Source organism: Microtus ochrogaster, chromosome 4 (assembly GCF_000317375.1).
Source record: "Microtus ochrogaster isolate Prairie Vole_2 chromosome 4, MicOch1.0, whole genome shotgun sequence".
NCBI lineage: Eukaryota > Metazoa > Chordata > Mammalia > Rodentia > Cricetidae > Microtus > Microtus ochrogaster.
Window position 1 is genome coordinate 25,159,522 of NC_022011.1, and position 63,254 is coordinate 25,222,775.

General features: G+C 47.9%; 2 protein-coding genes and 1 pseudogene across 2 annotated transcripts in view; all 3 read left to right on the forward strand.

Annotated features, from left to right (window-relative positions):
- Positions 1-8,484: 8,484 nt before the first annotated feature.
- Positions 8,485-41,714, forward strand: Bco1 (beta-carotene oxygenase 1). Its single transcript, XM_013354527.1, has 11 exons — positions 8,485-8,710; positions 10,403-10,531; positions 14,418-14,547; positions 16,881-17,028; positions 19,180-19,327; positions 22,203-22,426; positions 25,651-25,908; positions 35,429-35,534; positions 37,109-37,203; positions 38,558-38,669; positions 41,126-41,714. The coding sequence occupies exons 1-11, from the start codon at positions 8,647-8,649 to the stop codon at positions 41,353-41,355; spliced, it is 1,644 nt and encodes a 547-aa protein (XP_013209981.1). The 5' UTR covers positions 8,485-8,646; the 3' UTR covers positions 41,356-41,714.
- Positions 33,082-33,787, forward strand: LOC101992359 (annotated as a pseudogene).
- A 17,075-nt stretch (positions 41,715-58,789) lies between the features above and the next one.
- Positions 58,790-63,254, forward strand: part of Gan (gigaxonin) — a 53,820-nt gene continuing 49,355 nt past the window's right edge. Inside the window, exon 1 of the mRNA XM_005345734.3 lies at positions 58,790-59,098. Coding sequence (XP_005345791.1) covers positions 58,932-59,098 — 167 coding nt within the window. The 5' untranslated portion in view covers positions 58,790-58,931. The remainder of the gene's footprint in view (positions 59,099-63,254) is intronic.

The following is a 63,254-nucleotide window of genomic DNA, read 5'->3' on the forward strand; positions in this document are numbered from 1 at the left end:
TGTGTGTGTTTGTGTGTGTGTGTTTGTGTGTGTTTGTGTGTGTGTGTGTGCTTTCACCTTTACATGGGTTTCAGGGATCAAACTCAGGTCATCTTCCTGGCCTCAAATCTTACGGTCTGTGCTGGGCTACATTCATAACTATTCTTGGGCGCTCACAGTCCAGGCCACTGTTGACACACCTCATTCTGCTCTCCTTAAGTCTCTGCAATGCTTACAGGGAGGGACAGTGGCTCTTTACTTCATCTATCCTGTGACTGGCTCACTGGAGGATTGAGCAGATGTCCACTTGACCCCATCTGTCAGTTTCTGGGGCAGATCCTTGCCTCCCACCCCCATTTCTTCAAACCTCGCAGACTCCTAGGAGTGGTACTGCCAGACACGGGAGGAGGGACAGAGATGGGAGCAGGGCAGGATGTGGTGTCACTGGGTGACTCAGAGGCTGGAATTCAGACTGGGCAGAACTGGGCTGTTATCTGCAGAGGCCAAACTTCTGGTGACTTCCATCAGTAAACCATGTGAAAGGCTGCGCACGACGATAGCGTATCTCCTGGGTAAAGGCTTAGTTTATACTCCTAATGAGATGAGCTTGGGGACGTCAGACAGCACATGAAAATCTGCAGGCTAAATTCCATTTTCAAATTCTTAGAATTCTGATAAAGTGTAGGCTACCAGCCTTGGGATTCATCTTGGTGCATTTATCAGCTTTCAATGTCCCTTGGCCTCTGTGTCCCTGAGGTCCACATTTCTAGTAAACCAGGACACAACAGGCCTCGTGTGAGCTTATTTCTAGGGACCCCGTCAGCCATCTGAGCCTGTCGGTGGACTCAGTAACGTGAAAGAAGAAAGATAGCATGTTTGCTTTCAGTGGAACATTGGGTCCCCAAAGAGGACTCCAACGAGGCATTGGGGGGATGACTTAATTGATGAAATGCTTTGCCAACAAACATGAGGACTGAGCTTGGTCCCTGGCATCTGTGTAAAAAGGCACACCTGTGCTACATCATCATAGTCCCAACCCTGGAGAGGTAGAAACAGAGAGGCACCTTGGGCTCATCGGCCAGTCAGACTAGACTATTTTCGTGAGCTCCAGGTCAGTGAGAGAACTCCAACCTGGTCTAAAAAGGGAAAAAATAAGAGGTGGGCAACACCCAAAGTCGTCCTCTGGCCTTGACATACATGTGTGTGAGCATACACAAACACACAAAGAACCATTACAATATGTGTGCTCCATGGCCCCAGGGTTTCATTCCCCTAAAGGCAACACAAGTAAGGATTTATTGCAAGCAGTCTGTGTGGGAGGAGACCCAGAAACCACTGGCAGATCTTCCTCAGAAACCTGTTTCTGGATCGTAGAATCTCTGGGAGTCTCCCACCCCCCTAAGATGTTTGCCTTCCAGGGAGGGCGATCTGTGTACATGTGCTCTTGATGATAGGTGCTACACGGACACGAGTGTGTGTGTTCCACACTGTGCTCTGCATTTCCATCCAGCACAGTCTGCAAGCCTTCTCTGTACTGTTAAAGATCAAGGTCACGGTTGTTGCCATGGTGATGCCCAAGCCTCTCTTCTCTCGCTTGTACGTATGTATGGGTTTCTTGTTCACCTGCTCGTTGTTTGGCTTAGCTGTCTAGGAAACACTGCCACAGACATCTTTAACAAACCCCTTCCCCTGGGAAGATCCATCCCTCGGGCACTGTACAGGGCTCTCTTAGGCCCTAACCTAACTTCATCCTTATGGAGGGCTTCTACAGACAAGCACTGGCGTTCTTGGCCTTGCTCCTCATGTGTGACAGAATGGAAGGACCGGAAGTCAGCATCTACCAGGAGAATGCAACACAACTAGCCAGAGTTGGCAGACAGTTACTTTGTCTGCTGGTTAATAGTGACAGCTTGACTGGTCTAGAATCGCCCAGGAGACAAACCTCTGGCTGTATCTAGGAGGGATTATCTAGATTAGATTGATTGACAGGGGGAAGACCCAATTTAAATGTGGGCAGCACCGTCCCATTGGCTGGGCTCCAGGACCAAATAAAAAAGAGAAGGTTCACTGAGCACCAACCTTCACCTTTCTCTGCTTCCTGACTGTGGCCGTCATGTGACCAGCTCCCTCATGCTCCTGCAACCATGCCTTCCCCACCATGATGGACTGTGACCCCTCCAACTGTGAGCCAAAATGGACTTCTTTCCTCATGATCCTTTTGCCAGGTATTTCCGATACAACCTCACTCCCTCAAGACGTGCCTGAGGTACGCTCATACACACCTCCAGAGCCAGGAGCACCCCAGCCAGGCTGAGTTATATATGGGCCTCACAATGTGTCATTAAGCCCTTCTTGCCATTGTCATTTGCAATGTCTTACAGACAGTGTCTTCTAAAGGCCATTTATAATGCTCAGGGCCCGCTGCTGGAATCTCCTGAAGGAATCTCCATCTTTGGGGGCTGTTTCTGGCAGGGAACAGAGTGACACATCCACATATGTCGGAGCTGGGACACGGGGACCTGGCTAGAAGGCCCCGTGATTCTCACCATGAACTCAATGCTCCACTTAAACTAATTAGCCTCCCCTAGTGGCTTGCTCACCAGTCCCTCCTGAAGACTCCCCCTGGCAGGTTGGTCCTAGGAAGCATGCTTCTCAGCGGGGCAGTGTTTGGGGTACCCTCCTGTTTTCTCTAATTCAACATTTGGGAACCATCTCTGAGGAGCACTGAGTACGAACCTCAGTCCTTGGAATGATGGGTGAAATTCTCTTGATTGTTTTTTACATTTAAAGAGGCCATATCTTTGTTGTGTATGTATGAGTGTTTTGCTTACACTTGTGTCTGGGTACCACCTGCGAGCCTGGTGCCTGCAGATGCCAAAAGAGAGCATCAGTTCCCCTCAAACTGCAGTTACAGGTAGGGATGAACTACCGTGTGGGTTCTAGGACAGTAAGTGCAGAGTGTGTGTGTGTGTGTGTGTGTGTGTGTGTGTGTGTGTGTGTGTGTGTGAGCATACCATAGCACATATGTGGATGTTAGAGCACAGCTTACAGGAGTTGTCTCTCTCTTCTAGAGGACATGCTCAGGCCATTGGGTTTGGTGGCTGAGTCATCCCGTTAGCCCTCTTGTGGTTTTGTTGTTGCTGTTGTTTTGTTTTGTTTTTTCAAGACAGGGTTTCTCTATAGCTTTGGAGCCTGTCCTGGAACTAGCTCTTGTAGACCAGGCTGGTCTCGAACTCACAGAGATCCGCCTGCCTCTTCCTCCCGAGTGCTGGGATTAAAGGCGTGCACCACACTGCCTGGCTTTGTGATTTTTAAGACCTCTGTGTAGATGAACCCTCCAGGCTTGCTGGCATGTGTTTGCTGGCAGGTTTCACAGGGTAACCTGGACTTTGAAAGACCAATCAGACAGTGATTGGGTGTGGTGAGGATTTTGTAATTCAAGTGCCAGAGAGGCAGATCTCTGGCTTTCCCTGGCCAGCAAGCCTAGCAAAACTGGCAAGTTTCTGGCCAGACAAAAACCATGTTTCAAAAATAAAGGTGGTGAACACCTGAAGAATGACATCCAAGGTTGTCTTCTGGTCTTTACCTGTACACACATGTGTGCAACGCACACACACACACACACACACTCACACACACACACACACACACACACACACTCAGAGATAGGGAATGTGACAAAGGTGGAGGTTGGCAACAGGGGACCTTATAGTGCCAAAGCCTTGCTTCTCATTGGTAGCCCAACACCCACGTAAACTACAGGCACCCCAGTCACCCTCCACAGAGTGGTCGGTCATGCACAGCCTCACCCCAGCCTTTGGACATGCTGTTTCCTTGACCAAGGTTGTCTCTTCAATGCTTGTGTACCGATGCTCTTTCTCCAGAACAGCTCCAACACCGACCCCTTCCCCCCAGGCCTACTAAGGTCTTACGAGAGCTAACTGACTGACTCTCCTTTCCCGTCCTCCGAGCAGCCTGATCTTCTTCCATCTTGGCATGACTCGAAGGTATCAGCAAACTCTCAAAGAGGACAGGAGAGAGCTATGGTAAAACATCTGGCTGTGAAGATGAATCTAGAATTGCCTTCACCCATTTTTACCTTGTCTTTGCTTCCTCACTGTCGTGGGTTGAGTTGTATCCCTCAAAAATATCTGCTGTATGGTCGCCCATTTGAGTGTAGCATCATTTGGAGCCAGCTTTGCCATGGTATCAGGCTGAGATAAGGCTCCATGGGGGGGGGGGAGGGTAGAATGGGCCCTAGCACAGTGACCAGAGTCCTGACAGTGAAACTTGGTCATAAAGACACGGAGGAAAGAACACTATAGGGACATGGAGGCACACGGTTCAGCACTGCATTTGTTCACCAAGGACCACCAAGATCGCATACACATGGCAGAACCTGGGGGACACAAAAAGGTCAACCATCAGAGCCCTCCAAAAGATCACAGCCCTGTTGACACCTTCATCTCCAGCGTGTGGCCTCCAGAACAAGTGGTCAGTTCCTGGTTTTAAGCTGACCAGTTTGTGATGCTCTGTACGGGACGCCCAAGGACCCAAGTGCAGTGACCACAGCAAGATGAGATCCACGCGTGTCTGTTCACCGCGTAGCTACAGAACACCTATCGTGCACCATACATGGTGTTCTCTTCCGTAAGGGCAACTGCTGCCTCTGCGGGGACTTTGCCTTTCACCTTTAAACCTGAAAACTAAGATGTGACCTTATCTCTCCAGCTTATCGCCCCGGCTAATTAGCAGCACCATCTAGAACTTAACTTAATTGGAAAGCTGCAAAATAATTTAGATATGATAGCACTATCTCCTATGAGGAAACAGTCACTCGCGAAGGGCTGTGACTTCTGGCAAAAGATAAAGAGTTGCAAAATAAGACTGTTGAGATTTTTTATAACACAATTTGTATTTTTTGTTGATTTCAACTTTTACTTTGTTTTTGTGTGTGTGTGTGTGTTGTTGTTGTTGTTGTTGTTATTGTTGTTGTACAGGACTACCCTCTGAGTTCAACTGCCACCATCTTCAGGATGGGCATGCTCCCAAAAAGATTATCACAGCTGGGCTTGTTGACCATCAATGTCCCTTCTTGGAAGCAGAGGACAGGGAGGGTTGGGACACCCTCAGTGGAGTATCCAGCCACCCCTCTCAACCAGTTGGGTGCATTATGCCCTAACTGAACATGGCCTCAACGCCTCTGAGAAGGACAGAAGGATGTAGGTGGGGATTAGAGGAGACAGCTCCATCACCCTGGGGACAGATCTTCTAGGGTGGCCACTTTAAGGTCACCCACCCTCCTGCCTGTAATTATAATCCCTTACCCAATGCTCTGAAAGTCAATCTGATATACTCATTGGTTCCCCAGAGTGAATGAGGGTGAAACAGCCCCTGGGTTTGCCATTGAGGGCATCTCCCTCATGGAAGGAATTTTAGCAACATGTGTGTGTTTATGTATGAGTGAGTACACGTATGTACAGTCCAGAAATCAATCTTGGGTGAGGTTCCATTTGAATTTTGAGACAGGGTCCCTTTGGCCTGGCGTTCACCAAGTAGGCTAGTCTGGCTTGCCAGTGAGCCCCAGGAATCCCCTGTCTCTGCCCCTCCTGCTGTCCTGCGAGTCACTCTGTAGACCAGGCACACACACACACACACACACACACACACACATGCACACACATGCACACATACCAAGTGGCAGTGGCTGCTGGTGACTCAGTTTGGATTCCCCATTTTGTCTTGTGATGTTTGTGCATGGATTTTGTTCGATAATAAGCAGCCAGTTCAGCTTTTAGCCTCCTTCCCCAGGTGTATATGGCTAGGACACATACGGAGGCAGGGGGACAGCTTACAGGAGTCAGTTCTCTCTTTCCACCACGGGGGTCCTGGAGATTGAACCCAGGTCATCAAACTTGGAGGAAAGAGCATTTACACACTGAGTCATCTTGCTCTCCCAGGTGTAGCACAATTAATAAAAAAATCCAGAGACAGATATTGGGGTTCAACCTAAAGGTCAGAGAAGTAAAGCAGCCAGCCACTGGCTCTTACCTCGACCGCAGTCTGAAATGGCGATCCTGCCTTCAGGAATTTCAGAATGAGACTGACTGAGAGCTGTCTTCTCCCGTTTTATATTCCTCTCTAGTGCTGGGATTAAAGGTGTGCACCACTCCACCTGGCTTCTATGGTAAACTAGTGTGGCTACTGGGATTAAAGGCATGTGTCACCACTGCCTGGTCTGTAAGGCTGGCAAGTGTGGCTGTTTTACTCTCTGATCTTCAGGCAAGCTTTATTTATTAAAATACAATTTATTTATTAAAATACAAATGGAATATCACTATGCCCAGGGCCAATTACAATTACTAAAGCTCAGGCTGAGTTTCAAACCCAAGTCCTCTATCTTTTAACCGGAAGCTCCTCCTTCTCCCCCAGTACTGTAATTTCTCCCCTGATCTGTTGATACATCCCAGACACCTGTCCAAGGAAGGATACAGCTTTCACAGACTGGAATAAATAATTCTGGTGTGGACGCATGTGTTTGGACATGACAGCGGCATAAAGAGATAGGTTATCAAGGGACTTTCTGGAAATGTGGGCAGAGGGAAAATGCTTTCTAAGAGAAGACAGAAAAGATAATGGGCTTTGGGATTCCCATGTCATTGCACCCTACTGCATAGTGAGGGGAAGGGAGGCTCAGAGAATGTGGCATGACCACTCCAGCCCGGTGCCAGTCAAGGTCTCCACTCTTCCTGCCAATGGGCTCCTCACTCCAGCTGTGCCCAGTGGAGTCATCTGGAGACAGAAAACACCACTCTCCGGCTCCGCTGAGATTCTGAGTCAGAGGGTCTGGAGCCTAGCCCGGCACCATCACTTTGCAAGCTCTCATTAGGCGCAGGCAGTACACAGCCAAAGGAGGAAGCACAGGCTGTTCTAGAACTCTCTGACACCCTGAAGACACTCTCAGCTCAGCCCCACCCTCCTCCGCAGCTGGATATGTGAAGGCAGACACTATGGCCTCCTCTCTCCCCAAACCGTGTGTGTGTGTGTGTGTGTGTGTGTGTGTTGGCAGGTGAGCAGGTGAGCATTACATGACCGGGTGTGCACTCACATGTAATGCAATCATGTGTGTAGGCCCTCAGAGGACAGTTTTGACAGTTGCCTTCTCCAGTACCATCTGCCTTATTAATTTTTGACACATGGTTCCCTCTTGGCCTGGAATTCACAGAGAAAGCTAAAACAGTTGGCCAGCAGTGAGGGAGCCAGCTGCCTCTGTCTCTGTAGCACTGAGAGTGTACACAGGTAGCACCAGCTCTCTTTTCTTTTCTTTCTTTCTTTCTTTCTTTCTTTCTTTCTTTCTTTCTTTCTTTCTTTCTTTCTTTTTTGGAAAATGAGTTCTGGGGATTGAACTCAGGTCTGCCTCGAGTTTGCAAGTTAAATACTTTACTGAACAAGCCATCTCGCCCACCCCAAGTCATCTTTATTTCACAACTCACATAAAGCAGAGAAATTGTACACATGCGCAGTGCCCCATGATGCTTTGACCCCTGTACGTGCTGTGTAGTGTGGAACCCAGGTCAATCTCGGCCTTCTGTTGTTCTCCCCACTCAGGCAGCACTCTGAGCAGCGGGCATTGTGAGTTCACCAACTCCCACCCAGAGCCCTGGAAAAGTCAACGTAGATTTCAGGCCATGGCATCGTATCAATGGCTCACAGATGTGAACATCGGGGACACCCTAGAGCCAAAGACGGCCATGGTTTCTCCCTCTTGACAGCCCAAGTTTAATCAAAGGGTTTCAGCTGGACTGGCTGTCCAGCAAGCCCTAAAGATCCTCCTGTCTCCCTCTCTCTCAGTGCTGGGATTTATACAGATGCTACGGGTGGAATGCAGGTCTTCATGCTTGCACATCAAGCCTTGTCCCCAGCCCCTGAAGCTGTTTGGTGTTTCAATTATTCTTTGGTTCCTGATGGCAGCCTTTTCTTCCCTGTCTTTGGTTTTTAAATAGGTACGTGACACATTTTTGTCCCTTTTTTCCAAAAGAAAGCCAATCAACTGTCCATTCATGTGATTTCTAAGAGTGAGAAGGAACACACACACGCCCACATGTGTGTATGCACACACACACACACACACACACACACACACACACACTCATTTCCAGAAGGTGAAGTTGTCACCAACCCACACCATGCAATAATGTGATCGATGCATTTGATGGTTCCCCAGCTTGAAGAGCCTTTGCTGGTCTTGAATATCTCCCTGCTCCAACCATAAACACATCCAGTTCTCAGGATGGGCTAGCTCAGGCAACCTAACTCAGCAGAATGCACTGAATCTTCTCTGCCCACTTAAATCAGAGCCTTCCTAGGTTAAGCCAAAAGTGAAAGCGGAGAGGAAGAGTTGGAAAAACACTAACGGGATTAAAGATTATCCGTAACACATGGCTTGGGAACTGACCTTTGACCAAACATTGTATAAATTACCCAGCAGCTTCCGGGAGCAGGCAGAAACACAGACCTGCAGATAGCAAGGAAGGAGAGGGAGAGAGGGAGAGAGGGAGTGTGGAGGGACAGATGAAGTCGTAAAGGAACAGAGGGCAGGAAGACAGAAGCACACGGGACGTCAGGTCTGCTCCAGTAACATCCTCCTCACTGCCATCCGCCAGTCCCATGGAGATAATATTTGGCAGGAATAAGAAAGAGCAGCTGGAGCCAGTGTCTGCCAGAGTGACAGGTGAGACATCTATGCTTAGATGGGCATCTCTTTTTCTGTATTACAAGTTGCTTTTGGAAGCCTGAAAACCCATGTATGAGAACAAGATAAGGCAAGATCCCCAAACCGTTTCTGTGGGAACCTGGGTGTGTTTGCAGATGCTAACTTAGTCTCCAGGGAGAGAGCTGTCCCTTCCCGCTGTCCCCTGAAGAGTGCCTGGAGCGATAGCCACAGTGTGAACAAGGAGACTGCTGACAGCTCACATGGGTGGGGTCTTTCCACCATGTGGGTCCCAGAAATCAAACCAGGTGTCAGGCTTGGGTGCCAGTGACTTTACCTGCTGTGCCATTTTGTTGGCCCTCGGGTGGAGTTTTCCAACTGCGGGTCGCCTTAGAAGTTGATGGGAGCCTTCCCAGCTTTATTATATATTTTCAATGATTATCAAGGTAATATTCAATGGATATATGTTCAATTATATGTAACAGGTGAATATTAAGATATAAAAGACAAATTTAAAGCATCATTATTTGAGTATATTTCCTTCAAGTGTTTTTTAAGCTTTTATTATCTTTAATCATTTATATGTGTCTATACCTGTGTTTGGGTGTGTCAATATGAGTGCAGATATCTGGGAAAACCAGATGTGTTAGACTCCCCTGGAGCTGGAGTTACAGTTGGTTATGAGCTACAGTGGGTACTGGGAATCAAACTCAGGTCCTCTGGAACTGGAAGAGCAGTGAGTGCCCTCAACCACTGCGCCATCTTCCTCGATTCTCTTGAGTTTTCATAAGACAGATGTCTTCATTCGGGTTACTACAGCTGTGATGAAACTCCAGGACCAAGGCAACTTGAAGAAGAAAGGGCTCATTTTGGCTTACACTTCCATGTTACTGTTCACCATCAAAGGAAGCAGACAGAACAGAAACTCAGACAGGGCAGGGACCTAGAGGCAGGAGCTGATGCAGAAAGGATAATGCTATAAAGGGATGCTGCTTTCTGGCTTGCTCCCTATGCCTTGCTCTTCAGAGACAGTGGAAGAAGAGAGCTGACCCCTGAAAGTTGTCCTCTGAACACTTGAGGATAAAAGTCAAGCTTGGGTCTCATTCCTCAAGATGCCGTTCAGTTTGTTATTTGAGACAAGATCCCTGACCTGGAGCTTGTCATTCACTTTGTCTTCACCCTGGTCCAGAGCTTGCCTGTTTGGTTGCCAAGTCTCAGGGATCTTCCTGTCCCCACCTCCCCAGCACTGGAATCACAAGCACGTACCATCATGCCTGAGTTTTTATGTGGATCTGGGAGCCACGCTCAGATCCTCATGCTCGTGCAGGAAGGGCTTTACCAAGGGAGCCACCCCTAGCCTCTAGAGTGTTCTTTGTGCCTTAGTGAGGCAAAAGTTCTCCCTCATGGCTATCAGGGCAGCCCTGGGCTGCAGCGCTGCCTCCAGAGAATTGTGTTTGGAGTATCTGCTCTTCTATCTCCTTAATGAACAGAGAGCAACTTCAGGCTAGAAATGGTGTCTATTCTTCTTGGTCATCCTCAGCGCTAGCAAACTGCCAGGCCCGTTGCACCATTTTGAGAAAGGATCGTGGAGCAAACGAGAAGCTGTACCCACCCTGTGTGCTCAGTTCCTTTTCAACGCCTCCCCCGCACACTTTTTGAGATTTTTCACTTTGATCATGAAATCTGGCAACTAAACAATTTATCTTTTAACAGGCGCGATTCCAGCATGGCTGCAGGGGACCCTGCTTCGAAATGGGCCTGGGATGCACACGGTGGGGGAGAGCAAGTACAACCACTGGTTTGATGGCCTGGCCCTTCTCCACAGTTTCTCCATCAGAGATGGTGAGAACCCAGCGTGAGTTTTCTGTTGCCACGGTAACAACAGGAGTTTGTTCCCTTTCCGTTTCGTGGGGTCAGAAGTCTGAAACTGATCACGCTGGGAGTAGTGCCAAAGTATTGGCAGGGCTGCTTTCCTTCTGGAAGTTCTGGGGAGAACCCATTGCCTTGCTACGCAAGATTTCAGAAGCTAAAAAATAAAAAAATAAATTTAAAAAAAGATTTCAGAAGCTGCCTGTACCCTTGGCTTGTGGCCCCATCCCTGTCTCAAACCAGTGGCATAGCATCTCGATGTTTTTCAGTCTCTTTGTCTCTTCTCCTCTTCTTTCTTCTCCGTTCATGTTCCTTCCTTTCTCCTCCCCTCCCCTCTCCTCTTCCACCTTCTCTCCCTCCCTCTTCCTTCTCCCCTTCCCTCCTCCTGTCTTCCTCTTCCTTTTTGATATTCTTCATCCTACCCCATACTCCTCTTCTCTCTCTCTCATTCTCTCCACTCATCAGTCCAACTTCACTGACCATCCCCCCTCCCCACCTCCCCCTTAGAAGGACCATCAGATCATCGCCAGTCAGATAGCCCCAATGCTTTAACTGAGTAAGACCCACAAAGTGACTTCCATCACACTGGTACCACAGGGGTTCGGATGCAGGCTGATCTTGGGGAGGGCATTACCCAGTCTACTGCAAACAATCTGGAAAGACGCCCAAGGTTCTTTGTCATTTTATCTTATGATCAAATCTGCCGCGGGATGAGCCAAGACAGAGAAGGTGACGGGCTGGGAGCTCAGACAAGTCTCTGATGAAAACAGGAGGCCAGACTGAAAATAAGCCAGCTGAGCACACTGCTTGCCATAACCATCGTGGCAATGTGTCCTGGGCCCTCTCCTCTCAGAGTCTCCCACATTTTCCACACAACCCTCTAAGTGTGGTCAGATTGCCAACCAGGCCTCTCATCTCCTCTGGAGCTTCCAGTGGCCCCCCCAATGCATAACAGTGGAGGCAGAAACACAGAATATCAGGTCCCCCTCCTTCCTACTTCAGAAGAGAGCATGTGCAGAGAAATTGGGTTCCGGGGGGTAAAGAAGAAAATGGGAGTTGTTGTTCATTTTGTTTTGGACATTTTTCTTATATTTATTTTAGTTCTCATAAACTAAAGGTATGTATCAGATGTTGAACCTGCCCCCCAGATTATATGTAATTTTTTGTGACTATATAAGATCTAGGAACCACAAATGAGAAAAAGCCTCCAATATTTATCTTCCTGAGACTGGCTTAATTTACTTAATATAATAATCCCACCTCCATCCATCTTCCTGAAAATGGCAGAACTTCATTCTTTTCAGCTGAGAGAAAATGGAATTGTATACACTAACCATACTTTCTTTACCCAGTCTTCTGTTGTCGGACACCTAGTTGGGTTCTGTACAGCTGTTGCCAATGGAGGTGCAGTAAATGTGGGTGTGCAGGTGAACCCAGAATGTGTTGCCTTAGAGAGCTTTGGGTAAATACCCAGGAGTGGCATAGCTGAGTCATGTGGGAGATCTAGTTTTAGTTTAGTTTTGTGGGTTTTTTTAAAAAAAGATTTAATTCAACTATGTGTATGCTATTGCATCAGTGTATGGGTATGTGCATGTGTGTGCAGTACCCTAGGAGTCCAGAAGAGGGCACTGAATCACCTGGAGCTGGAGTTACAGGAGGTTGGGAGCTATCCATGTGGGTGCTGGGAACTGAACTCAGGTCCTCTGTAAGAACAGCAAAAGTTCTTAACTGTGGATCCATTTCTGCAGCCCTTATTTTCAGTTTTTGAGAAACCTCCAGCTGACTTCTAAAGTGGTTGGAGTAGTTTTCATTTCTGTAGGAGTGGATCATGGCCATGCTCACTGGGGTGAGATAGTGTCTCAGTGTAGCTTTGAATTTTACTCCTCTGATGGTTAGTGAGATTGGACATCTTTTCATATGCTCACTGGCATTTCGTGTTGGTATTTCGTTCTTTGCAAACCTTCTGATCATTTAGTAGCCCACTTGTTTCTCTAAGAAAGTGAGGGACAGGATGGGCATGGTGGTGCATACTTTTAATCTTGGCACTTAGGAGACAGAAACAGGAGAATCTCTGTGAATTCCAGGCAGTCTTGTCTTCTGGAGCAAATTCCAGGACAGTCAGAGCTGCATAGTAAGACCCTGTCTCAAAACAAAAACAAAAATAAACCAAAAAAGAAAGGGGACTGGAGAGAAGGCTCAGTGGTTAAGAGCACTTGTTGCTCTTGCAGAAGACTGGATTTAGTTCCCAGAACCCACGTGATGGTTCCCAGCCATCCACAATGCCTGTTCCAGAGGACCTCCTTATTGCCATGGGAACTGCATGCATACGGACACATACATACATGCAGGCAAACACTCACACACATAAAATAAATAAATATTTTAAAAAGTGAAAAGGCAGAAAAATAGTCTGTGGTCTTCGCAGGAGACCACTAGAAGTTAGTGTCTTAAAAAACAGTAAGGATTAAGCATGGTGGTCTCTGTGAGTTCAAGGCCAGCCTGATCTACAAAATTAGTTTCTGGACAGTTGGAGCTACAAAGTGAGACCCTGTCTCAAAAAAAAAAAAAATCAATTGAAGACTGGGTAAAAGAGAAGGAGCAGAGAAGAAGGAAGCTGGAAAGGGTAGAGAATAGGTCCCTTCATTAAAATCTAAAGGACTTCAAAATAGAACTGTTTGTTTAAAGTTCTGACAGAGAATGATATTGGTCTCCATCAGCAAAGAAACTGTTTCTAGGAGATAAAGTCATCCCACTGGATCTGAGTATTGGGGTGCAAGCTCGTGTCTATGTGTGAGAGTATATGCAGCATGTGCATGGGGGGTTGTGGTGTGCACGTGGGTGTGGTGTGTGTTAGAGTGTGTGTGTGCATACATGCTGTGCATGTTGGGGGGTGTGGGAGTGCACACGTCTGTGCGATGTGTGTTGGGGCGGGTGTAGATACACAGTACTGTGATACATGTCAGGGCGTAGGTATGGCGGATGTACGTGTAGTGTGTATTGAGTGTGGGTGCACACAGCTGTGTGTGGTTTGTACACATGTGTGTGAGCACATGTTGGGGAATGTGGATGGACGTGGGTATGTGGGAATAGGTGGTCCCAAGTGTGTGTGGTGTGTCTCGTCAGAGTGTGTGGGTGGACATGCCACCGATATGAAATATTTCTCCAAGAGACTGAAATCTCTGACCCAGGCTTCCGAAAGTAGATTCCCCCAGCAGTGAAGGAGGCTTCAGGGGTCAGGACAACCTTCCCAGTCAGTGTTCTAAATCTGTGTCTTCCCCGGACAAACACCAGCATGGTGGAAGGCACTGCCCGTGACTAGGCCATACTGGGCAAGGTGACTGGGTGTTCCTGAGTCCCAGCTCCTGGACGGAAATGAGGAGTAGAGGGACACACTGACCATCTCGTTATGAGGCTCCAGTGAGGCTCTATGTGGTGTCAGATGGAGATACAGCTATTAGTAGAATATTCAACTAGCTTATACAGAGTCCTGGGTTTGATTCCCAGCACCACGTAAACCAGGCGTGGCAGCATATGCTTGTCAGCCTAGCAACTGGGAGACAGAGGCAGGAAGATTAGGAGTTCAAGCTCATCCTTGGCTAGAGCAAGTTCAAGGTCTGCGTGGGCTACACAAGACACTCCCCACCCACACACAAACCACACGAAACATCCACATTTTTTAATGTGTTGAATGAACTTACACTCCAAATTCTCCTCTCATTGTAGTACGCACTGGCATGAAAGAGGCTTGTCTGGGTGGCACACCTCCCCCTGGCCCCCAGGAAAGCCCCTGGAATGGCTGACATCAATTTCAAAGCCCCAGAAAATGCCAGTTTGACAAGCATTTGTTTTTCTATTTCAGGGGAGGTCTTCTACAGAAGCAAATACTTGCACAGTGATACCTACAGCGCCAACATCGAGGCCAACAAAATCGTGGTGTCTGAGTTTGGAACAATGGCCTACCCAGACCCCTGCAAAAACATCTTTTCCAAGTAACGTTCCCTTCTGAATCTTAACCAGTTTCATGCTCTTTTGGTATTTTTCATGGTCAAAGCAGACCATATTTTCTCTAGTAATTTTCTTCAGGGTAGATAAAATGCCACGTGACTGGCCTGTCACCGTCGATGCTGTGTGATTCTTGATCACTGACGGCAAGAGAGGCACAGAGCAGTTGACAAATTGTCAGATGGTCTCCTGCCTGACTGGTGGGAGAGTGTTTGGACCTTGTCAGTCAAATTACAAATGTGTGTTCCCTTTGCTCGTGTCTGATATGACAGACAGACAAAGTTATTCCTGGCTATGTCATTTGTTATGGTAAAAGCTGCACACAGCCCTGATGTCACTACCAGAAATCTGGCTGAATACCTGACAGCAAAACTGTATAAGAGAATGCCTCAGTGGGGCAAAAAAGAAATGAGACCACTAGCTATGCTATTCAAAAAAATTCTAAGATGCATTAAGTTAAGAAGTTGTTTGTTTATTTGTTTGTTTAGATCCAGGTAGGCTGAGGAGGTGGCTAGTGAGTGAGAGCCAGAACTCTTGTAAAAGCCAAGCATGGTCACAAACATGTCTGTAACCCAGCACCGTGTGAGAAGGGGACAGGCGGGTTGCAGGGATTTACAAACTGCCAGCCTAGCTCCAGGTCTAACGGGAGGGAGGGAGATCTTGCTCAAGAGAGTATGGTAAAGAGTGAGAGGCAGGACACCTGACCTCTTCCGCTGACCCTGTGCACACATATGGCTACATGTACCCGCACACACACACACACACACGTAAAGAGTGAGAGGCAGGACACCTGACCTCTTCCGCTGACCCTGTGCACACATATGGCTACATGTACCCGCACACACACACACACACACACACACACACACACACACACACACACACATGCATGAACTACACACATACCACACTTTTTTTTTTTTTTTTTACAAAAAACAAGTTTCATAAATGTGTTCTCTGTTCAGGGAGAAAAAAAAACAGAAATTAAGACTAGGCGTGGTTTTGCTCGCACAGAGCATAAAGAGATCAGTTGTCGGAAGCTGACGAATGAGGGGGAGGGGAGATTTTTCTGGGACACATCTGAAGCCATCTGGGCTATGAAACAGATGTGTATGTTACACCTTCGACAATTAAATTCTTGGCTAGAGTCAGGCCTGCTGCCACCATCTCTCTTCCGATACACTTCAGACAGGAGAGAACTATGGAAAGATTCGGGGTGGATTGGCCAAAGATCGGAAGGCTGCTTCTGCTTTTCCAGGGTGACATCATCCATCCCCGGAACAGAGTGACTCGCCCTTGCTGAGCTTGGGGAGGCGTCAACAGAGAAAAAGGAGTGGGCTGGAAGGGCTTCAGAACCACACCTGGAGGAGAATCCCTGCAGTTACATCCTCTGCCAGTAGGCGGAGCACCACTCAACACTTGCATCCGGTGTTTGCAGTTTGGCGTTTGGCAAAATGAACCATGAGTCTTCGCTAGCATGAGTTTGTTTTCCTTTTTGCCAAAGCTAACTCTAGAGCTGAGGATGTAGCTTAGTTAGTAGAGTGTTTACACAAAGTCCTGGGTTCGATCCCAGCACAAGCTTAGACGAGATGTGATGGATCAACGCCCCATGCCCTGGCAGTCTCTCACTGAAGTGGGAGCTAAACAAAGCCAGCAAGTCCCCGGCAATCTTCTTGTTTCCACTTGGGTTACAGTGTGTGTGACCATGCCTAGCCAAGCACTCAGGAGGTGGCAGCAGGATGATCAGAAATTCAAGGACATCCTTTCGTACATATCAGGTTTGAGGCTAGCCTGGGACAAATGAAACCTTGTTTCGAAAGGGAAACAAAATAACTCCAAATCACTTCTTGAGAAATGAAGATGTTCAATGAGGACTCAGATTCTGCCAAAGCAGAGATGATCTGTTTTGCTAGGTTTTTGTGGGAGTCGGGGTAGGGGGGTGAGGGGGGATTAGGGGGGTGGGAGGGTGGGAGTGGTATTATGGGTACATGTCTGATATCTGCATAGCAACTTAACATAGTTGAAAGCATATCAGTTCCTGCTGGCTCCAGTTGAAGAGACCCCCCTGCACTTTTGACACGCAGGAGGGGTGTCATATGGCCACATTACCCCAGTACTTCACTTGCTGGCTGACTCCATGTTGTGGAATGCGTGGGGAACCTGATACCTGAGTCCTCCAGATTCCTCAAGTGGCCCACGGAGACCCAGAGACTTTTCTCTATCGCTGAAGCAGAACGTGTTAAATGATAAGAAGGCAAGTCCCAGAGAGCAGAACTACCCAGGCGGGAACAGAGACTAACCCAGCCCCCTTTCTTTCCAGAGCTTTCTCCTACCTGTCCCACACCATCCCCGATTTCACAGACAACTGCCTGATCAACATCATGAAGTGCGGAGATGACTTCTATGCCACCACGGAGACCAACTACATCAGGAAGATTAACCCCCAGACTCTAGAGACCCTGGAGAAGGTATGACAGGCTTACAGTCAGCGCCCACGTCTGACCCAAGAAAGGAACCACACTCCCCACCCCTGGGGGAGGGCAAGCTGCCTATGAGGAGCTTACCGGAAGGTCCCCTCCTCTGATGCCATGGTGCTTGTTGTTCTAAGAAGGAACTGCAGGGTCTCCATCTTTGTGGCTGTCCTAGTTCCTGGTGGCTGTTGTATACAGCCTAGTCATGTGCTGTTTAAGTATATTTCAGTTAACCATGGAACACATGCACAATAGGGGTCCTAAAGATGGTTCCACCTACCGACACGGTAGCTATCTTATCTGATAAACTCTATGACATCCACAGATTAAAATCTCTTTACAATGCCTTTCTCATGTGTCCCCACAGAGCTGGAGAGATGGCCCCATGGTTAAAAGTATGTACTACTGCTCTTAAAGATAATCTGAGTTCAGTTCTCAGCACCCAGGTTGGTTGGATCACAACCATTTGTTAACTCCAGTTTGAGGGGATCAGATGCCCCCTTCTGGCCAACAGGGATACTGCACTCATAGGTGTGCACATACACGCATGCACACACACATCACAATGCACTACCACACACTCTCATATGTATGCAAATACACATACACAATTTAAAAAATAAATCTTTAGAGCATCTCTCCATCCCTAAGAGTGGCACAGACTAAGCAACTTAAGATAATAGATATCTACTGTCTGCATAAATGGAGGCCACAATTCTAAATCCAAAGTGTCAGCAGGGCCAGGCTCTGGTAGTTTGTAGGAGAGTATCCTTCCTGTGTTTCCCAGCTCCTGGACTTATCACTTTACTTTCCATCTCCTTGATCCCGGAATACCCTTTGTGTCTGTATGCTCCAATTCCCCATGTTCTATAAGCACACAAGTCATGAGGTCACAGCACATTCTCCTGTGATATGACATCATCTTCTGATTATACATTCAAAGATGTTACTGCCAAGTGAGGTCACAGTCACAAGCACTGGGGTTAGGACTTCCCTCTGTATTTTTGGAAGACAACCCAGAGTCATAGCCATGGCTCTTAGCACCCAGGGGTTCTACCCGCAGTGACCTGCAGAGGGAGGTATTACTCAGAGAGCAAGGGCATCGGCAGACAGAACCTTCCTGGGAAGGGCTGGGCCGATATTCTCGTGAAAATCAATAGACCTGGGTTCAGTTTGCTCCTGCCGCTTCCTCAAAGCCACAGTGTTGTCATAAGGCATTTGAATGATCTGCTAAATTGAACACTTTTCTTAGCTGGGAAATGACGTCCAGTTCTGTGTAACTAGGTGGCGAGGGCCCAACTAATGCATGATGGGAAATACCGGACGGGCCAGAGTCCCACCTAACTCTTGGCTGGCTGTGTTGTCCTGAAGAAGGACAAACAGCTAGTCCCTAGCCATCCTGTGGTTCGTTCTGAGCAGGGGTCATAGTTCAACTTGCTAGTAGAATTCATGAGTTTTAGTAAATGGTGTTATGACCTGTTTCCAGAGTAGTGCACTGGGAGCCCTAGAGGGCAACATCTCTGCCTCTGTGGACTCCAGCAGGGGTGAATTTGAATAACTTAATGAAACCAGCACAGAGTAGTGGCTGAAACCAGCTGGAAGATGACAATCTCCCTGCCCTGATCATTGTTGGGAGCCTTCTGTCATGAGGCACTCTCTCACTATATGCTGAGGATCCTGACAAGACCAGGATGTGGGATGGGAACACACGCACGCACACGCAACGCACACACGCATGCACACACATGCATGCTCACTAGCTTCCCACACCTGATTAGTTGCAGAAGCGCCTCCTAGTGCCAGGTCACCTCAGGTCATGAGAGTAGACATCTCTGTTTTTGTTGTTTTGATTTATTTTTTTTCTAGAGAGGGTTTCTTTGTGTAGCACTGGCCATCCTAGAACTTGCTCTGAAGACCAGGCTGGCCTAGAACTCACAGAGATCCTCCTGCCTCTGCCTTGCAAGTGCTAGGATTAAAGGTGTACACCACCACCTGGCTAAGACATTTCTTTAAAGGCAAAGTATGCCTTTCTTTTCCAATCGGGAGATGTGCACAGGGATCTGCCTTTCTAGACCCAGGCTTAGTCAGGTGTTCCTTGGACCCCATCTTCTCCTCTTTGGAAGACGGAGTGGCTATTGTATTTTGCAGGTTGATTACCGGAAGTATGTGGCTGTCAACCTGGCGACTGCACACCCTCATTATGATGCAGCTGGAAATGTCCTTAACATGGGCACGTCCATCGTGGACAACGGGAGGACAAAATATGTCATGTTTAAGATCCCTGCCACAGCTCCAGGTAGGTCACTCTGGGATCTGACAAAGCAAAGACAGCTAAATGACCCTCGCTGATGAGCCCCCGATCTGTGTTTGTGACACACGGCTCAGTGCAGAACTTTCCCCCATGGATTTTCCAGATGACCTTCAATTCAGGTTTGTCGTTTAGGCAAAATCCAAAAATTCCTTCGGGAAACACTCAGTTTTCTCTTTTAACATGGAAGAGACATTTCTGAGGTTATTTTGGATAAAGGAAATCCTGTCACCATTTTAACCTCCTGGGTTTTAGGCTCCGAGTCATGAAATCACTATTTAATTCATCCTCCCACCCATCCATTCATCCATTAGCCCATCCACCTATCCGTTCATGTATTCTCCTGCCCACTCAGCCAGCCAGCCACTCATCTATCCAACTCTCCGTTTATCTGTCCATCTGTCCATCTACCCATTCATCTATCTCTCATCTGCTCACCTGTCACTCAACCGTCCATCTCCCCATCTATTCCCCTACCCACCAAACCATCCATCCATCTATCCATTCATTAACCTATCTGTCCATCTATATAACCATCCCTCCATCCACCCACCTGTGTAGTTATTCATCTATCTATCTATCCATCCATCAATTTAGTGAATTCTAACTTTAAGGATGAGTTAGCCATTTTTTTTAAAAGACTCCTGACAAACTTTTGCATGCCAAGATTGTGCCACCCCCTCCATCCTGCAGCCAGGCTCCCAGGGCTGTCGGGGTGCTCAGCCCTGCCAGGATCCACTCCAGATCCACACCCTGTTCCTGGGGCCTTCTGGACCTCCTCCTCTTAGGGCCGGGTCCTGGAGCAAAGCCCAGGCCAATGATTGCGTGTTCCTGAGGGGGAAGAGGGTGAGGCTCCCAGCCACCTCTCTTTGTCCAGGACCCTCCTGGTTGCCACACCCAGCCGATGAGGCCTTAAAGGGCATTTGACCCAACATTCTGGCCTAGGTAACAAGTTTCTATCTGTGACCCTGAAAGTCCCTGCCTGCTCTCTACCCCTACAGTTTGTAGGAAACTACCAGGCTCTGCCAGAATCTGGAAGCACAGCCTCCCCGACCCCAGGTCCAAAGGTGCCTTGAATATTGTTAAGTGACCCTCAAGTTACATGGGCTGGTGAAGGATGTGTGATCCAGTTGTCCAGCATCCTGGTGTGTCAGGCAGCGGTCTTCTGGACATTTTTATGTACTGCTTCATATGACAGGGGACCGTGAGACTCAGAAGATTAGGTGACATGGTGTTGGTCACATAGCTTACAGGAGCCCTGACGTCATGCAAGAGGCTGGCTCAGCTTCCTGCTGGTGCAGGGGCATTCATGCTCAATATCCCAGACCTGAACCTTCCGTCTTAGTTTGTTCTGTGTTCTCCATTGGCAGAGAAACTAGCCCACAGCCCCACAGCATCCCCTCCCACCCGCCAGCTGTTTACAGCGCGCACAGGTGGCCTCACAGAGGTGGGGACATTGACAGGGAACTCATTGTAAAACAGCCCCAGGACTGGGTGGGGAGACCTTTTGCCCAAGGCTTATTCATGCTTACAAGGGACTCACAAAAACAGAACACACACACACACACACACACACACGGCCATGGCCTTCAGTGCCAGACGAGCTGCACTTGTGAACTGTGAACTTGTGAACTGCAGTTAGAACAGGGGGTGGTTTACCCACCCTCTCACTCCTGCCCCACATCTTGTTTTTTGTTTTGTTTTGTTTGTTCATTTGTTTTGCTTTTTTGGGTATGTTTCTCTCTAGTAACACAGGAGGATGTCAAGGCTATGACTTGGATCATAGAGCATTCCCCTCATTTGCCCATGTGTGCAATGGGCATCCTACAGTCTTGTTTAATTGCCAGGGTCCACGTTAAAGTCCCTCATCTGACGGATGGAGGCGTGGCCCTGTCAGTAGAGCTCTAGCCCGGCAAGCAAGAGGATTTGAGTTTGGTCCCCAGAGCCTGTGTAGAAAGTCAGATGCAGTAACACACACCCGTAATCCTAGCACCGGAGAGGCAAAGCTGGGTGGACTCCTAAGACTCGCTAGTCTAATGTGTGGGTTCCAGGTTCTAGTGAGAACCCCTGTCTGAAAAAAACAAGGGGAACACACCTGAGAAGCAATGATAGCTCAGGTGGACTTCTGGGCCCGCGCATGCGCACACACTTGCCTAACCACGGAGACGCACAGGAGTCTGTGCATGCGCACACACTTGCCTCACCCCGGAGATACACAGGAGTCTCTCGACACAGCGGGTAGTGAGTCCTCTGCTGTGTGTTTTGTTATGGGTAGTGTCAGAACAATGGGTAAAAACCCTGTGGAATATGTTGTGTCTACTGACACCTCACATAACACACATGGGAAGTTCATGCGTCCCCGGGGAGGCTTGGTAGAAATGGAGTCTGGGGCCCTGGCCCAGGAACACGTTAAATTCTCCATTTGATTGCCATCCCCACAAGCTCCATATGTTCTTCCAAATGTGAGGAAAAGATGGCTCTGCCGTAGGGGGTCAGAAGCTTCTGTTTCTGCCAAAGGACCAGAAGAAACTATTTAAGGCCCTGAGAACTGTCCCCGGAAGCAGTCAACCAGGACAGAAAGCAGCGGGTGTGGCCGTGTTCCACAGAAGACTGTTTTTGTAAAAGTAGCTGGAGGTTAAGTTTAGTTCCCAGCCTGGAATGGGCACCGTTGGATCCTCAAGGCCTCCCTGGGTTAAGGTAGTGGTTTTTCAGGCTGGAGACCCAGAGTTCAGCGTGGCAAGTGGGCTCTAGGGAAGTCTCTCCGGTCCTGGTATCTGGTCTTGTGGGCTCTTCCTCAAAGGACACAGTCAGAGTGTAGGTGATGGTGCTGTCCGGCTACATTCCCAGGTTTGCTCTTCTCCAGGCACCAAGAAGAAAGGGAAGAGCCCCTTGAAGCACACGGAAGTGTTCTGTTCCATCCCCTCCCGCTCACTCCTCTCCCCCAGCTACTACCACAGCTTCGGAGTCACAGAGAGCTATGTCATCTTTCTGGAGCAGCCTTTCAAGTTGGATATCCTCAAAATGGCCACCGCATACATGCGGGGAGTGAGCTGGGCTTCTTGCATGTCATTCCACAGGGAGGACAAGGTGAGACCTTCCTGTCACCTATCCCACTCCAGGGATGCTTATTAGGAACATTGACTGCCTTTGTGTGTCTCTGCTGGCAGCTGCCACCATCTGGACAGTTCAGGTGCTGGGATGGGTTCACTAAAGTCATTCTGAGTTCGGAAGTCCCTACTCCCAAGTGCAGATATCCTGGGAACAGGATGTGATCTTGGGCAAACAACCCACCCCCAAACCGTCCCCAGATGGCCACTATGGAATCAAGTCTTTCTCCATAGTTAGAGCCTACTTACTCTCTATATTGGGGGGCCTAGTGAGTCCAGGATATCAGTGATATTAAATATCAGGATAACTCTGGGTTCCACGGATGTTGAGTGAAAATATCTCCTTCAGTTAGAGACACCTAAGTGTCCCATGCTTATATACATGAGTGTGTACATGTATGTGCATGCGTGAATGGGTGTTAAAACACACATGCGAATGTACTTATGTGTGTATTTAGTTGCTGTTGCTACTTTTGACAAATGTCCAGTGATTCTCAGTGTTATCTATTCAAATAGCACACTAGTATAGAAAGCAGAATATATAATCTCTTTCTTGGGCTAGGAATGTAGTTCAGCTGGGAGAATGCTTGCCTAGCGTACATGAAGCCCCAGGTTCAATTCCCAGTACTGTATAAATTGGGCAGGGTGGTGCTTGCCTACAATCCCAGCACTCAGAGAAAGCAGAGACAAGAGGATCAAGAGTTCAAGGTCATTCTCAGCTGTACAGCAAGTTCAATGCCAGCTTGGGCTACGTGAGACCTTGTCTCAAAATTATCATTTTTTTTAAATCCCCTTCCCACAAGACTCCCCTCTCCTACCTTCCCTCCTCCTCCTTTCCCGGAGAAAGGCACTTTCCATCAACTATGTCTCAGTGCCTTCTGGATACTCACGCCCACTTTAACCTCCAGGTACAAATACGCCAGCCACCCTCTGTAAGGCCATCCTCTGCCTCCTCAGGAGGAGAAGGGGGCAGATGAGGTCAACCACTGCTTAAACCTTCTAGCAGTTTTTCCTATTTCTCAGAATAACATTCAAGGGCTCCACTTGCCACTCCTCTGCCCCCTTTCTCTTACCCCCTGCTAAGGGCCTCTTTATCTTCTGTTCCTCTGGAATAAGATGGCTTCCTCCCTCACTGGTCTCACTCCCAAAGCCTTTTTTCCTGAGCCTACCTGCAGGAAATCCCACACTGGCTTCTTCTAGGTCTCTACCACTACTGCCTTTTTCTTGAGAGCGCCCTTCATCCTTCAGATTTTATTACAGATTTTACATTTCTGTGGGTTCCACCTCACTCGTATATACTGTCCTCAAAGGAGTGGCTTTTTGTCTCTATGGTTCCCAAAGAAGCGCCTGGGACTCAGAAGGACTTCTGTATTTGTAGCATGAATGGACAGGACAGAGAAGCTGACTCAAGTTGAGTACAACCTGTATCTGTCTCCAGAGACGCTGGGGTTGCTCTGCTCCAGGAGCTTGGAGAGCTATAAGCCTGCACTCTGTGACTAGGGAGGCCCTGGGCTACTGGGGCCCAGGCTCTAGAAGTCAGTTGAGAGTGAAGTCTTTTATAAAAAATGTCCGAGTGTCTGGCCTGGGTTTGGGGTCAGAGGGGAGACAATGCCTAAACCAATCACTCTGGTGCTGACCTGTCCACACTGACACTCCCCACCCCTATGATGTCACAGCTCTCCTCTGGCCTCCAGGAGAGGGAAGAAAACAGCTAGACCAAAGAAACCACCTCCTCCTTCAGGAAGGAAGTTAAGCAAGAACTGCCAAAAGAGAACACACAGACACACACACACGCATACTCTCACACACACAGAGATACGCACACGCATACTCACACACAGAGATACACAGACACACATGCATACTCACATACGCAGATACAAAGACACATACTCACACAGATACACACACATGCATATTCACACACAGATACACAGATACATACACACATACTCACACACACAGATACACAGACACACACACATACACAGACACACGCACACATGCATACTCACACACAGATACACAGACACACACACACACACATGCTCACACACAGATACACAGGCACACATATACACGGGGTATGGGGAATATCAGACAACTGACCCATCTAGCTAGCAAATTAGCACCCAGGGTGATTCCAGCCTGGTAGCACACAGCCAGGTCACCCTGGGGCAGATGCAGCTCCCTAGCTAGACCTGGGCCTGTTCCATTGCAGCCCTGGGGCCAGGTGGGGTGAGTGTGACTAGCAGCCCTGGGGAGCAGACTCTGCACTGCTGTGTGTGCATGTGCAGGAGAGGGGACCAAAGAGGAGAGCACTAGATGTTTGGGGACTCCAGTTCCAGGTGGAGACTGCACTTAGCAGGTTCCACCAGCACAATTGTCCCCAGGGAACTTGTCTGTCTGCCCCTGGAACCATGGGAAAGCTGTCCTCCTGTGGCCTCTGTATGGCCGTTCAATGAAGGCTCCTACCTGCCTGTCAGTTTCTTTGTTTTGCTTTGTTTTAATTTTTACTTATTTAATTGTGTATGTATGTGCTTGCATGTATGTTCCTGTGTGTGTGTGCATGAGTGTGTGTATGTGTGTGATACCTTAGGACACCACCTACCTTTTTTTTGAAACAGTGTCTCTTACTGGCCTGTGGCTTGCTAATTCAGCTAGATTATTCAGTCAGAAAGCACCACAGACCCTCCTGTCTCTGCCCCACCCCACGCCTTAAGCACTGGGATTATAGGTGGCTGCCAGGACTCCTGGTTTCTACACACAGGTGCTAGGGTTCTAACTCAGGTCCTCAGAGAAAACTCTACCAACTGAGCCATCTCCCCAGCCCCTTGTCTTAATCGTTATTAGCAAGTCCTCATTATATAACGTGGTGGATTTACACCGGTATTTTCATTCGACTGGATCATGTACTTTGACTGTGTGCATCCCCTACCCATCTTCTGCTTTCATCCACACTCATGTATTCCCAAATATATATAAATGTAATCGTGAAAAAAATTTCATCTACGTGTGGCCAGCTTGGCTGATTTCATAATTTGGCCATTGTGAATAGCACTGTCTGGCATTCTGAGGTAAATACGGAGCTCAGAATAGGGAAAGGGACATCCATAGGGCCCTGGGCTAGGGCAGGCCTGGCTGCTGTGATGTCACCATGCCAGGTATATCAGAGAGTGAGCTGACCACTGGGTCTTCTTTCAGACTTACATTCATATCATCGACCAGAGGACCAGGAAGCCTGTGCCAACCAAGTTCTACACAGACCCCATGGTGGTCTTCCACCATGTCAACGCCTATGAGGAGGATGGCTGTGTTGTGTTTGATGTCATCGCCTATGAGGACAGCAGCCTCTATCAGCTCTTCTACCTAGCCAACCTGAACCAGAACTTCGAGGAGAATTCCAGGATGACATCAGTGCCTACCCTCAAGAGGTTTGCTGTACCGCTCCATGTGGACAAGGTACTGTGTTCTCTGTTCTCTGGACAGCCCTGAACCTAGGCCAAAATTTTCCGGACGCTTGTTAACATTGAATTTCCAAACGAACTGGGCTTTCCTTGTTTTGTTTTTCTCTTTGCTTTGCTTTGTAGAGCAGAGGACAGAACCCAGGACCTCACAAATAACAGATAAATTCTTTGCCACTGAGCAACATATTCCTGCCCCAGCCCTAAACTAGTCCTTAAAAAAAAAATTCATTGCTTTTCTAAAAGCAGCTATGTTCTGTAGAAACTGTAGAAAATCTAAGTAAGAAAAAAAGGAAAGTCCTTTTAAACCTGTCTGGAAATGGTAACATAGGCTGTGTTGCCAGAACTGAGGAGGTAGAGGCCAGCCTTGGCTACGTAGCCAGACCTTGTCTCAAACAAATTATCTCTTTAAACCCACCATACAAGATGGTCACTGTGAATGTGTCTCTTTAGACACGTTTCATATGTGTATAGATACATACATACATACATGTACATGTATATTTTATATTTTAATTGCATCTTTTTAACGGTTTTATTGAGGTATAATCCACACACCACAGATTTGATCCATTTAAAGTATTCAATTCATTGTCATTCATTACAGTCAGATTTGAGCACCATCCCAATTCTCGATTTTGAACATTTTTCCACCCTTAGAGAAATCCCATACCCTTTATCCCTTAGCTATTAGCTCCCAGAAACTCTCCCCTTACCCCAGGCAACCATGGATCTCCTCCCAGCCTTAAAGGTATATCACCTGACCAAGCCCATTATGTTGGCAGAATCTGCCAGCACACGGCCTAGCCCTACTGGCTTCCCTTACTCAGCAATGTATTCTGTTTGCCCATGTGGTGGTGTGTATCCACACTTGGTTTTCTCTCATGGCCAAGTGTGTGCACACCATCTTGCCTTCTGCCCTTTATATCAGTTATATACCAAGGCGTCTCTCTATGTTTCCATCTTAAATATTCAGCTGATGGTCCATCATTGCCAGCTTGCACGATGCCCCTGCTGCATTGTTCTTCACCCTGTCGAGACTCTCAGAACAGGAGTTCTTTCCAGTCAGGGTACTGCTGTCACGGCTCTGAGCAGAAGGAAGCTTCTGGCCCCAGAACTCACTGACTTCATGACATAATTAATTTAAATGGAACCAAATTGAACTCAATTAAACTGCGGCGGCTCCCGCTTACTAGAGGAGAGCTGCATGCCAGGTGCTTCGCTGGGCGTTTTATCTCGTGGTTTGTGTTACATCACTTGGTGACCAAAGCGACTTATGGGAAAGCTTGAAAGCCTCGTTTTACAGCTGTAAAAACTGAGAGTCACAGATAAAGGACTGTGTCCCTGGCCACGGTACAAGGTTAGAACCTGGACCAATCACTAAAGGTGAATCTGTACCCAAAAAGGGACAGGAAATCGGTTGTTCACCCTTGCAGGCCTCCCGCCTGGAGAAGAGCTCTCCACAACCCAGGGAGCCTTTTCCCACACTCGTCTCTGGGTTCTGTAGTACAGGGGTTCAGCCCAGCTGGGGGACCAGTCCAGGGGGCAGAAGAGTCAGGATTTGTACCCAGGTTTGTGGGTCCCCAATTTTGGCTTTTTCCTCTCTGACAACTCTCCCTGTGTCTCTGCCATGGCTTCTGCCACTTCTCACATGACTCTGACTTCACATCTAGAATGTCTTTGTTGGTGTTTGAATCAACTGACTGATCATTAAGCTGTGTGAAAGGGAACATGTCACTCACCAGGGAAAGCGGCCCTGCCTGCTGTGGAGAGAAGAGCGCAAATGAGATCTGAGAGCCCAGCAGAGGTCTGTAGCTCCAGCTGAGGCTGCCTCCTCTCAAGGCCTGACTTCAGAAAATAAATGTAGGGTTGGGTTTCTATTGCTGTGATGAAACACTGTGACCAAAATCAAGGTGAAGATGAAAGGGTTTCTTTGGCTGGCACTTCCACATCATAGCCCATCACTGAAGGAAGTCAGGACAGGAACTCAAACAGAGCAGGAACCTGGAGGCAGGAGCTGATGCAGAGGCCATGGAAGGGTGCGCTTACCGGCCTGCTCTCTATGGCTTGCTCAGTCAGCTTTCTTATAGAACCCAGGACCACCAGCCCAGGGATGTCACCACCCACAATAGACTGGGCCCTCCCCCATCAAGCACTAATTAAGAAAATGCCTTACAGTCAGATATTATGGAGGCATTTTCTCAATTAACTTTCAGATAACTCTAATTTGTGTCAAGCTGAGATAAAACTAGCCAGAGCAGGGGTGTTAGTCAGAGGTAGAAAGAATGCTTAATACTCTGAGATACTGGGTTTCATTACTGATCTGGCATTGGGCAAGAATGAAGGAGCCAAGCAGCTGGGCATGGTGGCACATGCCTATAACACCAGCACTCTGGAGACCGGAGCAGGAGGATTGTAAGGTCAAGTCTGGGTTGATAGGCTACCTGGTGAGATCTTCTTTTTAAAAAAAATTGCTGTTGTTGTTGTTTTAATTGGAAAATAAAAGGGAAGGAAGCAGTTAAATGGAACTTGGTGGTGCTGGTCTGTACTCCCAACTACTCAGGAGGCTGAAGCAGGAAAACCTGAGGTTTTAAGGCCAGCCTGGACAACTCAGTGAGACCTCAAAATAAAAATAAATCTAACAATTAGGAAAAGGGTTTCATATAGTTCAATGATAGTGTGCTTGCCTAGCAAACACGAGGCCCTAGGTTCAAGTGTTTCACAGTTCTGCTAAAATATGGGGGTTAGGGCACTTAAAACCATCAGAAAGCCACCCTCATGGTAAGGGCTATTTGAGTGATCCATGGCACCCCATAAAGTCACCCCTAGCCCTGACTTCTTGCACCCCTTATGCTGGGAAAGCCCCACAATGCGGCACCGAGGACTGTTTTCTGGTGCAGACAGAGAGTGTCACAGAACACACAGGGCATGAGTCACGAGGCTGAACTCAGGCCAGGGCTGATGCCAGAAGAGGGACAACGTTCCCTCCCTGCCCCCATGTAAGGCTTTGCACCCTTTGATCACGGGGGAGAATGGCTACTTCTCAGAGCCAAGCTTGAGCGGTGTGTGCGTGTGTGTCTTTAAAAGCCACCTTGTAAGCCACCAGGAGCTTTGAAATCAGCAAAGAAGAGCAAAGCCTCTCATGGGTGGCTCTGACCACGCTGCTTAATTACTGTTTATTGTCCCTTAAAGATGGCTTCTTGGCTTTCAAGTCACTCAGCTGCCTGGCTGTACAAATGGGAAAGCTGGGTAGGTGGACACAGCCGCACACACCCTGCTCCAAGGGCCTGGCTCCATCCTAACCATGGGTTAGGAACATTGGTCCTTCTCAGATGCTCTCTCCTCGGGGGCCTCTGCCCATCAGTGTCCCCTCTGCCTGCCCCACTGACCTATTCCAGAGCCCTGCCTGTTCTCCCTGCTTACAATTTGGAGTCATCTGCCGCAATTTCCCGCCCACGCTCAGGACAGTATCAGCAGAACCTCCCTGCTACTGTATCAGTGGTCGTGAGGATCCTGAGTGATTGCAGCACAGGCTGAAAAGACTCTCTGGGCCTAAAGAGCTCCTCATCCTTTGAGTCTCTGTGCCATCGCCCCCTGGGGGCATGCATACACTGTGGTACACCCACTAGGGTGACACTCTACTCCAGCAGGACAGGCTTGTTTGATTCCCCTCTTGCTGCTGAAGTACAGGCTCCTGGAGGGCAGGGACTGTATCTTGCAGCAAGCTATCCTTGCATTTAAAAACTCTTAAACAGCCAGGCAGTGGTGGTGCACGCCTTTAATCCCAGTACTCAGGAGGCAGAGGCAGGCAGATCTCTGTGGGTTCGAGACCAGCCTGGTCTACAGAGCTAGTTCCAGGACAGGCTCCAAAACCACAGAGAAACCCTGTCTCGAAAAACCAAAAAAACAAACAAACAAACAAACAAACAAAACTCTTAAACATAACCAGCCCACAAATCACAATCCCAGAGAACCTAGACAACAATGAGGACTCTAAGAGAAACATACATGGATCTAATCTACATGGGTAGTAGAAAAGACAAGATCTCCTGAGTAAATTGGGAGCATGGGGACTATGGGAGAGGGCTGAAGGGGAGGGGGAAGGCAGGGAGGGGAGCAGAGAAAAATGTAGAGCTCAATAAAAATCAATAAAAAAGTCAGTCTGTAGGCAAAAAAAAAAAAACAATTCTTAAACATAGGGAAATGAATGAATGAATAACATGAAGCAAGGTCTGTCAGAGGGCACAGTTCCGTCAGCATTCACATTTCCCAGTGAGCACTGCTCTACACCCAGAGCAGATGATGGGAAACTATTCTCAGAGATCCAGGACCTCCTGGTCACCCCTGATGCTCAGACCAGCTGAGGTCAAAGGAAGGCAGTGTGGAAACCCCTCCTCCCCTCAACCCCAGCTATTTATGTAGGGCTGCGGGCACCTGAGGTGTGGCTCTGCAGGGGAGGAGCAGTGGCAGGGAGGAACCTAGGCATGTCCAGACAGTGGGGCAGCGGCCCTGCCTTCATACTGAAGAGCGCCCTAGCGTGTTAGAAATAGATTTGTGAGCATTGGCTGTCATGGGTCAGAGGCTGTCACAGTAGGCAGTGAGCCAGAGTGACATGAGATGGCTTTGGATCCTGGACCGGGAGATTTGGGCTTTGTTTCCAAAGGCAGCGAATCTCTGAGGATAAGATGAAATAGAATCCGTGGAGGGTGTGCTGAGTGCTGGGCCCGGCGGGAAATGGCTTTTATTTCCCGATACTTTGTCAATAGGAAGTTTCTCTGAGCTTGTTTCTTTAGAGGCCTCAGTCTGTCCCTTCTATCTCCAGCAAAGTTCTAAGGACCAAGGGATCATGCCTACTATAAAAGGCATCTCTTTATCACACCTACCTTTACTTTGGCTAACTGGGGTACCAACCTGTTTGAGAGACTGCCTCTGTCCCCCTAAGAGCAGACTGTGTTGCTGGAGTGCCCATGAGGGATCTGGTGGGACTGGCGGGGACTTTGAGTCCTGGGTAGGGCATCTGCATAGGTCCAGGCCGAGCCTGGAATGAGAAGCTCTCAGTTGGCCATTTCATTTGGCTGAGAGCTAAGGGGTCCTGGACATCTCCATCCATACTCCTTCCTCCAGGGCAGCCTATGAGCCAGAACCTGCTGTGTTGCTGGAATGTTCTCCCTGTCCATCACGGTAGCTACCAATTGCCGGTGTGGTGGTGAAGCCTGTAGATGTGGCTAGCATTGGGGTCCATGGAAGTTTCAACCTCACTTTACCTCATTCTAAAGTCTCAGTAGCCGCATGTGGCTCTTCTCTCTTTCATTTCCTTTTCTTGGTCTCGGCTTCCTTTGCTACAGACTGAGGGATTTGAACTGGGCCAATCTTTAAAGACCCCTGCAATCCAACTACGGGAATACAGCAAACTTTCTCTTTCCAGAAAAATGAGAGCTGTGAGCATTAAAATAGGTTGGTTTTAGTGCTCGTGTGTTAGACAGAACAGCTCCCCGTGACAAAGGCCCATGTGTCTTGGTAGGAGAACGATTTGGTCTCACTTAATCAGTGTGCAGGGTTTGAGCATAGGGCCTGTGGGCCTCAGCTTGGGCTATTGCTCCAGGCCCTACAAATTTTAAGAATGGTTCACCGCTTTGCCAATTCATACTGCAACCCAATGAGTTATTCTTTATCCCGAAGTCTACAGTTAAGAGGGAAAGTTGCTTGCCCAACGCCAAAGATTCATCGTTGGGATTATGTCAGGATTTGAATTCGTGTTTGTTGTTAACTACAGTGCCTCTGGCTGGGGACCATAAATTTCTGAGATCAGGCAGAACCCACTGTGTTTCACCCAGCACCCCATTTATAGACAGGGAAGCCAACCCACTGGGGCCAAGGGTCTTTTCAAACTCACATAGCAAGTTAAATGAATTCTGATTCCACACGGAAGCTGGTATCTCCATGGGAGGGGGAAGGGGAAGGGCAGATTTCTGAGCTCACTGCTTCTCCCCTGCAAGTTCCCTCTGGCATCAGGATTGCGGGCAAACTTTTGGGATTTTTTCACTAAATTCTGGCTGATTTCTTGTCAACGCTGAGCAGAGTTGGCTTCTAAAAGCAGCCAAGTCATGTTAGGTTACTGCTGTGTGTGGAAAATTAAAAGTTTATCCCTTAACCAGTCTGACAAGTTTCAGGCTGGAGCCAGAACAGTCTCTGTAGACCAACTCCCTGTGAGTCAAGGTTGGGCATGCCTTGGGCAGGGAGGGACTGGCACAGGGTGCTGCTGTCACGTGCCTAGCAAGCCACGGGCCCAGTATAAGCTGTTACAATGTACCCAGCAAGGGGCTACTTGGTTCACAGACTTGGTTTCATTGGATTCTTCAACCAAACTGCAAAGCACGCATGTTCTTTGTCCCTTGACCACTGGAAGTAAGGAAAAGCTTATTAAGTCTTATATTCACTTCCTGGGTGCCATGTGTCATGCATTGAAGGAAATCTGGTCTCTGATGTCATGGAAAAAATGACCACAAAGAGGGACAAAGCTTCATGAATGAAATAATCAGAGCCTGGACTGCTGTGCCAAAGACACGGCAGGTTCAGATTGAGCAGTTAGGGAGGAAGATGTTTGAGCTGAGACCTACGGGAAAGGGCCCCTCGCTCTGCCCTCTGTCCAAAATACTCTTGCTTCTGGGAGAATCTCAATGTGAAGGCATGAGCCCAGGCTCTGCTTCTCTCTGTATGACTTTTGATAAGTCACTTTCCATCTCCTAACCTCAGCTTCTGCTCCTAACAATCAAAGGATTGAACTAGAGGAGTAATCTCCAAGGAACTCTTCAACTCAGCTGCCATGACGTAGTTAACTTTCTTTCCCAGCAAAAGAGCTGCTACCATTCACATAGGTTGTTGGGGGGCTGGGGAGGTGATTCAGTCTACAAAGTGCTTGCTACGCAAACATGAGGACCTGGGCTCCATCCCTGGTATCCACATGAAATACAAGCATGGCATTGAGTACCTGTAATCCCAGCACTGGAGATGTAGAGACAAGCAGATCTCTGAAGCTGTCTGGCCAGCTAGTAAAGATAATTGATGGATCCCATGTTCAGTAGAAACCTGTATCAAAGAAAGCTTAAGAAGTGGAATCCTCTCTACACCGCCTAGCTGCTCAAGGACCCACCATCACGAACGACACAATAATGATCTAAGGGTCCTCACCAGGAAGTTCATGACTATCCTTTTGCTTCAGAGGAAACACATGGTCATTGATGTCTCTAGGAAGACAAAGTACCAAAGACAGAAATGCAGGAAAAGATAGCCACAATGTATAAGACCACACCAGTTAGCATCTTTGTATTTGAATTCAGAGCTCACTTTGGTGGTAGCAAGACAGTGGCTTTGGTGTGATCGATGATTCTTTGGGTGATGCAAAGAAGAATGAGCCTAAACGCAGACGTGCAAGACTTGGCCTGTACTAGAAGATGACTTCCAGGAAGCATGGAAAGGAAAGCGGGTACAGACTGAGGAAGATCAGGGGGACCGCAAAGGCTAGTGCCGCTGAAAAGCAAAAGGAGGAGAGATCCTGCCGTTGTTTTTTTTTTTTTTTCTGCTGCGGTGGTACAGATTTCTAAAATCTGGAAATGTTCATGTGAAAAAATAACAAGAGGGAATGCAATGAAAGAAGACACTGAGGGCCAACCGCTGGCTCCATACACAAGCACATATACACTAAGTAAATACGCATGCTGACAGAGAAGAAACAGGTTGTTTATAATGTTTATGATGTTTAAAGTTTGGACAGACAAGTCAGCCATAGTAATAATAATATAACGGTATTCCATCATCTGGTTTCTCTTTCCACCAATGCAGTGACTCAGAATCAAGCGTGCTCCAAAAATGTTCAGTGAGAGCCCCCCCTCTAGCCAGGTGGTGATGGTGCACGCCTTTGATCCCAGCACTCAGGAGGCAGAGGCAAGAGGATCTCTGTGAGTTCGAGGCCAGCCTAGTCTACAGAACAAGTTTTAGGACAGTCAGGGCTACACAAAGAAACCCTGTCTCAAGAAAGAAAGAGAGAAAGGAAGGAAGGAAAGAAGGAAGGAAGGAAGGAAGGAAGGAAGGAAGGAAGGAAGGAAGGACAGAAGGAGAGAGGAAAAAGAAAGAAGGAAGGGAGGGAAGAAGGGAGGGAAAGAAAGGCCCTCTCTAAAGAAACAATACTTATATTGCATTTAAATTGCATTCTGTTCTGATCTCAGACTTGCTCAGAACACAACACATCACTTTGTACAATGTATCCATTCTCTATATGCTACCCACCTATTAGTCATTCTGTAGTTGTCTCGGTTATCAGGTCAGTGCTGTTGGTTGCAACACTTATACAAAGTCTTGGGTGTTATCTGAGTTTTCCTCTGAGAGTGATACCATAGACCTACTGTGTTGCTGCAAAGATGTCCTCATCAACAAAAGTGTTTATCTGGGTCCTACTGCGAACCATTTGGCAGATGATGTCACTTAATCTTTGCAATCAGTGGAAGACGTGCATACTATTATCTTCATGATACACAGAAGGACCTGGGAACACAGAAACGCTAATTACTTGCCCCAAAGTCTCAAGCTTAGGATGTGACGAGGGACATCTCCTCTTCTACCCGCTCTGTTGTTCAGATCGGTCACATTTCTCACACTCCCGTCCCAGCGTACCTCTTTAGCATACGTAGCTGGCCTCAGACCAAGTGTGCTATTTGTTCCCAGGTGGTCTCTCACTGTAACATCCTTAGCATTATCTGTTACTGCAGACTCTGCAAACACCCGTCGGAGGATGGAAGCAGCTTTTTGCGGATGAATTATCCAGCATTTAAAAAAAAGAATATTCTCTTTGGAGCATATTGTTTCCTTAGAGAGATAAAAAGCTTAGATAGGTTCTGACTGTAAGCTTTGGAAGAGTCTGTTCCTGTTGCCAATCCCCATTCATTTTAAAGCGATGGTTGCATTTTTAAATGTATTTACTTAACGTTTATCGGTGATTTGTATTTTTTGTCCCTGCACTTCTGTATACAGTGCCTCTTGGGGGCCAGAAGGGGGCATTGGATCCCAGGGACTGAAGTTAACAGATGTTTGTGAGCTACCTTGTAGTGCTAGGACTAGAACTCAGGTCCTCCGGAAAAGCCGGGCCATCTCTCCAGCCCCAATCCTCGTTGTTGTTGTTGTTGTTATTGTTGTTGTTGTTGCTGCTGCTGCTGCTGCTGCTACTGCTGCTGTTTTCGAGGCAGGGTTTCTCTGGCTGTCCGCAAACTTGCTCTGTAGACCAGGCGAGCTCAGGGATCCACCTGCCTCTGTCTCCTGAGTGCTGGAATCAAAGGCGTGTGCCACCACTGCCCAGTGAACCTCACTATTTTTAACTAAGAATAACAGTGATGAAACAGCTGCTTCCTGTGGTTACGGAGAGGCCAAGCACGGCGCTATGTTTGGAAGCTCTGCTCAAGAGCATATGATCAAGCAAGGGTTTGTGGGAATAATCTTTTATGTTGTTGTTTTTAACTTACTCTTTTCAGAATGCAGAAGTGGGCTCAAATTTAATCAAGGTGACATCTACAAGAGCAACAGCCTTGAAGGAGAAAGACGGTCATGTCTACTGCCAGCCTGAAGTTCTCTATGAAGGTAGGATACATTCTGATACATTCTTTCTCACTGAGAGGCCCAGAACCCCTCTCTGTGATGCCTCCCTTTCATGCAGGGATAGGGAAGAGCAAGGAAGGCTCTAGAGACCCGGGAAAAGAATTTGGGGATTTTCCTTGGATAGCTCCCAGCACTTATGGTCCTTGGATGAATGACAAGCATAGTGGATGTATACAAATGGCTGTAATGTATTAAACAGGCACAGTAGGTCCTGTCTCTTCCCTCTAAACTGCCACAATTTCTACAAAGTGGGTGTCATAGGCCCAGTGAGCCTGAGAGATGCTGAGCCACACACCTGGAGTGTCAGACCACAGAACAGGAGCCACACCCATGGGCCCATGTTCCTCAGGCACATGTGAGGTTGGTATTCTTTGTGGCAGGGCAGTGCTGGCATTGGAGGATGGGCAAAAACATCCCTGAGTGCCAAATAGCCTTACCCTAAACAGGAGCCAGCCAAGAGCTCTCTGGGAAGTGCCACTCTCCCACAGGGCTGAGTTTCTGCACTTGGTGTCTTACAAGATGTACCCCAAAGCCTTGTGTAGAGAAATCTGCATTTCATACTTCCAAGTGTACAGTGAAGCTGGGTGTGGTGGTATATGCCTATAATCCCAGCATCAGGAGGTTGAGGCAGGAGGATTGCTGTGAGTACCAGGCTAGCCCAAGCCACATACCCTGTCTCAAAAAACAAACAAACAGAAGTGGATTATAATATGCCTGCAATTTCAACTCTTGAGAGATGGGGTTGGGGGTTAAGGTCTTGCCCAACTTCATTGTGAGTTAAAAGCCTGCAGAGGCTCTAATAGGTCTTGTCTTGAAATAGACCCAAAAAAATGGGCAAAAAGTAATAGAAATATTGAAAGTTGCAAGATGGAGTTTCAGCTGGCAGGCAGTGCTGACCCCAGCAATGCTTCTGAACTTCCTGTTTATGACATAGTCAGCCTTTTACACTTAACCTTATCATATAGACATTTCCCATGTTGGGAAAATCCTTTGTAAATATTCTTTTTATACATATTATAATAGGATTTACCAATTTGATTTTATTTATTTTAGACAAGGTCTCACTCTGTAGGCCAGGCTGGCTTTGAACTTGTGACAATCCTGTTGCCTTAGTATCTCTTAGTACTTACACAGTGACTGCACAAACCCAGGTACCAGATTTATTTTATATTATGCAATGACACTCCTCCCAGTGGTTTCTGGAGTCTGTTTTCATACTCATGTGCACTTACACACACACGGGGGGGGGGTGTTAAAAACTGCAGCAGCCTCTGATTGAAATCTGTAATTCTCTGATTTCTATCATGGATAATTACAGGCACTTATGTATTTAAAGCCCCCTGGTGTGTGGTTCCTCACTCCTGAGCCTTCTGACAGGGCCGGCATCATTATCAAGGACCCTCCCTACCTGTGACCACCTTTGATGTAATCTGGGTCTGAATCAAGGTCAGGGGTGGTACTTGGGAACTGTTCCTATGAACAAGGCCCAGTTTGGCATGAAGAGGGAAGTTCCCCACCCAAGTGATGGAATGTCATCAGTGTCCTGTCCTTTCCAGGCCTAGAGCTCCCTAGGATAAATTATGCTCACAACGGGAAGCCCTATCGCTACATCTTTGCTGCTGAAGTTCAGTGGAGTCCCATCCCGACCAAGGTACTGTCCCTGTGCACGCAACTGGGTTCTCTGGACCCAACTCAGTGTCTGCAAAGCAGCCTCCTCTGGGCTTAAGACTGGGAAAAGGGGTTCAGGAGGGAAATCAGTTGGGATAAGTCTAAAGTGTGAGTTCTGTGTTCCATCTGCACTTTGAGCCCCAGTTATGTGGCACTCTGGGGTGGGCTCTGAGAGCAAAGGAATAGGCAGGGAGTGCTGCCCCCAGCAGCCAGCTCACCTTCTCCAGCAGGAAGGGTGTCACTGGAGCCTGGAGGATTAATTTTGTTTTTTAAGTGACTATTTGTCAGTATTTACTATAGTCCGGTGCTGTCCAAAGTGCTGGTCAGACACCACTTTTCTTTCATATCAACATTTTTAGTTGCATTAAAAAAAAAAAAAGCGCAGAGCAGAGGAGATAGCCCAGTGGGTTAGGGGATGTATTGTCAGGCTTGGCAACCAGAGTTTGAGCCCAGGAACCTACACAGTAGAGTGAGAGACCAACTTCTGTCCTCTGCCACATACGTGCTGTGGCATGATACGCTCATGAGTGCCCCCCACTACCATATATTTTACATATGGTAAAAATAAAACAATGAATTCAAAATGATTTTTAAAATTAAAATATTACCATGGAGTGGTGGAGCACGCCTTTAATCCCAGCACTCAGGAGGCAGAGGCAGGCAGATCTCTGTGAGTTGGAGGCAGACTGGGCTACAAGAACTAGTTCCAGGACAGGCTCCAAAGCTACAAAGAAACCTTGTCTTGAAAAACAAAAAACAAAAAAAGGAAATATCTATGGTACAAAATACTCATAAGCAAAAATTAAGGTTTACACACACACAGCACATGCCAAGCCACTCCCACTAATTCTGTACCCTCCAGGAATCGGCCTGTGAGAGATTATGGGAATTTTCCTTTCTATTTGTTGTTTTGTTTTTGGATACTGGAACTCAAACCAGAACCTCAGGTGTTCTGGGCAGGAGCTCCACAGCCGCCCCAGCTGTAGTCCAGAGCTTTCACTTTCAAAGCAACAAAAGAATTGTATCATATTTTAATTAGTGGCATTAAACACCTTAATTATGTAATTTAAAACATTGTGAGATAGTGCCAAATACCAGAAAAAAATCAAGATTGTTGAGTCTCAGCCCTATGTGGACCCCGTGTTTGATACTGAGGGAGGAAGTTTGGTTCTTTCCTTTCTGACTGCACTGCCTGAGACAGGTGTCGCTTGGAGGTGATTTCACATGTGTAGGTTTGAGGGCTCAGTCTCACCCCTGTGGCTTTTCTGCCCTCCTGCTCCCAGAGTCGGTGTGCCTGCAGACGTGAGATCCCATCTTTCCCTTCTTTGTGTACACAGATACTGAAGTACGATGTTCTCACAAAGTCCTCCTTAAAGTGGGGTGAGGAGTGCTGCTGGCCGGCGGAACCCGTGTTTGTACCCACTCCAGGAGCCAAGGATGAGGATGATGGTACGAGTGGGGGGAGGGAGTCCATGTGATGTAATCGCCCACCAGACAGAGGCACCATCCAGAGGCACCCCACAAGTCAGTGGCCTGATGAGGAGTCTAGGTGTGTCAGTGGCAAAACCACATTACAAACTTCCCAAGACCACACTTGTTTCTGATGACAAGTGCCAGCTCAAGGTCTCCCACCCCTGCGTTCTGGAATTCACTAGGGCCCCGGAGCTCATGGGCAGTCATTATTCAAAGATTATGCCTTATCACAGTAAAAGAGGATAGACTAAAATTAGCAAAAGTCTGGAGTGGGCACATAGGATGGGGTGCAGGAAGGGCCAGGACAGAGCCCCTGGTCATCCTTTCCCAGTGGGTTCACCCATAGTGTTAACCTCTGACAACCAAGCATCTTCAGCCAGGGAAGCTTGCCCGAGCCTCCATATCCAGAGATTTTACCATGGCTCACTCACATCACGTGTCTGATACCCTGTATGGATGACCTCGGTGTTTAGCTTCTCAGAGGCCAAGCAGGGACCATGTGGTCCTAGGCTCCATCATATATCACATTGTCAGCCGGGTGTGGCAGGTATGTCTGAGATCTCAGCATTTGGGAGGTAGACAGAAAACAATCAGGGGTCTAAGGTCATTCTCAGCGACACAGAGAATTTGAACTACTGAGACCATGTCTCGAAAAGCAACAGCAAGAAGATAGGTAGGTAGATAGATAGGAAGATGATTGGATGGGTGGATGGATAGATGGATGGATGGATGGATGGATGGATGGATGGATGGATGGATGGATGGACGGACGGACGGACGGACAGACGGACGGACGGACGGACGAACGACCGTTTTAGAATATAATACCTGGCATGGCCCACAGCCTCTGAAAAATTCTCATAGGTCAGACTGTGACAAAGGCCAGACCTTCTATGGGCAAGGTTTAAACTTTCTGCTACACGCCTGTACCTTTCCACTGAGTGACACACGCTCCCTCAAAACGTGCAGTTTTGGGTTTTAAAACTCATCACAGGGACTGGTCCCCAAATCTCAAATGATCTCTCTTACACGCATGAGAAGTTTTCTTAGCACCTGGGAAATGTGGGTTTCCACATAGTCAAATCAAAATCCGATCCCCCTTTGCCTCAAAAAATGCCCTGCCCACAGCCTTGGGGATGCTAGGGAGGTTAATAAGCTATGGGTGGGGACACCAGCCAGGCCATGCCAGGGATGGAGCTGCCCACACCTGCAGGGGAGGGCAGGCCGTCCCACTGAGGCTGCCAGCTTCTTCCTTCAGGTGAGAGGAGTGGCTTTTCACCTGGCCTTGACTTCCTACTGATTCTGGCCTGGAACACAAGAAGGGGGATCCCATGTCACCGCCATCTCCGAGGCAAGGGACTGTTTAGCATCCACTCCTTCTGAGACCAGTCCCCTACTTGGCTGGCCAGCTGCTTCTCACGCCTTCTCTCCTTGGGTGTGGAGTGACATTGTCCTCATTTCATCAAGGGGAGGCTCAAAGTGAGGCAAATTGACCAAAGTCATGTGCCCCATATGCAGAGGTTGGATTTGAATCCAGGCCAAATCTGATGTCACCCATGTTCGGCTACAGCAACCAAGGTCCTTTGGGAGGTATCTCGGGTACTTCCTGAAAGTTTCCTTAACCCTGCTATACCTTGTAAGTGAGGGCAGAGGATAGAGAATGTTTCAATTTACAGGCAAAGGTTGGGATTGCCAATATAACCAGAAGATGAGCTGGATTCTTTCCAGCACCAGCACAAGCAAGGTGTAAATACCAACACGTGGTCTGTAATCCCAGCCTCGGAGAGGTGGAGGCAGGGAGATGGGAGTTTAAGACCAGCCTGGGCTATGCTGTAAGACCTGTCTCAAAACAAAGCAACAACAGCACAAATGCAAATGCTTTGGCAATTCAATTTTGCTCAGCTGAGTAGCACATCTTACTCCAAGCGTGCTCCTGGAACTGCCTGGGTCTCTCCACACTCGGAGGTTTCAAACAATAGAAAAAGAGCGTTCTTCAATATACATGAAAATGAACGAGGTGCTTCCAGAGTCTGCCTGCAGATCCCCTCGGCACCCCTTGAGGTTGGAGGTTGGTAGGAATTATCTCCAGTGCAGAGATGAGACTAAATATCAGCGAGGCAAAGTGGCTATCCTGGACTGGTATTCTGATTCCAGTCCGGGACTTCTCTTCTGCCAACACAGCAGGTCCTATATCCCCTTCCCCTCTGTTTGGATCCTGATGGAGTTGACAGCGGACTGAGAGGCACCTCTGAGAAATGTCCCTCTCCAGGTGGAGGATGCGCAGAGCTTATACATTGGACACTGTTAGGTATCTCTTAGGAGCAGGAGTGGAGCTCGTGGATAGAGCAGCTGCCTAGCCTGCAAGAAGGCCCGGGATCACATTCTCAGCTCTGTGAGTGAAAATAAACTGGGTTTTGTCTGTCTTCCTGTAGGAGTGATCCTATCGGCCATTGTCTCTACTGATCCACAAAAGCTGCCTTTTTTACTTATTCTGGACGCCAAAACTTTTACGGAATTGGCTCGTGCGTCTGTGGATGCAGACATGCACCTGGACCTGCATGGCTTGTTTATCCCGGATGTAGACAGGAGTGCAGAGAACCAGACCCCTGCCATGATGCAGGAGGATGAAAATTCAGAGGGCCCTATCACCCAACAGGCCTGACGGTGTCAGGATTGGGCCACAGTAAGAATGACTTCTCTGGTGGTACCTGGGGACAGTAAGGGTGATTGCTGACATTGTCAGCTTGACAGCATCTAAGATCACTTAGGAACAAACGTATAGGCCTGGCTGTGCGAGAGTTTCTATACTGGGCTAACTGGGCAAGGAAGATCCTTGATTGTGGGCCGCACCATCCCATGAGTTGAAGTCCTGACTGAATAGAAAGGAAAGAGCCAACCGACCATCAGCATTCATCTGCTTCCTGACTGTGGATGCAAAGCCTCCAGCTGCCCCACGCTCCTGACATCTTGCCTTCCTCTCATAATAGACCGTACCTGGACCTGAGGGCCAAAATAAACCCGCCCTTCCTTGAGTGGCTTTTGTAGGGATCTTATCCCAGGAATGGGAAAGTGAGTAAGCTTGCACCTCTCTCTCTGGATGGAGGTGGCCATGCATTTCACCCTGCTGTTATTTTTGGTGCAAATACTAAAATAATCCACAGAGACAGCTCTGATTTCATTGTATTAGAATCCTTGCAGAAAAAAAAATCAAGTCTTGTGCGGAGAGTTCTGGTATATTTAAGAAAGCCCTTTCTCTTCTTATTAAGACCTTGAGGAACTGGGAAGGTGGCTCAGTCGGTGGGAATACTGGCTACACAAACCCGAGAACCTGAGTTCAGGCACCCTGCTCCCTCCCATAGCTACCCACATAAAGCTGGACATGGCAGCATGTGCCCGTCACCCAGGCTCTGGGGAGGCAGCCAGACAGCCAGACAGTCTAATTGAATTGACACACTCAATTGTGGGGGACCCTGTCTCAGAAAATAAGGTGGAGCAGGATGGAGGGAAATACCCAGTGTCCACTTCTAGTCACACACATATTTGCATACACACACACACATATACACACAGGTACATACATATATACATGCAAAAGACCTTGAACATGAATCAAGAATTATATTAACCATGTTATTGTTCTTCGAACAAGTAGCCGTGAGCATGAGAAAAGATGGGGCTCATCACTGCTCCTTGCTCCATCAGCCTCTTTTCTCCCCCCCCTCTCCTTTCTAATGGACTACTTTGTGGGTGTGGCCTCTGGTTTTCTCAGCCAAGCCCTGTTCATAAGTCACATGACCAGGAGGGCATGATGCTTTGCGGTCATCTCACATAGAATATAAGAGAAAAAAACAAACAAACTTGAAGATCTGTTCAGAGGTTATTTGTTTTTATACGGCTGCCTCTTCGAGTTCTTCTGAGCCCATAACGTAGGCTGCAGAACTTCAACTTTCCCCGCCTGCAAGACGCCCAGTTGTATGACCAGTGACTGACAGGTTTGAGAGAGACCTTTCTCTGCAGGAGGGGACACTGAGCAGGCACTGACAGGATAAGGGCTAGAGTTCAGGGTGGAGGACAAGGCCGGGCTGGCCTGAGAGCCAGAGCGTATCAGCTGCTGAAGGGAAAGGGGGCGTCCAGGATGTGCTTCAAGGTGGACCAAACATGTGGGACAGAGTGGAAGGAAGTCCCCAAGCAAGACAGTGCCTGGGATTGCAAACAAGTCAGGTCATGCCCATCTGAGCCACCTTTACAGTCTAGTGGGTAAAGCAAGCGACATAGCCTTGACCGCTGGAGCCCTTCCCCTTCGTCCCCTGTGGGAAACTCAGTCCTTCAGCCCCTGGAAGGTTGGGGATGTCAGTGGCAGTGGCCTAAAGAAGACATGATCAGAGCCTGGGTTTGGGTGGCGGAAGCAATGTGGCAAATGTGACTGTCACTCACCCACCTGTGCCTCTGCTTTAAATGTTTGAGGGTAGAGTGGAATGTGGTTGTGTCCCCACCTCCGTGCTCCCAATTGCCAAAGAGCACCCAGACCTAATCTCGAAAAAGCACCCAGTTCTGCAGGGAGGAAACAACGTTGGTGGTTTGTTGACCTTATTTAAGATGACAGCTGGAATGTCATACTGGTGAGGGAGGCTGGCACACCAGATCCTGTTGTCTTGGTTTCAAAAAAAAAAAAAAAAAAAAAAAACACTGACGACTGACTACAGGATATTCGATTTGTCTGGGTCCAGTGTCCTATAATCCCATTACATTTCGTACATCCACAGGCCAGGGCACTTAGCTCAGAACTCCATACATGCACCTTTCTCCAAAGGCCCACAGAAACAGCCCCCCCTCCACCTCCTCCCAGGCTTCCTGGTGATGAAGCATGTGGGTGGGCAAGATGGATGAACAGGAAGTCCTGGGAGAGACTCCCCAGGTTTGTTTATTGCTGTCCTCAAGAGCTATACTTCCGGGAGCGTTCCAAGACCAGGGTGTCAGAGGCAGTGAAGGCTCACAGGTGGTGGTGGTGGCCAGAGCAGGTTTCTCTAGGGTGAGTCCGGTGCCGGGACAAGCTGGAGGTGTTGCCTGGGTAAATCAGCTCCTGAGAAACCTTCATGCCTTTGAGCCACCTTTGCAATGTTGATTCATACTTGTTTCCTCAGGACCAAAGTTACTTGTAGCAAGGCTCTCAGCTTGGAACAGGTTGCTGGTCCAGGTTAAGTCAAAACACTTTTGATCCCTTCTTACTCTGTTTAAAGATCTGTCGGGTGGTTTTGAAACACCCAGAAGTCTTTGCTGTGGCAAATCAGGACACACATACAAAAGCCTTCACCAACTCTGCCATGCCTACCATCTATACCATCTGACAGTGAGACACCTTGGGGCCTCTAGGCTTCCTCTTCCCTCTGGAGGTTGAAACTCATGGCCACTATCACACAGGGCTGTCTTGAGAAGCATCCTACAAGGTTGAGTCCCAGCCAAGAAGTAGAGCCTTTACTTAGCTGCTGGATCTAAGAGGTGTGCAACATTGTATCCACGCAGGCTAAGGATGAGCAAGACTTCCCTGTTCTTGGTGAGTGACAGGAGCATCTGGGATGGGTGGTACTTCTGAAATCACTTGAAAATACCTTTGGGGGACCTGCAAAGGGTTGCTCCTGCAGGTGGAGGCTGCAGCTTGGGACTAGGAGAGAGGTAGATGCGGATTAGATAGAGCTAAATTCCCAAGAAAGAGCCATGGGAAGGGAGAGAGACAGATGAGGGAGTGTGTGTTCTCTGATTATAAGTTCCTGTGCGTTCCTTGTAGAACACCTGGCTAGATTAAAATAAGATGAGAAAAACACCGCGAGTCCCATGACCCAAAGAAAAGCCAGTGGATGCATTCTGGTGTGTTTCCTGTCGCTTCCATAGTTTGTGTGCAGAGTCCACAGGTTAGAGATCTGTTTATGAGCCGCATACCAGCTTGAAAACCTTCCACTGTTTGCACTTAACAGGTCATTACCTTCTTTTCATGGGTGCATATGACTCCCTCTCTGGGACATGGCAGCATGGGTGCCTCCTACCATCTTATACCTTAAATCATTTCCAGTGCCCCACCCTGGTAGCTATTGCCCTGATGGGTCAGTTTGCATGAAATTCTAGACTCCATCCCTTGTCTGGAATACAGGCGATGGTACAGTTTCCAATTTAAAAGAGAAATTGGTCTGCACAAGATTAAGCTAGTCACCTTTACCATGATGCCCTACCACTGGGGCGCTGGGGCGCTGGAGGGAGAGTGGTTTTCTTTCAGGGTGTGGCCCTTGGTACTATGCTCCAGTGGATGGCCCCACACCCAGAAGTATATGAGCAGCACAGACTGGAGTCTATGGGCTATAAACTGGGTGAGTTGGGCGGGGGTGAGAGGGTGGGTCTGGAGTGAGTTGGGAGAAAGTCGCATATACATAGAATGGTAGATTGCTTTTTTGTTGTTGTTGTGTTTTCGAGGCGGGGTTTCTCTGTAGCTTTGGAGCCTGTCCTGGAACTAGCTCTCATAGACCAGGCTGGCCTCGAACTCACAGAGATCCGCCTGCCTCTGCCTCCCGAGTGCTAGCATTAAAGGCATGCACCACCACCACCCGGCTTCGTTAGATTGATTTTTAATTTTTACACAGAGTATCATTTGGTTCAGGCTGGTCTTGAACTCATAGCCAAGGATGGCCCTGAACTTCTTTCCTTCTTTCTTTCTTTCTTTCTTTCTTTCTTTCTTTCTTTCTTTCTTTCTTCCTTCCTTCCTTCCTTCCTTCCTTCCTTCCTTCCTTCTTTCCTTCTTTCTTTCTTTCTTTCTTTCTTTCTTTCTTTCTTTCTTTCTTTCTTCCTTCCTTCCTTCCTTTTTCTCTTTACTGTGTGTCTTAGTCAGTCTTCTATTGCTGTGAAGAGACACCATGAGCATGGCAAGTCTTTTTTTTTTTTTTTTTTGGTTTTTCGAGACAGGGTTTCTCTGTGGTTTTGGAGCCTGTCCTGGAACTAGCTCTTGTAGACCAGGCTGGACTCGAACTCACAGAGATCCACCTGCCTCTGCCTCCCGAGTGCTGGGATTAAAGGCGTGCGCCACCACCGCCCTGTGAGCATGGCAACTCTTATAAAGGAAACATTTCATTGGGGCAGGCTTACAGCTTCAGAGGTTTAGTCCATTATTGTCATGGTGGGAAGTGGCGCACAGGCAAACATGGTGCTGGAGAGGCAGCTGAGAGTTCTACATCTGAATCAGTTGGCAGAAAGAAAAGAGAGGACGTCTGGTCCTGCCGTGAGCATTTGAAACCCCAGAGCCAGCCCCAGTGACACACTTCCTCCAACAAGGCCACACCTCCCAATCCCTGTCAAGTTGTGCACTCCCAAATGACCGGGCGTTCAAATCTATGAGCCTGTGGGGACCATTCCTTTTCAAATCACCACACTGTGTAATTTAAAGTCTAGAGTTTGTAACACAAGGCCAGGAACTGCTCCTGGACTGTTTGACAGCTGAGGCCAGAGTTCTGGAAAGATTCATACAGGTCATCTGTGGTCATCTGATCTGAAGAAACTATGTTCTTGTTTTCTCAAGTTGCTTCTCAAATTCCTGGATTGTGGGCTGAGATTTAGACACAAATAAACCCTTCCTGAGGAACGGGTTGTCACTTTTCACAAAATTTGTCCCATTTAATGAAACTTTTTTGTTGTTGTTGTTGGGTGCCTAATGAACTGCTTTCTTTGTTACAGTCTTGAGCTCTTAAAATGGTGTGCCAAGAGTCTTGGGGAGCCCCTCTCTGGGCAGCCACTGCAAGCTTGGCCTCTGCAGCTCTATTCCAAGTGTCTGAGGTGCAGGGACCATGGGCAACCATCTGAATCTCCTGTGGCCCCTGACTTGGATAGGCAGGATTTCAGCAGATCATTGCCAAGGCAGCATGTGCCATGGTGGTGTTTCATGCTGAGTGGTGCTGGGATAAGCCTTGGGAGGGATAAAGAAGGAATCGGATTCAAATATGGTCTCTAGGAACTTCATAACCTCCCTGCCTTGGGATGTATATCTCTTTTTTTTTTTTTTGACCCAAACTAGGCTTTTGTTCAAAACCAGAGAACAAGACGTAAGCCACAGTTACAGGTGGCTCCATAGCTTGCTCTTCTACGGATATTTTAACTTCTTATCTTCTTCAGTGGGGCCTGGAGATGGTAACATCTATGATACCTGGTTCAATTCAGACGTCCGAGTACATTTTTCCAGTATTTCCCCTACAAAGTCCACCCACTGCATTTGTAGGATGAGTAGTGGTCTCTGAGGTCTCATAGTTCCTGTCCTCCTGCCCTTTCAGAAGGCTGCAGAGCCTCTGGGTGGCCTTGGGAGTGGTGAAGGTCATTGACCTTCTGATTTTGTTTTCTTCCTGTCATTTAGGCGGGGCAGGTGTGAGGCCCCAGCTCCTAACCTTCCTTGGGGCTCTTCACCTTACCCTAGGGATTGACGTAGGAGGACAGCTCTGTCCACGTGGCTGGTGATTCCCTCAGCTAAGGGTGGGGGCCGAGATTTCTTACAAGGAGAGTGTGTGTAAACTGACAAACCAGCTTGTGCCAGACCAGGTGTTTACAGGAAGGGGTAAGGAAGGTATTGTGGATGAAACAAATTCCATAAACTGCGTATGGCTTAAAGCGGGCGGTTTTCAACCTTCCTGATGCTGCGACCCTTTAATACAGTTCCTCGTGTTGTGGTGACCCTGACCATAAAATTTCTTTCTTTGCTACTTCATAGCTGTAATTTTGCAACGGTTATAAACTGTCATGTAAATATCTGTGTTTTCTGATGGTCTTCGGTGACCCCTTGTGAAAGAGTTGTTCGACCCCCAAAGGGGTTATAACCCACAGGTTGAGAACCGCTGGCTTAAAGCAGTGAACACTGATTCACTTGCCGTTGTGGAGGATAAAAGGCAAGGAATCTTGGGACACCTTCCTTCTGTAGGGTCTAGGAGGAATTCTCCCTGACTCACCCTCTAGCCCTGACTAAGCCCTGACACAGTTTCTGCCCTTGCTCCCAGGGGCACATCTGGATCAAATCCTCCTCTGCCTCCCCCCTGTGATTCCATTGGCCTTCTGGGATGCTGTGGGATGTGTCTCCATCTCTAGATCTTTACTCTGGACACATCTGTAAATGTAGATCTTTACTTCAGACACACCTTGCTATGGCGGGTCCCATTCACAGGTTGCAGGACCTAGATGTCTTTGGGGGAAGGTGCCAGGTGACCACAAGCACCTTCTGGCCTTCTCTATGTTGATCTGCCATATTCTCTAGAGACAGGGTCTCTCATTTAACCTGGAGCTCACCTTTTTTCAGCTAAGCTGACAGCCATCAAGCCCCAGAGATCCTCCAACCCCCATTTCCAACCCTAGTGCTGGAGTTGCAGGTATATGTGGCCACTCCTGGCTCAGAGCTGAAGCTGACCAATCTCCATTATGTAAGACCTGGGACATTATTGCTGTAGGCTGCAGTTTTCTTCACAGTTGAACTGGGATGATCATTCTAGTGTTTTGTTCTTGGTGCGAGGTGAAAGACTTCCGGCGTGCAAAGGATGCAGAATTAATGATAGAAAGTGTACCTTGTTCGTTATGTAGTGACACGTTGTCTTGTTCTCTGCTCTGTCTCTCATCCGTCATTCATCACCTGTCTATCCATCATCTATCCATGCATCCATGCCGAATCGTTCATTTTCCCACAGTAAATGAAAAAGAGGGAAGGCAGGTGCGGTGTGGTGGTCCACCAAGACATGCATGAAGATGCCACAGCATTGGCCATGGCGTTTAATGCTTGTGTTAACATCAAAGGACCTCTCCATGTCTGAGTCCAAGCGATGCTCTGTGAAGGGGCTGCATCTCGTTGTCACTCAGAGACACACTCCCTACTAGGCACCTCATTCAGCCAAATCAGTTGTTCATTATTTATGTTTGTGTCTTATCTCAAGGCAGGGAGGTTTAGAAGTTCCTAGAGACCATATTTGAATCCGATTCCTTCTTTATCCCTCCCAAGGCTTATCCCAGCACCACTCAGCATGAAACACCACCACGGCAGATGCTGCCTTGGCAATGATCTGCTGAAATCCTGCCTACCCAAGTCAGGGGCCACAAGAGCTTCAGATGGTTGCCCATGGTCCCTGCACTTCAGACACTTGGAATAGAGCTGCAGAGGCCAAGCTTGCAGTGGCTGCCCAGAGAGGGACTCCCCAAGACTCTTGGCACACCATTTTAAGAGCTCAAGACTGTAACAAAGAAAGCAGTTCATTAGGCACCCAACAACAACAACAAAAAAGTTTCATTAAATGGGACAAATTTTGTGAAAAGTGACAACCCGTTCCTCAGGAAGGACGGCATTGTCTTGATTAAAGAGCACACCTGGGAGCCACAAAGTGCAAATTATTGATGTTGAAACCACCCGTTCCCAAGAGGGCAACGCTGACAACAGCCACCAGCCCAGATGCTATCTGCAGCGCTGACTGACTGGACCTGGAGGGACGTGTTCAGAATCGCGGTGGCCCAGTTAAACTCACGCTCCTTTCTTCATGCGTGTATAGGCTCTGAGCCTCTTAGTTTGATTCCACTTGTTGACTGTTTGCCAGGCTCCTTGTGTAGATGCTGGGGACACGCATATGGGCAGCGAGTGACACATGGGAGTATACAAACTTCTCCAAAACGACAGGATGCAAAGTCCTGGCTGCTCTGCAGGTTCGCTGAGGGCCAGTGTTCACCTCACTGAGCCACAGTCTTTTAGACCATGACACGGGAGTATCTGGTGTGTAATTTTAGAGGGTCGGTCAGTGTGATGGAAAGGGAGCTCCCTGCACAAGGAGGCACCCAAAGTTCCACAAATGAGCATCGGAGGAAGTGGTAATTATAGAGAAACTGAGTTAATGACCCCTTATTTAAGAAGCTCCCAGGGGAGTGAAAAGAGAGAAGTTCCAGCTGCTGTCACCAATATCGGAGGTGTAATTGTTTTTACTCATTTATTTATTTTGCTTTGGTTTTGGTTTTGTTTCATTTTCATTCTCATGTGTATGTGGTGTGCATGTTTGCACATGTGTGAGTGCAGATGCACATGTGTTTGCATCCATGTGGAGGCCAGAGGTTAGTGTTGGATCTTATCCACCATCACTCTTCTACTTTATTCACTGAGGTGGGGTCTTGAAGTCAAACGTGGAATTTGCTGACATGGCTAGTCTTGCCAATCAGCTTGCTCTGGGTTCCGCTGTCTCTTTCTTTCCAGGCTTGAATTACAGGTAAGCCACTCTGCCTACCTAGCATTCAAGTAAGTTCTTGGATCCAGACTCCATCACCCAAGCTTGCTTGGCCAACACTTTAACCAGTGAGCCGTCTCTTCATCTGTGATTCTGTGTTTGTAGGTGTGTGTGTGTGTGTGTGTGTGTGTGTGTGTGTGTGTGTGTGTAGTATCTGAGAAGGCCAGAAGGGGGCATCAGATCCCTGGAGCTGGAGTTACAGATGGTTATGAGCTGTCTGACATGGATGCTGGGAAGTGAACTAGGGTCCTCTACAAGGGCAGTATGTGCTCTTAACCACCAAGCCTCCTCTCCAGCCCCATGGTTTGCTTTCTTAGGTTAGTGTCTACTGACCACTTGCCAGGTGCTGGACACAGTGGCACATAGTGGCATCTGAATAACTGCAGCTGTCATGCATGGTGCTGTACACAGCCGGCCAACAAGAGTCTGAGACTGTAAGCCAGTCATTTGTGTCAAGCAGTTTCTCACAATAACGAGAAAACTAGGTACACAAGGTGTAATGGGGGCCCAGGTGTGTCTGTCAAAGTGGCAGGACGTGGCTATGCATCCAGCAAGTTCCCCAGTGGAACATGGATTGTTCCAGACGGGAACTGCATGACCAGTGGGGGTCATGTGGGATCCGAGTGAGACAGCTGTTTCTAGCTAGGAGCCCCATTCAGGCCGTCGCAGTAGCAGGACAACCAGTAAAGTGACAGAAGCAAGATTCGAGGCTGGTAGCTAGACTCCAGGAGAGTTCAGGGTTCAATGAGACAAAAAGGAGCTGAAGGAAGTAATGCTGGGGACTGTCGGCCCTGGGTACAGATCCAGGGACAGAAGACAAATCAGTTATTTACATGAGGCCAGCCAGGAGATTTCCCTGGCTCCATTGAGAGGCTCGGGAGGCTCAGTGCAGAGGGCTAGACACAAAAGACAGTAGACATGTTGAAAATGAGAAAGGGCTGGTGAAATGGCTCCATGGCTAAAGATGCTTGCCGCCAGGCATGATGGCCCAGTTCAGTCTCTAGTAAAAGAGAACTGACTCCTGCAAGTTGTCCTGGACTCATACCTGGAAAGAATAGGGACTTACAGATGTGTTAGAGACGGGGTGACTGATGGAGGGGATGGCACCTGTCCGCTGTGTTCCCAGAGGTGCGCACACACCAATCTGAATAAGCAGGCCATGTCATCTTTGCCAACTAAATTACTGCTCTCTAGACATTCCTTCCCCGAGTAGCCAATTAGTTCCTTAGATTTAGTGCTGACCCTAATTGCATATGGTCTCCCACAAGAGACGGGCATACTGTGAGCACTTAGAATTTTGGTTGAATGAACAGGCTGTTCAAGGTGTGAAGGGATCTCCTCTTTAGGTGTCTTTGTCTCTGCAGGACTGAGCTACCATTCAGAAAATCCGTATATCAGAGGCTGATCACAGACTGATGCATGAAAACAAGACCCTCTAAAAGAATGCACAGGAAGACACCCTGAGAACAAGGCTTTCTCAAGCGGAGTGTGGATGAAGTACCAGCTCTGGAGGTCTGTCTGATCGCTTTCTGAAAATAGTTGGATTGGTTTAAGTGTTTAAAGGTAAATCAGAAGGAGGGGGGCTAGAGAGATTGCTCAGCGGTGAAGAACACTGGCTATTCTTGCAGAGGATGCAAGTTTGATTCCCAGCATCCATACTGGATGGCTTACAACCAACTGTAACTCCAGGTCCAGGGGATCCAATGCCTCTGATCTCCACAGGCATCTGTGCTCATGTGCACACAGCCACACAGAGACACGCATAATTATAAATAATAAAAGTGGGGTATGGTGGCACACGCCGTCAGTCTCAGCACTCAGGAGGCAGAGACAGGGGGATCTTTATGAATTCAAGGCTGGCCTGTGAAACATAAATAAATGCATGCAGCATGAGATAAGGGAGACAGAACAGGGTCTAGTATGGAAGGCAAGACCATGTGATGAAGTTAGGAGATAAATAAAGTTCACCTAACTCCCAGAATTAGGGTCAAAGAAAAACAAAAGGGGAGATGAATATCAACTCAGCCCTGAAGACAGTGCTGGCTCTACAGGAGGAGAAACTCGATGTTACTTAAAGGTCAACTAGAGGTTGATAATTCCCAAGCTGAGCAAGATCCCACCAAAACCAAAGGCAATGGGGGTAGGAGAAATGGTGACAATAAGAGGAACAATACAGCACGCATGGAGTGCCTACCGTGTGCCAGACCCTGGTGCTGGCCTTGGCCAGGGCCATCTCATTGTGCCCTCCCCATCGCCAGGTGAGGAAGTGCTTTGGTTACCCCAGGTTTAGAGAAACAATGCTGTGTCTCTGACTGCTCTGGGAATTCTAGACTTAAGTATTTTAACCAGAGCAGCTGCGACCAGGAGCCACCAAGCTCCGGTCGATTGACATTCCCTCCATGGATGCCACAGGAGGGCCACGGGAGTCTCACCTGAGGTTCAGCCACTCCCTGCTGGGCTCCCTTCCCAGCTGTGTGCACTTCTGCCCCAGATGCCTGTGGTTTCATGAGATTCTGTAGAGACTCTAAAAAGTTCGCTGAAGTGGGGGAGGTGTGGATGGAGAGGAAGCAGGTCATTTATGCAGCTTTAGGGAAATCACATCTACATTCAGGTAAGACTTTGGGGTTTGTGGCTGCCTTGGGGGTCACACATGTCCCTGTAAGTAACCTATCCCTCACGCTCTGTAAGTAACCCCAATAAATTCATCCCGCTCTGATGGAATAGTTACTTTGTTCAGTCATTGGTGCCCAATAGGGGGAGAGGGCATCTGTTAGGGTCTCCTTTGGAAGAGTTAAGACAATACTATGTAAACTTCCCCAGCCTCCAAGGCTGAGACCCAGAGGAAGTACAATGGGTAAGGAGAATTCAAATGAGTTCAGATAATTAGATATGTCCAAAGTGCAGTGAATTGTTTATACCGTGTAAATACTGCCAAATAAACCAGCTTACCAGACACCCCACAGCCAGGTAGTTAGAATTCTTGCTAAAGAATAAAATTTGAGTACTTCTTATACATTGTTTCCATTTTTATAAAGTGGTACATGCCTGACTAGGACAAAACAAAGGTTCTAGCACAGGACCTTGTTTGAAAGAGTTACTAAGGTAACCTATGCCTGGGGCTGTTGCGATCTAAGGTTTACAAGTGTCATTTTGGGTCCTTTAAATCACTCTCAATAACTCGCATCCTTGGAGTGCAGAGTTAGGCCAGGGAGCAGGAGAGGAAAAGCAACATCTACCCAATAAGGAAGCCTTTTAAGATACATATTTTGATTCCAGATTCATCTAGGGTCTAGTGACACAAAGATAAAAACAAACAAACAAACAACCCCTGTGCAGGCTCGTGAAAGCCTTTGGAAAAGATAACCAGAAAGGACGCGCAGTGCGCACATACCTGTATATAACTTAGGCAGGGGTTAAATATCCAAAGAAAGAGGAAGTGGGGGTAGAGAGGCATCATCTCTGAGCTCTAAACAGAATAAAGAAGCAAAATGAAAATATCAGTAGACTCCCTGACAGAGAAACAGGATGATCCCAAGGCCCTGAAGTGGGAATGAGTTAGGGTTGCTCCAGGAGGAACAAGTTGGCCGGTGTGGCTAGTGCACACCGAGAAGGGACGTTAGAGATTGTGGTCATAGGACATAGGCTGTAGCTCACTCAGGGTGCTCTTCAGCATGAGAAGGGCTTTGGATCTTCTTCCTCCTAAGTCTGACAGAAAGCCATTGGAGGCTATGTAAACCGGAAGTGGCTTTATTTGACTTCCTTGTCAGGAAGGAAGGATTCCCAAGGAAGGATGAGGTGGGGGAGGGTCAAATGGTTTGGGTGAAGCTGAAATGGCTGGAGGCAGAGCAGTCTGCCTCAGACCTTGTGGAGTTCACTGGTGAGTGAGATGAAGGGCCCCAAACACAGTGCGGGATACAGGTCAAGGGCTAGGGGCATAGATCCAAGTATATGGCTGTCTTTGTGTGTGCAAGATCCTGGGTTCCATCCCCAGTCCCTCTTAAAAAGACCCCCATTTCTGCCACTGTGTAAACAAATACTATCAGAGTACTACCACATACTCAGGAGGAATTGTAATTAGGTTTGAGGAATCAAATTTTTAACTTTAAAATGTTGTGTTTATTTTTATTTTATGAGTGTGTGTGTGTGTGTGTGTGTGTGTGAGCGCATGCGCACATGTGCGCATGTACTCAATGCATGCAGTGCCTAAGGAGGCTAGAGAAGAGTGTCAGATCCCCTAGAGCAGGAGTTATATGGACGATTGTGACCTACAATGTAGGTTCTAGGAACAGAAGCCAGGTCGTCTGGAAGAGCAGCCAGCGCTCTTACCTGCCGAGCCATCTCTTCAGCCCTCATGAGTTTACTTTGTGGCCTGCATACGTTGCAGGTGGCCATTCGCTATTGCAGGGAGTCAGGCAGTTATTATTAAGTAAGCCAGTTTGGAGGTCAGTGGAGAACTGTGGGAAACAGCACCTGGCATTACCTGGAAGGGACTGGAAAATATCCCTCATTCCTATTAATATTCATTCACTTAGCAAATCTGTAGGGAGCACCTAGTGTGAGTGTCAGGCACTGGGATGGATCCTGGGTGGGGCACAAGGACAGCCTCTACCTTCACGGAGTTTTGTTACAATTTAATTAGCTCCCTGGATTCTGAGACACTTCTCTGGGCACTGGGAAGTACATAGAATCAACTCGAGCATCATAAATACTGACCTGTTCTCTGACTCAGCGATTTGGGAAGTGCTTCGGCTTTTCAGAAAGTGCTATCTATGGATTTGGACAAATGACAGATTTGCCCAATAAACTATCTAAGGACTACCTTAAAATGAATCAGAAGAGACCGTCTGAACCCAATGAGTATCTATAAACAGACAGCCTTTGAGAATGGAAAAGCTTACAGGACTGGAAGGCAGAAATCTGACCTCAGTCCGTTCTACCCTCAGTCTCACGAATGACCTTGATGGAGCCTTTGACTCATCTGAACTTCAATTTTCTCTTCAATAAAGTGAGCCCATCTGATCCCATATTTTCAAACTCCTGATTGCGTCTTTTCGTTACAGTATTTATTGTCTTGGGCTAACAGTTACTTTAAAATAAAAGCCGGAGTTCCCAAGGGGATGCTTCTCTTGAGAGCTCAGTTTTCAACAGAAGAAAGCTTTTAATATTTTTTTTTTTGCAAATGGAAATTGTTCTTTTCTTGACTGTAAATATGACACATACTCGGTGAGGAAGTAAAAGCGGAGGGGAGTGCAGAGAATAGAGAATTATTGAGAGACACATGTCTGCTTTTAGGATTCTTGCACCTGCTGTGAGGACCCGGTGGCCAACGCTTTAGAAAGCCGGTCTACTCGCCAGCTATTACTATTACCTTGCAAACAGCCTTTTTGGTCTTTAGACAACATGCATGCCCTTATGCACGCTGGAAGCCCTTCCTCTGGAGGCTGTGATCTTAAGTGTTGTCACCAGAGACTGAAACTGGCTGGGCAGTCTGGGATCTCGCCGATGTCCTGTTTCACAACAGCTGCTATCTGATACTTGTGGAATGCTGAAAAACAATAACATCGTATGCACGACTTCATTGATTGTAGTTAATATCAGGCAGCTCAGTTTGAGCAGTATCCAGGACTGCAAAGCCTTCCAAGGCACATCCAGAAATGCTGGGGTGGACAGTTGCTCCTCCAATCCCCAGGACTCCTCCTACCCCTTAACACGAGGTTGAACGCTTCTGGGACATAGAACTCAGCGGGACATATTTTACTGTCAGCCTAGTATCAGTGGACCATGAACTCTCTGGTGATAGTTTTCTGATGATCTTTGAGAAGGGATTAAAGTCAGATCTTGGCTGCAGACCCACGAGGCTATTCCCCCTAAGTGGAATGAGCTGCTGCCACTTAATCCCATGTGGCGATCACCTGGGACTGAGGGGCTGTGTTCTTCATCTCGGCATCCTACATCCTTACTCTTACCTGATTTGCTAACTAAATTATGAGCATCTACTAAGCATCAGGCACTATGCAAGTCCCAGAGAACACAGGGGCATCCAGCACCAACCTGTTCTTAGAAGTGCTCACAAGCCAGCAGAGGAAGAGGGCAAAGTGCAGAAGTCGACCTGAAGTCCCAAATGGCTGGGCTCAGTGGTGTAGCAACTGCCTAACATACACAAAGTCCTAAGCTGGATCCCAGCCCCACAGTAAATTCATAAAGCACAGTATGATAAATACAGCTCTTGCCTGCCCTGTCCCGGGAAGCCAGGAGGCTTGATTGCCAGTCGTGTGTGAAAGGTTTCAGAGGGTGACTCAGAGTTCAGCGAGCAGACGGAGTGGTGGGGAAGACTGCAAACAGTGGAGGTGGTGTTGTGTCCTGTTGTGCAGGTGCACCTCGCGGCAATCGCCTTCCTCCCGACTGAGGATGACTGTTAGGAGCCTCTGTCCAACTCACACCTTCCTCCTGATGCAAACCCTGGAGGCTCGTCTCTACCAGGAAGAGTCACTCCCAGCTTCACTCACTCCCTGCTGCTTCTGTGGAAACAATGCTCCCATCCTGAGCTAACTGCCCGTCATTCTGTTGTCAGAGCGGTTTTTTTCAGAACCTGACACATGAAGAGGAGATGACCCTTGCAAGCAATATCTTATCAAATACCTAGTCATATCATATACGTCACTGGGGGGGGAGGGGGTGCAAGCATCTGAAGAGGCCAGAGTGACATCAGTGTCTTTCCTCTGTCATTTTTCTACATTACTTTTGAGAAAGAGTTCCTTGGGATTGCGATTCTGGCTAAACTGGTTGGTTAGCAAACCCAGGGATGTTCTTGCCCATCGCCCAGTGCCTCCCCCAACCCCAGCTACAGGTTACAAAGTCAGCCAGATTACAAAGTGACTTTCACATGGGTGCAGAGAGCTCAGGTCCTCATGCTTGCACAGCCAGCACTTTTAGACTGAGCTATCCCCCACTCCAACAGTCCGCTTTTGACAACAGCCCAACTGAGAAAAAAACGAACAAGAACAAAAATACAACCCAAGAAAGATTTATTTAGTGCTTGGTATTCAATTAAAAATTCAGTTAAAAGATAAAATACCACCCGCCATCCACCCAACCCTGAGTAAGTAGCACTGTGCACCAAGTACCCTGTTACCAAGTGCTTAGCACCTAGCAATCTTGCCAAGCTACAATATACACAGAAGTTAGCTAGTCATGCGTAGTCATACGGATAAAAAAGGTCATTACAGTAAGTGTCTTACAGAGCAATGTTCAAAGTGTTGGCTGTGCCCTGGAGCACTGGGCTGGTATTGTAGAGAACACGAGCTTGCATTACTTTATTATACTATTTTCTCAACAGACACAAATACAGGGTAGTATTATACAACACAGATCCACAGCCCCCTTCCAGCTTTATTCAGGAGTTGCTCGCGGTCCCTTGTGATTTACCTCTGCTTTCCCCAGCCCTTGGTTTGGCAGATTCTGGATATTTTTATTCCTGCTCTCACAGATCCTGAGCTGTGTTTGAAAAGGGAACTGGGAATGTGTGGGTCTCCACTAATAACTCCCTTGCCTCAGCTGGTCTCCTGCCCTGAGAGGACAGGTTATACTGATTCCTGTCAATGACTCCAAAGCCTTGCCTGCTTCCAGGGTGAAGACCCCAAGACTTTCCTGGGGCCTTTGGTCTAAGGGAGGCTGTGCTGGTGCATCCCACCTTACCTGAAACGCTGCCCAAATGTTCTGATCCGTAGTCCTCCTAAAACTTAATCTTCTGAGCTGGGCTTGGTGGTGCCCACCTTTAACCCCAGCACTCGGGAGGCAGAGGCAGGAGGATCTCTGCGAGTTCAAGGCCAGCCTGGTCTACAAAGTGAGTTCCAGGACAGCCAGAGCTACACAGAGAAACCCTGTCTCGAAAAACAAAAATAAAAACAAACAGTATTTTTTTTCTGGAAGTTTGGGCACCTAATGTTTGCACAAGATGACAGCTACTTCCTCCACTCCCAAGCATTTTCAGCAACGTCCAGGGAAACTTAAGGCAGTATGTATAAGGCTTGCTCTGTAGGGTGAGCTCACCCAGAGTTGCTTACTGTCACAGCCTTGATTGATCTGCCTGTATGGAAAGCCTGGCCCCACCATTTGAACATCCAGCCTTTATACCTCCCAGCCTTTCAGACTTTATTTTTCCTGAAGGTAGGAATCCATGCAGTTAACTAGACACGCCCTCCCCGCTTCACATCTGCAATCTTGTGCACGCGCGCGTGTGAGCACAGAACCCCCTGATCCAGACCATCATCTACACTTAGCATGGATCGACCTGGGGCACCCGTTATCTTACGCTCCACCCAGTCTCTTAATGACGTCCATAATACCTTACCCCTACAGCCCCATTTAAAACCCTTCCATTCTTTCTGGTACCCAACCGCAAACCCGGCAGGAGGAAAACAACGTCCTTGCCATAGCCTTGCAAAAAGGAAGCGCTTCTCTCGCTTCACCCACGACATCTTCAATGAATGCTTCCTGCAGACTCCGCGCTATGCCCAGGAATAACGGACGTGAACGGAGTAAGTCCTCAGCTTCACTCTGCATCTCAACTCCGTCAACAATTATAGTACTCGGATAACCGAGACTCGGATTCGTATTCGCTTCCGCCGATCCGCTAAACCCTTCCTCCCAAAAGCAGCCCAAACTCCGTCCACCCTGGGTGCGCCCGCGGCTCAGAGCCCAGCCCCGGAGGAAGAAGGCTCCTGATTGGTTGCTGCGAGATGGGGCGGAATCCGGGGGAGGCGTCGCGGAGAGATGATGCAACGTCGCGGAACCTTAAAGGCACCGACCGCACGCGCCGCCGATGGCGCAGGCGCGTTGCTGGGCTTCCAGCTCTGACTCCAGCGCTACACTGAGTCCGGTCGGGCGGACGCGCGGAGTGGACGGCGGAGACGCGCGCGGGATTCGGGCCGGCGGGCGGGCGGGCGGGCCGGGTGGCGGCGGAGGAACTGGAGGCGCGATGGCCGAGGGCAGCGCTGTGTCCGACCCTCAGCACGCCGCGCGCCTGCTGCGGGCGCTCAGCTCGTTCCGGGAGGAGGCGCGCTTCTGCGACGCGCACCTGGTCCTCGACGGCGAGGAGATCCCGGTGCAGAAGAACATCCTGGCGGCGGCCAGCCCGTACATCAGGTGAGCGGGCGCCGCCGCCCATCGCCTCCGCATCCCTCCCTCCCTCTGGCCTGGCCGCCCGCGGATCCCGTGGTTCCGCCGCCGCGCCTGTCGGGGACCCCCATGGGCCTCTCCCGGAGGCCCCCTCCCCACCAAGATCGCCCTGGCCCCGGAGCCCCGGGAGGTCTGCAAAACCCCAAACGCGGTGTACAGGCCGTCTTGGGACCCGCAGCCGCGAACAGGGCGGGGCTGCTCCGGGAAGAGCAGCTCGTTCGCCCCGACAGGCCCCGCCCGGCCCGCCGTGCCCCGCAGAAGTTTACCTCCCAGTCACCGCACAGTGGGCCGGGCCGGGTTCTGCGCGGGGAAACCAAACAAACACCCGCGGTGTTGGCTGAAGGAGAACCCCGTAAGATCTCGGTGGTACCCACCCCCACCCCCACCCTCAAAGCCCAACTGTCAGTTTGCCACTCCCTTGTTACAAACAGGTTAAACTGTTGCGAATTTGGAAAGACCCACCGGGATTCTTTGGATACAATTGTAGTCGAGGACCCAGAGATTGTAACCACCAAGAGAGCACTGTAAAACTTCAGCGACCAAACCTTAGCTTGATTTACCAGGGTAGTGAAAAGGTTCAGATCCAGCTTATAGCATCGGGTCAGAATTTGCAAGGAGGCTGATGTCTTTTCTTTAGCAACTTTCCTTCGGGTTGCTCTTTTAATACCAGGAGGCGGGCGAGCTAAAAGCTGGAGAAAGTGCCCAGTAAGCTGGTTAAATATAGACTAATGGTAGACAATGTCACTAGAATTGGCAAGTCAGAAAAAGGAAAATTATGTGTATGCCGTTCTGAGAGCTCTGTCCCAGCAGAACTCAGCACATACGCTGTACTTTAATCTTTGGTTTTTGGAGACCTTGGAACTTAAAAGCAATCCAAGTGCCCTTGAAACTTCTGGCTTCTTCTATCCTAGCCTTGCCTTGTAACATTGTGCTCTTTGTGGACTAAGGGGTCAGGTGTCTTTGTTAATATGAAATTTAGATCACCAATATGACAGCTCATAGCTGGCAGTTCAGAGGTTAGGACAATCAATCAAATTAGATCTGCAGGCCAGACCTTTCCCGGATCCAGAAGCAGTCCCTGTTTGGGAAATGCTTAGGAAAACTCCAGGGGATTCGATATTGTTGCAGATCCTTCCGTGGCACCTGCCTCTAAAGCTGCACATCCTGAAACAGTTACTGTCTCCGTCTTTTCTCATGGCACTTACCACTGTAACAGAACCTGTATTTTGCTCATCTTGGTGCATCTTCCTCAGCCACAATGTAAACCCAGGCCAAGGATCTTTCTTTTGTTTCTTACCCAGCCCTTCGCAGAGAAACTAGTGCCTGGTGCCAGAATAAACGCATGGAATGAATGATCACCTTCCTTTCATTGGACATCAGAGGGTTATAGTAGCTGGCTGGCTAGGCTCTGGGCTCCGTGTTTGGAGATCTGCTTCATGTTTCAACTCTTAACCTGCCTAGCTGCGAGTTGTTGGGGATGACTTAGTCCTGACTCCAGCTCACTCGTGACAAAGGAGGGACACAGTGTGTTTTTGTGTCATTTAGTCTTGGAGGCTCCTACAAAGAAATGAGTTTCAGACACTCTACATCTCCACACAAGTCTGTTCCTTGGTTAGGAAAGATCTCCTGTGGTTCATGTCTGTCTGTCTGTCTGTCTGTCTGTCTGTCTGTTGCTTTCCAAATAAAGGATAGATCTGTGGTTCATGTCTGCCATCACTTTCCAAGTAGAAAAGTATTACCTCAGAGGATCTGAGGTATATCAGGGTTACTGGTACTTAGTGGTTGAACTGGGATTTGAATCTAAGTTTATGGTGCATAGTCTCCTGTTCCTACTGCTCCAAAAGACAGCGTGGCCTGTATTTGGATGTACTTTGTAGAACACCAAGATTGATGGTTTATAGGATGTTGTCAAGCATGGTCATTCATAGACTTGAGTTTCATCTTTAACCAGTTTTTTGCAGTTGGTTAACATTTTATGTTAATATTATGTTGTGCTTAAAATTACACGTTGTTAACATTTTATCAATAAATTAATTTTTAATATAAATATCGAATTTTCTTTATTGGAAGATTGTGTTAAATTTGACTACTGAAATGCTAGAATTTTGTGGTATTTTTAGATTATAAATTTCAAGGATATTTCAAAGTATCTGAATTACTAATTAAAACACAGCTTAGTTTTTTATTCAGTTTTACAATATTTTTATTGGATAATTTCATACTTACATGCAGTGTGTCTTGATCTTGCATTTTAATGGTTTTTTAGATTTATTTTTATTTTACATGTATTTGTATTTTGCCTGCATGTATGTCTATGCACCATATATGTGAAGTGCCTGCAGAGGCCAAAGAGGGCATTGAATCCTCTGAAATTGGAGTTACAAATGGTCGTGGGCCTTGTGGGTCCTGTGTTCTCTGTAAGAGCAGCCAGTGCTCATAACTACTGAGCTATCTTTTTAGGTCTCTAGTTTAATAACTTTTGACACCAATGCTATTGGACTTTTATAATGTAGCTTTGTTGAAATGGCACTTTCGAGACTACAGTGAAACAAAATATAAGCATTTAGAGTTGTGTTATGTCTGTGCTTTGTTGTTTTGATGTTTTTGTTTGTTTTTATTTTCTTTCCTTTTTTTTGGTTTTTCAAGGCAGGGTTTCTCTGTGTAGCCTTGGCTGTCCTGGAACTCACTCTGTAGAACAAGCTGGACTTGAACTCATAGTTCCATCTTTTTCTGCTGCCTGAGTGCTGGGATTAAAGACACTGCCTGTCTAATTTGTGATGTTTTTAATCTGCGAATCTAAAAGTATGAATTTGTTCACTGTTCTTAACCTAGGTAGAAAAAACGTCATCGGAGGTCTAAAGTTGGGTGGTTTAAGAAGCCAGATCAACTTTGCCACTCTAGGAATGAAGGCAACTTGATCGACATATAGTCTACTTACTACCCAAAAGTCTTGCTACATAAAGTACTGGTTTAAACTTTTCATGTGCTTTTCCTTGGTTTAACATTTATTTTTCTTTCCAATAAGTAGCCATTCCAACCATGCGACATTAGAAATATTTTAAGTAAAAAAGTCAGAAAACTCAGTTTCAGCAACAAATTCCTTCTAATCACCTGAAAGAGGTCTGAGGTTGGGCCTGTGTAGAGGGTGTCCTGAAGTTTGACGTCACAACGCTCAGGGGAGATGGGCAGGTTCTCCCGTGATTTATCACTCAGCTCTGCAAATGGAAATGGCACCTTAGAGACTCGGTTGAAACAAAATGAATATAAGCATTTATATTCTAGCAGGCTGTTTTCCCAGTGCCATCCCTGGCTGGCATTTGCTTCTGGCTTGTTGGGAAAACTATACCTCAGTGCAGCTAAGAGCCTTAGAAAAGGACAAGACTACACTCATAGACATGATGCTCCCCCGTCTTTTCTGCCTTAGCAACTCTGCCTTCCCCAGGGAATAGCCTCTTGGGTTATAGGACATTTCTTTGAAATACTGCAGAGCTTGCCTTGCTTTCTGAGGTTCTTCTGAATCCAGCCCCATGTTGTTGACCTGATGGAAGCTCTGCCCCCCCTCTTCAGCTGTGCTTGGAGACAATGCAGGTGACAGGGGTTTGAAAATGACTCTTTCTGTGCCTGTGAAGTGACATTAAAGTGGCTCTGTACAGAGATCCGGGTCCTGGAAGGTCCGGTGCACCTTCCAGATTTTTATACATTTCTGGGTACCTGTTACCATACTGTTTAGCATTCAGTCCTGGAGAGCACAGAGTTACCATGATTTTTTTTTAATCCTTTGATGAGTCAGTCAGCAATGGAAATGGCTTTATTTGTTTGCTTTCTGGTTGGTCTAACAAGGGTGGAGTGAGAAGCCTGGCCATCTGAACTTTTGTAGGACCCAGTTTCTTTATATGTGGGGTGAAGTTGACTGTGTCACACGAGGCCAAATTCCAAGTAATGTGGAAGCGTGTGGCTCGTTTGCTTTGTACATGCGTGGTGGAGGGATAGTCTCTTTCTAGTTTTATGTGTGTTGTTATATGTACATATGTGTGGTGGAGGGATAGTCTCTTTCTAGTTTTGTGTGTGTTGTTATATGTGCATGTGTGTGGTGGAGGGATAGTCTCTTTCTAGTTTTGTGTGT

Bases quoted from the DNA above. Each gene is read 5' to 3' on its own strand.
- Bco1 (XM_013354527.1), top strand. From the start codon at position 8,647: ATGGAGATAATATTTGGCAGGAATAAGAAAGAGCAGCTGGAGCCAGTG. The intron at 10,532-14,417 runs GTGAGAACCCAG...TTTCTATTTCAG, and splicing joins CAGTTTCTCCATCAGAGATG to GGGAGGTCTTCTACAGAAGC. The intron at 38,670-41,125 runs GTACGAGTGGGG...GTCTTCCTGTAG, and splicing joins AGCCAAGGATGAGGATGATG to GAGTGATCCTATCGGCCATT.